The sequence below is a fragment of the Tauraco erythrolophus genome, chromosome 2 (genome assembly GCF_009769465.1).
Source record: "Tauraco erythrolophus isolate bTauEry1 chromosome 2, bTauEry1.pri, whole genome shotgun sequence".
Lineage (NCBI taxonomy): Eukaryota > Metazoa > Chordata > Aves > Musophagiformes > Musophagidae > Tauraco > Tauraco erythrolophus.
In genome coordinates this window covers 60405924-60478012 of record NC_141466.1, presented here as the reverse complement: position 1 = coordinate 60478012, position 72089 = coordinate 60405924, and the positions used below count along the sequence as shown (strand labels likewise).

Sequence of the window (72089 nt, the reverse complement as noted above, 5' to 3'; positions counted from 1 at the left end):
ACACCGACACCAGGTCAGTGAAGATGGAACGGGACGAGGTGTGCCGGAGCTGAGTTTCCCCTGCAACTGGTGGCGAGACGGCAGTGGCCCCCCTGCGGCTAGGATGGACTCGGTGGAGCAGAGACCCACTCGCAGCCCATGGAGAAGCCCACATTGGAGAAGAGGTGCCTGGGCCTGAGGACGGTCGTGAAGCATGGGCACAAGGTAGAGAGGCATCTAGAGTTCGTAGGACGACCCACACTGGAGCGAGTGGCAACAGCTCCCTAAGAATCCGAGACTGTGGTAAAAGCCCGAACTGGAGCAATCCAGTGGGGAAGGATTGCATCCTGCAGGTAGGACTCACTCTGGAGAAGTCTGTGGATTTTCCTCGTGAGTAGAGGATCCACTGGAGCAAGGGAAAAGGGTATAAAGACTCCTCTTCCTTTAAGAAAGGAGCAGCAGTAACAACATGGATGAACTGACCTGCAGCCCCCATTCCCTGTCCCCCTGCACCGCTGGAGGGGAGGTAGAGCAGGGAAGAAAAGGAAAGGGGTGGGGTGGGGTGTTTTTTTTTTAAGATCTGGCCTTGTTTCTTTTTATCCTCTCAAGTAACAGGTTTTGTTTCCCTTTGTCCTTTTTAAGTAACCGTTAATAAATTGTTTTGCTTTAAGAAATCTGAGTCTGTTTTGCCCGGGACCATGGTTGGTGGGTGCTCCCTCTCTGTTCTTGTCTCGACCCTCAGTCCTTTTATTATATTTTTCTCCTCTTCATTTCACTGGAGAAGGAGTGAGGGAGCAGCTGTGTGGAGTTTGGTTGCCAGATCGGCCTAAACCACGGCACCCAAAAACATTAACCTGGCATTCAGGACTCCCCTCCAGTCAATCAGGCAAGTTATTAAAGGCATTTGGGTCTGACAATGCAGAAATCTCCAAGAAACAGAGTCAGACCAATAAATCAAAACAGACCAGGACAGAACAATTAAGTCCAGAAGAAGGAAATATACATGTAGAGCTGTTCATGAGCCAGTGGGTGAAAACATTGCTTTCATTTCCAGTTTCATACTGGTTTGCATGCATCCAGGATATCGTTACACACAGCTGTACACACCTTTACATATAAACTAAGAGGACTTCTGACAAATCACTGCCTAGGTCCATGGTTTTAGCAAATCAGAAGATGCTGGTGAAGTGTTTCCATACACCTGTAAAAATTAGTGCATCCAATTGTTTTACAGGTTGCAGTCCTTCAGGATTTCACGGTGAGAATGTTAGTTTTGAGCATGTTGTTGTCCCTCTTTGCCCTGCAGTTGCTTGAAGCAGATTTGTTTTGACTGTCTTTTAGTGCCTGAAATGTATAAAAAGATAAAGTCTGCAATAGGTAAAGAACCATGGCTGACAAGCTCAGGCATATGTATGTGTCATCTAAAGTTGAATAGAGGTATCAAATCTTTAAGGAGAGGTTTGGATAAGCTATCAACCTTGATACAACTTACCTTCCTCAGAAATCAGATGGAGACATAGAATAAAGTACTGCAGAAGAAGCGTTAAGCCAGAAATTGGATTTATGGAAAAATTGATCCTTGCTGTAGAGATGCAATTGAAACTTGGAAACTATCAGATGTAGGGCATTCTGCATTCTGCTGAATGTGGTTACTTTGCCTAACCAAGGCACAGAGGGTGTAATAGTCCGTGGTTGTCTTCAGTGAGGTATTCATGTGAAGGGCCCAGATCCATCAAAAGAATAAACAATGTTGCAATTGCATAAAAAATGGCATTAGTCTCAATGCATTAAACTACAGAAAGGATCTTCTATATTAAAAGACATATTCAGTGATACAAAGCTCAAAGAGATTTTACAGTCCATTGTAAAATCTCCTGTTCATCTATTTGCAGGCAGGTAGAGCATCATTTAATACACCCTACTGACTGTGGTTTAGTTCTACACTGTGCAACTAAACATTTTGTTTGGGTTTTTTTGCCGTGCTGTCTAATGCTCCATGCTGCAGGATATTGCAGTGTAGTAGACCATGCAATTAGAATGCCAGGGCAATGGGTATTTATGCAATTTAGATAGGAATTTTTTATGGAATAGCAAAACAATGTACACTAGTTATGCTCCACTGTAAAATCCATCACTGGCGGAAGCATTCTTTCATGAAACAGGATAAAAAAATAAGAAAAAAATAGAAAAGTAGAACACAGCAAAGTGTTACACCAGTAATACCATATTGTTATCTAACATAATCTGCTAATGAGAATGTAAAAACATAATCTCCTTCTAAAATTATTCAACCACCTCTAACATTGACTAGTGACACAACTACAGATGTGTATATGCTGTGCTTACCAAGTACTTCTTTTCAAAAATTACCAACTGAGAGAAACGCATCATGCTTTAACCATATTCTGCTTTTTCAGGTTCAGATAAGTCCTCCTCTTGAATTCGTGCTTATTGCTGCCTTAGGTAAGCTTTCCTAAGTCCAACAGACCAAGCTGAAGCTCTTCTAGATTTTGTCAGTATCTAGTAATCAAACACGAGTCTCTTGATATGATTGTACAGCTAACCAGATTTTGTATGCGCAGTTTTCACTAGATATTGGCTTCAGAGGCCAAGATTGCATGGAAGAAAGATTAAAGATTAAATCAGATTGCCTCATTAAATTTAAGGTAGGAAGACAGGATCTCAGAGGCATTCAAAGGCATGTACTCTTTTCCCTTTATTATACTGGGAATTTAGGCTCATGCTAAATGCCTAAATTAGACCCCATATTACATTGTTGTTTAGAAATTTTAGTTCCACAGTTTACAGAACCCAAGGCCAGCCAGTACAGAATTTTCTGCATCTTAAAATCAAACATTTTGTGTATATGGTAATAATAATAATCATAGAATCATAGAATGGTTAGGGTTGGAAAGGACCTTAAAGATCATCTAGTTCCAACCCCCCTGCCATGGGCAGAGAAATCCTCCACTACATCAGGTTGCCCAAAGCCTCATCCAACCTGGCCTTGAACACTTCCAGGGATGGGGCAGCCACAACTTCTCTGGGTAACCTGTTCCAGTGCCTCACCACCCTCAATGTAAAAAATTTCTTCCTCAGATCTAATCTAAATCTCCCCTCCTTCAGTTTAAATCCATTGCCCCTTGTCCTGTCACTACACGCACTTGTAAAAAGTCCCTCTCCAGCTCTCCTGTAGGCCCCCTTTAGGTATTGGAAAGCTGCAATAAGATCACCCCGGAGCCTTCTCTTCTCCAGGCTGAACAGCCCCAACTCTCTCAGCCTGTCTTCATAGCAGAGGTGCTCCAGCCCTCGGACCATCTTCGTGGCCCTCCTCTGGACTCGCTCCTGTAGCTCCATGTCCTTCTTGTGTTGGGGACTCCAGAGCTGAACACAGTATTCTAGGTGGGGTCTCACGAGAATACTATAATAATCTGACTCTGTTGACAGTCGTCAAGACTGTCCATTCATCCCTTCTCTTTATAGTCAGTAAAAGAAAATTGCTTAATTAGATTATTATACTTCATGGAATAAATAGTTTCCAAACTTTAATATTTTAGCAAAACCAGGAGGAAATACTGTAAAGGTTCCAGTACTATATCTTGCAGCAGGATCTCAATTTTAATCTCTACTAGGATCTACCCATGTCCCTACAAAAGGTTTTTTGATTTCAGGCTGTAAAAAAAAAAAACAAACCACCTAACTGGCATGGCAAATTACAGCTATTTAACAGTAAAGTTCTTAGTGGATGGAGTAGTAGGTCAAGGAAATGCAGCCTTTAATTTTTAATCTCTATGATAAATATCCTTGAAGCGCATCCCTTAACAAAAGCACCTGTCAGTAGCTGCAGAATTTAAATTCAATTTCTCTGGTCATTAGAGATAGATTTGGAAAGCCAGATGTCAAGGCAGGTGCCACACTGTATTTGATAGTAAGTTAATGGCCCTTGAAATTCAGAAGCAGTATGTCAGCCCTAACAGCTCCCTTTGTAACCAACATCCCCTCTTCCAGGCTTATGCATTCCTCTGTGTTTCCACTGCATTTATTAAGATCAATAACTGAATGAGAGAATGATGTTGTTTTTCTGTTTAGATGAGCTAACACATCATGTTATATCATTTTAATGTTCATCATCTCTGGGACCTCATGTCTGTGAAGCTTCAGTTCTACGGGTGTTTTTTCAAACACAGAAAAATGATGTCTGTGCACTGCAAATAAACCATATGCACTATTAAATGTAGCCATGCTGTTTCTGTTCCTGGTTATTAAAATATTTCATTTAAGCCAGATTTGTATGGCCTTCTATCCTTTCTGCCTTATGAGATGGAGAGGATTCTTTGGAAGGCTAAAGAGAGAATGCTAAAATTTCATTGCAGAATGCTGGACCAAATGCTACCTTTGATTTGCAATATGCAGTTGCAGGTGCAATTTGGCTTCCTAGCTTTTAAAACATCAGTTTGGGTAAAACAATCATTCTCTTTTCAGACTCCCTCAAGTGCCTCATCAGATGGCAGCAGTGTTTTATAGCAAGCAGTTGAAAGACATGGCACACACACTGCAGCGAATGAGAAGGATATTAAAAACTAAGGCAGAGATTTTTGAATGCGGTGTGGAGTCATCGCTTGTCAGTGACATTCCCTGCATATTTGAATGCAGAATATCCCTGCACGGAGGATCACAGAATAAATTAGATCTTAGTAGCAAAAAACAATCCTCAGCAAGTAAAAAAGCTCAACTATCTGTTCTTCTTTTTCTATCTGAGCATTTATTTTTTCCATTTGAGGTGATGATTAATGAAATTTGACTAGCTTTAATATCAGATAGAAAAAGTTTTGCTTAGTACATCTGTCACACTAATTAAATTTTAGAGATGACCATAGCATAAATATTTAACCAGATCTGTGAGACTTTTCAGAAATGTCTGCCGTACCAAGCAACATCTGCATCCCAGACCTAAGACTTATAGACCCAGCTCTGCAACACACTTAATCAGTGTCTTCAGATTACTACTGATGGGGTTGACATCTTCTCCAGCCACTGTTGTTCGCTCTTTTCCTTTCATTGTATCAGGCTCAGCAATCGTATGAGCATGCGATGAGGCAGGCGAGCTTGCATGTTAAGTGGATTTGGCCAGTCTAAGGGCTGTCTATAGGAGATATGTATGGTTCCTTTCTACTGGCTCATTAACACCAGCTGAATGAAATTAGCTGTTGGCCCACTCACCAAAAAATGCTTAGCACCATCATTTCCATTTCTTCTAAGGGAAGGCTCCTGCCATTTATTTACCAATACATTGATTTTGAAAAAAATAGCAATATATAAAATAAGCTGCTACGGGTAAGGTAATACAATGGGACTGGGGGCAACAATTGAAAGAAAAAATAAATCAGTACTTTGATAAAATTCTGGACATTTTTCTAATTCCTGGGAACATACAGAAGACAACAGTAAAGTTCTTGGAATTTGTTCCTTTACCATTTCAGACCACCTTCAAAGAATCTCAGTTGTATTTTAAAATGGAAACAGATGCAAAATGCCCCAGTGCATTTAAAATCCCAGCAGCTGGTGCGTGGCATTAGCCCATGATTCCTCCCTTTTGAGAGCATCCCTCTCCAGGTGCTACGGGAGCACCCAGCTGGCCAAGAGGCACAGGGGAGTCCCAGGCATGCCTAGGGAACCGCCAGCATACATCGGATTTTTTTCTAATTATATCTCAGCAATCATCCCTGCGGAAAACAGTTTATGTAAACACGTCTCATGCAATTCTGTCATTTAGTAAAGACCTGGAAGTTACATTTTAATTCAATTGACTCAGAGTGGAGAACACATGAAGGGCTGGGGCTGGGCAATCCGTATCCATGCTGCAAGTGTTTGCCCACGTCGGTAATCCCCACAGTAGTCTCCACGGAGAAGGGGTGCAACACACCTGCCCTTGTCAACAAGGACACGCTGAACTGCGCAGCAGGGCTCAGACTTCAAGAAACTCACTCCACAGAAAATTCAAAAATTACCTTTTATTCCACATCACACCAGAAACTCAAAAAGCTTAATATACATTGCAATATAATTAAAAACTGTATATACTTTAAAATATTCATTAAAAGTTCGAAAAAAGAATTATTGTTCAGATCCAGGGAAAAAGGAAAAAAAAAAATCTGCTCTCATTTCAGTGGTTTTAAATTTGAATGGAAACTCTTTGAAAGTGGAAATAATCTTGTTCATATATTTAAAACACTTTTCCCTTCTGTATTTGAGCAAAATGAATGTGCTTCCATGATAAGTTTATACTTTGACAAGCTGTTTTTTCTGACCAAAGCAGTCCATTTGAATATGTTTTTCCAGCTTCATTGTTACATTTTTAGCTACAGAATGAATAAAAATGACAGTCATAGACCTTCATTGCCATTGAACGTTTATATAATTTTCCTTAAAGTCTGCTTAGGAGTCAGGTGAGAAGACGTTCATTAAAAAAATATTCCATGACTCTAGAATATTTCCGCTCAGCAAGAGAGAAAGAAAAATGGGCCATAACAAAAGGTTTTTTACCCTACCGCAACACCTCCTCTATCAAGACCCCTTTCTACATGAAATATATAAATATATAGTGCTTCGAAGCCTATTAAAGGATTTTGTAGATTAACAACCTTCTTCTCCCAACAAGGTGACAGACAAGGTCTAAATCTCGTCCACATGTAACAGAAAGGGCTCACCAATTCTCTTCTTCGGCAATTTACAGATTTCAGAATTTGTCTCCCTGGCTGCTGTCTGAAAGATGCAGAAGAGCCCACTCTAGCTCAGACAGCTCATTTTGGAAACACTAGTTTCAGTTTTATTGCAAGTTCAATAACGCATTATGTTTCAGTCCTGTGTGTTTCCAGCAATAAAAACACTGACTGAACTTTATAAAAATGATCACAATAAACAAACCAGGTCTGGTGACTGTTGCTGTAGAAAAGCCCAATGACTGTCTGATCTGGGTGAGACAGACCGTTCCCATGCCGTATCTTGTTTTGGCAGCTACATTAGGGTACAGTTTATTGGTATGTGACCAATAACAGGCAAAAATTTAGAGATTTATTCTCACTTACGCACATCCCTGGAGGTGTTCAAGGCCAGGTTGGATGAGGCTTTGAGCAGCCTCATGTAGTGGAAGGTGTCCCTGTCCGTGGCAGAGGGGTTGAAACGACATGATTTTTAAGGTCTCTTGTAACCCAAACCATTCCATACTTCTCCCTTTATCTGTCCTCCACTGATTCCTAATTCCTCTCCAAAGCCATATTTCATGTATTGAGAAAAAGAAAAGACAAAATTACTTCAGCTACCACCATCCTTTAAAGACTGTGTGATCAAACCACAATGCAGTTTCCCAGAATTTCTGTAGTGGCCTCACAAAATGACCCTTGAAAAAGAACAGCAGGAAGAAAAAAAAATAAAAGACGCTAAAAAAAGAGTAACATAATCACATAACCTTTCCCAGAGTATGCTAGAAAGGAAAAAAAAAAAAAAAAAAAAAACAACAAACAAAACCTAGCACAAAGAGGCTGATCTTGGGACCCACAGAGAATTCACTTCATGCCGCAGTCACCCTTGAGGCTTGCTTCTGGTACTAATGGGTCTATAATGAAGTGTCAGTTTTCAGCAAGGAGACATATTTTTATAAGTGTTACTGATGCAAGGATGGTCCTCCAGGATAACATTGCTATCAGTTGTGTTACAGAAGCTCAAGCAAACTCTGACTGCCACCTACATTTCCAGATGAGGACACACAGAGATGTCTAGATGTATTTAAGGTGCTACATTTCCTTTGGAATTTGATGGGGAGGTATCTTACAACCTTAAAGGGTTGGATTTTAGTGAGATACTGTACAGTATAAAGAGGCAACATGTATTAGTAAATCAAGGGAGGTGATTCTGCACCTCTACTCTGCTCTCATGAGATCCCACCTGGAATATTGTGTTCAGCTCTGGAGTCCCCAACACAAGAAGGACATGGAGCTACTGGAGCGAGTCCAGAGGAGGGCCACAAAGACGATCCGAGGGCTGGAGCACCTCTGCTATGAAGATGGGCTGAGAGAGTTGGGGCTGTTCAGCCTGGAGAAGAGAAGGATCGGGGTGATCTTATAGCAGCCTTCCAGTACCTAAAGGAAAGCTGGAGAGGGACTTTTTACAAGGGCATGTAGTGATAGGACAAGGGGCAATGGTTTTAAACTGAAAGAGGGGAGATTTCGATTAGATATAAGGAAGAAATTTTTTACATTGAGGGTGGTGAGGCACTGAAACAGGTTGCCCAGAGAAGTTGTGGCTGCCCCATCCCTGGAAGTGTTCAAGGCCAGGTTGGATGAGGCTTTGGGCAACCTGGTGTAGTGGGGGGTTTCCCTGCCCATGGCAGGGGGGTTGGAACTAGATGATCTTTAAGGTCCCTTCCAACCCTAACCATTCTATGATTCTATGATTAGCAAGTCCAAGGGCTGGAACTTGATCATCCATATTCTGAAGTTGCTGGAGCAGTCTTGTCATACGTTTGGCTCACTTGGCGAAGCACCATCCCAAACAATTCTTAGAAATAACTTGAAAATTAACACTTGTCAGGAAATATTTCCAAGAGGTAGTCCAGATGGAGCCACATGCCTCTGAGGCTAGAAGAGCTTAATAGTATATATGTGGTCAAACTGCACCATTTGGCTTCTGTGCAAGGAACAGGCCCTGACACTGTTATTTTACTAGTACAGATGCAGCCAAAAAGAAACACTAATAAAATTAGTCTGAAACTACTTGGTTCAAATTGCTATCACTCAGCTATTCATAAAAATTACAGTTCCTTGAAAGGGAGAAAAAGATACGTACACGTTCCACAGAGGATAGGGAAAATGGACAAAGGGTAATCTCTGCTTACTGCCAAATGCCTTCTTCATTTGAACATTACTCACTGCAGGAGTGCTAAGAAAACTGTGGCATTTATGCTACCATAAAAAACGGATTAGGAAACAGATAGCAAACAGAGAAATTCTCAGGAAGACTTGGAAAAATTCTTCTTTCCCTGACAGTGATCATTCTGAAAATGGAGCTTATTCTCTGCATTTATATTTAAACAAGCACCTACTGGAATGTGATTTCTTACCCTTTAATCCAGGATAACACCAAAATTAAACTTCATTCACCAAAGTATCCTAACGACTGGAGATAGAAGACAGTACAGGCAACAGATGTACATCAGGGCACCCTGTTTTAAGAAAGTCCCAAACTTTCTCTCTTACATTAAACCATGAACTCATCACAGTGAAGTCAAATATTTTTCCTAAACTTTAAGGGTTACTTCTAATGTTATACGTTCTTTTTGTCCACACCAAAGGGATGACCAGCTCTGGCAATCTATTCACTGTGTGCTACCAGTCTTTACTCATCAACAGTATAAGAAACTAGAGACAAGAGAAAGGAAAGCCAATCCAAGTACACCTGTCTGAAAATGAACGCAATACTCTGAGTTACAAAACTCTTTTCTGAAAAGCTTCAGGTACAGGGAATCCTGCATATACCAAATATTTGATTTGGGCCCCCATTTAGTTGTGCAAGCTTTGAGATTCCACTCATCATCGTACGCTCAGCTTTAACACTCTTCGTCAGTAACTAAAAGCTTTCAAAGGGAAAAGGCACACGGGCTCCCACTTAATGGGTAATTTTTGTGCTTATGAACGATTTCTTGTTGCTGTTTTTATTATTATTTCTTTTTAGGCTTTTTAAAAAGGCCAAGATTTCTATTGTTCTTAACAAATATGCTACAAAACTCAGTCCTTCTTGGCACATTAAGAACTTCCTGTTTTTTCAATGGCAGTTTCAAATAAAAGTTTGGCAGGAAAATTGATGATTTGGGGAGAGGGGTACATGTTTTTGAACTATATCACTGATCTACTATTTTTAAACTTCAGAAGCTTTACAAGACTGTTGGGAAAAAGCACAGAGGAGTATTACACAGAGGTGGCTGTAGCCATGAAACTTTTGGGTAGGGTTGTGTGCTGTGTTTCAAAGTGATACAAGTTTCCCCTTAGTGTATTAGACGGGCACACCTTGCCTCTAATGATCTGGTAGGAGAAAGGGAAATCCCTTAGCTCCCGTCTCGGAGAAAAGGAATCGTAATGAGGAATACCTCATGTATCTCTGATATTTTGGCTGTACCAGAGATGAAACATGGCTCTGTTTAAGAACTCTGAATTTCCATTTAAGTAATTGACAATGGCAACCCAAACTCAGCTGTGCTTAATTAAATAAATTCCTACTGGCACTTTGAGAGTCAATAATTCTCTGACAGCAATTAAAAATACACCCAGGCACTTACCTGTCTGAAATGAAAACATATATACCTTCCCTAAGCTTCAGCTACCCTTCAGAGAGACCTTCGTCTATGTTTGATATTCAGCCTGGTTCAGTATTGCTCTGTATTTATCCAAGACAAGGCTTGCTATTGTTGCACACTTCTGTGATTTAGCTACCTTGGAGTTGTCTTTAAAAAAAATTATCTTACATTTACATGGTTTAAAAATGCATTACAATGATTTAAAAGGGAATTTTGGAGTGTCACAAAAAAAAATTCTAAGATACTGAATCAGTATAAAAGGTTATAATTCTTTCTATAATACAGAGTAAACTCGTGAAGTTGAAATAACTCTTTCTGTAATATACAGTAAACTTGAAAAATTGAGAGAATGAAATCCAGAGTTTTCACCTAGAATCCAACCTGAAAAACAGGTCTGGGTATATCTTTTAATACTAGATTTCTACTGGATAACTTTTTTGTACTGTATGTAACTTTTCAACCAATTTTTTCCTGTCTTATCATCAAGAGTTTAATTAAAGAAGGTCCCCAGCTCTCAATCCCCTGAATGTGATGGTTTGCTGTCCGGAGGGAAGGAACATGCCTCCACAGATAACTCACTCCCACTAGCAGGTTTTTCTAACCAAGTTACAGAAGCTGGAGATTATTAAAATGCAGATCTAAGTGACATATTCTCGGTTGGTGTTTCTCAAAGTATCTTCACAGCAATAACAGGACTTCAGCATCTTAGTATCTAATTTCAAAGTACTTTGCTGTTAATAGATTCCCCAGCCCTTATGTGCCCCGCAGTCCTTCCAGTTCTGTCCCTCCCAGACATGCAACATACAATGTCCGTTCGTCTCCTTTTTTAACCTTCCAGCCCAAACCCTTCCCGCCTACAAGAGAGTTGTAGTAGCCTTATTGTAATTAATTTCTGGTTGTGTCACGGCTGTGTTCATCAGCATATGTGAAAGGCAAAGGTCAGTTTATGTCTTATGACACATGGTACTAAATGCAGTGCTCTGTCCAGAGCCTACCAACCAGTGTGAGAAAATGCAGCAGACTCAGGACTTGTATGATAATCTCAACAGTTTCTTTAGTAATTCCAATAGTGAATGAAAAGCCTGCATGATATAAATGTTCCATCTTCATATCATAGGACAAATTAATATTCGTTCAGAGTTTCAGTCCAAGTGCTATCTCTGTAGCAGCCCTTGGCAGCACTTCTCATTAGTCTCAGTGAGTATATTATCTTTCCTAATTAGAAACTCTTAAACATTTTAGTCATGGGAATTCAAGGGTAAAAAAAGAAGAAGAAATATTGTGCAATTCATTTTAATTATAGATTTACATGCTCTTGGCTGGAGTAGTGTCATGGTTTTATGTGGGGGGGTGGGGGTTCTGGTGGCAGAAGAGGGGATTTGCTTCCTGTGACCTCCCTTTGGAACCGGGTTAGACTTGGTTCTGGCCACCAGATCAGACTCCCATCCCCCTCGGGGTTGAGCCAATCAGCACCTCTGCGAATTGCCCTATTTAAGTCGGGACAAAGGAACCGGAAAAGGTGCTTTGCCCAGGAGCGAGGAGAGAAGGGCTGGGGCCCACTGAGGATGGCAGCGGCAGAGCCGGCTGGGGAACTCGGAGAGCACTCTGTTCCCGGGGTGCCCGCTGGGCTGAGTTCAGCCGGAGAGGACTGAGATCTGAGAGAAACAGCCGCATCGACAGCAGGTCAGTGAGGATGGAGCAGGAGGAGGTGTGCCGGAGCCGAGTTTCCCCTGCAGCTGGTGGCGAGATGGCAGGTGGCCCCCCTGCAACCAGGACGGCCTCGGTGGAGCAGAGACCCACTCTCAGCCCGTGGAGAGGAGATGCCTGAGCCTGAGGATGGTCGTGTTGGGATGCACGACAAGGCAGAGAGGCATCTGGAGTCTGCATGACGACCCACGCCGGAGCGAGTGGCTACAGCTCCCTAAGTACCCGAGACTGTGGTAAAGCCCACACCGGAGCAATCTGTGGGGAGGATTGTTTCCAGTGGGCTGGACTCACGCTGGAGAAGTTTGTAGATTTTTCCTCGTGGGTAGGGGATCCATTGGAGCAGGGGAAAAGGGTGTAAGGACTCCTCCTCCTTTAAGAAAGAAGCAGCAGTAACAGCACGGAATGAACTGACCTGCATTCCCCCAGTCCCTGCCCCCTGTGCTGCTGGGGGCAGGAGGTAGAGCTGGGAGGAAAAGGAAAGGGGGGTGGGGGGAAGGAAGGTGTCGGTTTTAAGATCTGGCTTTGTTTCTTTTTATCCTCTTGAGTAACCAGTTTTGTTTCCCTTTGTCCTTTTAAGTAACCGTCAATAAATTGTTTTGCTTTTAAGAAAGCCAAGTCTGTTTTGCCTGGGACCATGGTTGGTGGGTGCTCCCTCTGTTCTTGTCTCAACCCTCAGTCCCTTTATTATATATTTCTCCTCTCTACTTTACTGGAGAAGGAGAGACTGTGTGAGTTTTAGTTGCTGGGTCGGCCTAAAACCACGACTGCCACCAGAACCCCCACCCCCCCCACATCAAACCATGACAAGTAGGAAGCTGGAAGTTATGATCTTAGTCTAGCATTAGATAGGTAATCGTGTCTCTCAGATGTAGTGTATACCATTCGGGAAACAGAACTAGCTGAGCATAAACATGAAATAAAGATTTCAGAGTGCAAGAGAATGAGTATTTAATCACCTAGTGGGACTATGAATGATAGAGTTTTCTGAAATGATTTAGAATCTTCCTGTTCATGTGCAGAGCTTTAGCAAGTAACAGAATTCCATACCTGTGGGATCAGTGAGAGATCAAAAGCACAAATACTCCAAATGCAGGGGTTCTGGTGAAATCTTGGACTCCTTACATTCAACAGTATAACTCACAGTGACATCAGGTTGTTCATGATCATGCCATGCTCAGTGCAGCAGAAGAAATTGAGCTCCTTCTGAGGGAAAGTGGTTTGCCTTTGCCTTCCTTAGCTCTACCCACCAGCCCTTACTCCTTGTAGTCTCCTAATAAAAATGATGGGTTTGGATATTTAGCCATGAACTGTAGTAAAAGTTGGGATGCAAACATATATTTAGCTTATTAATGTCCCCTACCTCTCCAATGCCCCATTAACTCTTTCAACATAATGTACAAAGAAATGGACTTATTCAGATACCTAAAACTATGTGTTTTTTTCTGCAAATGCAGCTACTGATGTAAATAATATCAAAATATAAATACAAATAGATTTTTCAGTTATAGTTACTATTTTTACAGCTACATTTTCTTGATCAGATGTGTGTGCATCAATTTCTCCTAAATTTATTCCTCATTACTTTAGGCAACATTTATTCCAGTTAGTTGAAGGTTAGGGCCATCTCATTAGGCAGCATTTATTCCACTTAGTTGAAAGTCAAGGCCATCTCACCTAACTCCAATCATCTAAAAATTAGACACTTGCAAGTCTTAGTAATTCCTCTGAGCTTTCTCCATGATCTTAAGACATAAAAAGACACCTTCAGAGTGTAACTCACCCTATCGATATTAAGGGTCCAAGATAAGAGGCAGGGCCCTCTGGAGATATCTCTGTCTTTTTGTTGGCAACAGAGGAAGCCAAGCTCTTTACGTTATCTGGGCTCATCAGGTTATGACTTGCTGCGCTGTTGGCTTTACAACACTTCCAGTCATGAAAGTGTGGGAACATACAGCTAGAAGGAAGGAGAAACAGGTACATCTCACAGATCAATTTCAGGTGTCATGTGGCTACCTGAATATTTTTTTTCTGTGTTTTTTAGGGCAGGTCAGATAGTCCAACCTCTCCATAATTCAAAATGGTCTGTGTAATGCAGCTGCTGGGACAGGACAGTGAACGTACGCAGTGGGTGTGAGAAGAGAAGTCAAAACTGCCTGAGAAGGTGGTTGCCCAAAACTGATCATGTTAAAGAGGAAGGCACCATCAGCCCATTGAACAGCAACTGAGGAATTGCAGAGAGACTTTGGAAGCAAAGGAGTCAGCTTGAAAAGGAAGACAAAGACATGAGAATCTGCCGGGGGGGTAGAAAGCAGCCCAGGCACGGAGCAGCAGCAAACATCCACTTTGGTGCTGACAGAAGTCACCCTGTGGCATCATCACCCTGCCCAGGCTGGCCTGAGCATCATCTCTTGAGACACCACAGGGAGTCAGTACCCGGATAGTGATGGACAGCTGAGGGCAGAATGCACGCAACCTGTTGGGTATGGTGATCAGGGACACCCAGGTGCCATCCCACAGGAGTTTCTCCTCCGTGTGTGCACCAGGGTTGGCAGGGAACCACACGGGCTCTCACAGTGCCAGAGCACCTGCATCTCCCACAGGAGTGGGGGTGGAAATAGGGACTGCACCCCCCAGAGAGGTGCATGTGCCTGAAACCCACACAGCCTGTGGGAGGATGTGTGTGTGCGATTAAAACTTTTTTTAAAAATCAATTGTAGCAGGAAATTTCAAAATCTGTAAGTATTTATTAACATTTTGTAAGTGTCTAGCATTGTGGTATTTCTATTGCATTATTGATATTAATCCTAAATGTACAGTTCACTGGTTGCTGTTAATGAAGTGTTGATAATAAACCAACAAATTATTTTGATCATGATTTGGTTTAACCAAATGAAGGAGTTTTTCCCTGCCTAGTTATTACCAGATGACATTAATGTGTCATTAGTTTGAGGTCACTTGTGTGTCTGTTAGCAACTCTGGTCCTCAGCAAGGAGGAGGTTCCCTCTCTTTCCAGCATGCAGAGTAGTGGCATAATTTTGAAATTCAGCTGCTCAGGCTCTGCTTGTCAATGTAATGAACTCTTCGTTGTCTGATGTTGAGAACTTCTTCCTAAATACGGGAATACTAGTTATTAATTATTTTTCTAGTGACACTTAAAACTTCATAATAAAGCCAATATATCATATGATAATGATGATTTCATTACGATTAAGACACATTGAAATAGTCAGCCTTTTTGACACTTATTGCAAAAGCCAAGGAGTTCTATCCATCAGAAAACATAGAGAAAAAAAATTGTTCTGTGCTAAATTTACCTTAGATTTTCGTTCACTTAATGTCTTTCATCAATTTCTATTGTCTTAGTTTAACAAATGGAATCATAAATAATGCAATCTACATCAATTGCACTTATTTGCAATTAGAATTTTTTTTGTACTCTGTTTTATGAATATTTAATAAACTGTGTAACCTTGATGGAAGGAGTGCAATTTAGAAGGCCATAATGAATATTTAGAAAGTCTTGCTTTGTGATCTCAGCTTCTGACTTTAAATTAATATCCGCAATGCTCAGCGTAGTAAGACTAACATTTTTCTGATCTAGAAATACATGGATAATTTCAAGATATGTTTTCTGCTTCAAAGGAGCTAGGTACTTTTTTTAAGTTTCTAATAATTATGACCTAAAATATTAGAGTACATATTTTGGGTTATGTATTGGAAAAAAAAATAAAATTAAAAAAGAAAAAAAGTTACCCCTGAAAATGTATATTTAGGGTGCATGATGATAAAAAGAAATATTATGTATTTCCCCATGGCAGGGGAAATGATGATCTTTAAGGTCCCTTCCAACCAAGACTATTTTATGATTCTATATACCAGAAGTTATTAGAATAGAAACAATGATTCTCTGACATTTCAGTCTTTGCTTCTTGAGGGACAGGAACAACTAGCCAAAAGTGTTTTTTTATTTTCTCCAGTTTGTTACCGTAACTTTATTTTAAAATGTACTGTCATGGGAGGAATGCTAACCCACTGCTATAGATTTGCAACATTCATGTTTACCAGTCATTTAAAACACAGTAAAGAGAAATTGCAGGAAGACAACTGTCAAAAAAGAGAAATATATATGTGAGGTATATTCTTCTAGCAATACGAAAAATCTTGTCATTCAGAGGGCATTATACAATCAAGCTTAAGGCTTATTGTTCTGATATTTGCATGAGATACAGGAGAAGAGAAGCTCAAAATTGGGCAAATCTCCTTCTGGAGGCAATTACAAAGAGTGCTGTGACACTTGGAAGTCTCTGCAAAGTGCTATGGATCAGTACCTTGACAATGAAAAAAACAAGGTACAATGTGGGACTGTGAGATTTTAAACATCCCTCCCTCTACCTCACTTCAGAATTTGCTCAGGAAACTTCTGGAAGAATTGTGCTGCACACACAGGAAATGTTTCAAAAACACACCATATTTCAGAGCCTACAGACACCTACAGTTCAGGCACCTGGGGGTCACTAGAGACAGGAATCTAGCTAAAACACAAAATAAGCCAAATAAACAGTTGCTTCAGTGAGAGGATAACGCTGATTTTGTTCACTTTACAGCCTTGGAAGTCGATTCAGTGCAGAATAAAACAGAGGCAGTTCCCGGTGATCTCACTGGTGGTTGCACGCTGTCCGGCTGCCGGCAAAACATCTTCCCCCTTCTGCCAGCTGCGTCATTGCTCTGAGCCAGACCCTGAAGTCCTGCAAGTAGCTGCTCACAGAGTCCCTAAGTATTATAGAGTAGCACATCATCAGGACCGAAGGGAAGAAAGAAAACATTGGTCTGAATGAAGGTGCTGATCAAAAGTGAAATAGTTAGAGGGTGGCGATTTCTGACTTAATCAAAGGAAGGATGAATCTGTCTTGAAAAAAGTTGATTTGCTGTCAGAAAAGTTCTATTTTGCAAAAAAGATTCTGGAAATTGATGCAATAGAAAGCTAATAGCCAGCTGTAGTAACAGCTCCCTTCAGCAAAACAGAGTGGGGAGCAGGGACGGGACTCTACTGTGCACTGGGGCAGTCTGGTTTCCCCTATACTCTCCATCTTCATGATCAGGCTGTAATTACGTGGCCACGTGGGCAGCTCTGGGGCTATCTGACAAGAGTAGGCTTAACCACTGCAGTGTTACTCTCACTTCTTTAGCAGAGTCCCCAAAACTGCTATCGTATCCGTAAGCCTCTAAGCACCACCATTCATAGCAGAGTGCCTACATTCTGGTGTGGGCAATAAAATGATCAAGGATTTGACTCCCATCAGCCTTTTCTCTATGTTAGAATAGTGCACAAATACTTGTGCAGAGTCTAGAGTGAAATAACTGCTTCAAACATGGGTCCATTCGGAATCTGATTATTAAATTACTTGATTTTTTATTTGATTATAAAATAGTTTTGAGTTTGTTGGCCTTTTATCTGCTATTCTTATTAAAGCTGACATGAGAAAATGTTTATCTTAGCTATGAGAATGGAAATTATCGTCTGCAATATGAACATTACTGCTTAATACACGGGTTTCAATGTCTTCCTAAGCAAACTATTACTTTGTTTATCTTTCATTTGAGAGTCAAGATAAAGCATAAACAGAAATGAGCTTGTTTCCTTGAAGCTGGAACTATTTTTAAGAATGTTCTGCCTGCAAAGATGGAAACATGACTTCAAATATTTGCATTGTAACTGTCTTCAACTAGTGTTTGATCAAAAAAGGGGGAAAAAAAGGAAAAAAAGGAAAAAAGATTGATTTGGTTGAATGCTATTACATGTTCTTTCAAATGGAAAATTTTCCATGAGGAAAGAAACGGTTATTCAAAGGACAAAGAGAAATAGTTGATCCCACAAAGCAATCATGCACAGAAGGTGCTTTAAAAGAGAAAGAACAAGTTGTTAAAGCTGAAGTTGAAAAAGTCGAGAGCTGTGATTCATAGGTCCCAGTTTTTTTGTGAATTCATGATCCCAGTCACTCACTTTGACTTAGAGTCTACGCACACAGCTGCTGACTTACGCTGCTGTTGTTGCAGAGTGATGTGAATGACGAAGTCTCTGTTGCTGCATGTTTGGAACAGGAATTTTTACTTCTTTGTTCTGCTTTTAAAAGATAAAACACTGTTAACAAAGTAATAAAATCAGACCACCAAGGAAAGCATAAACATTTCCAGCCTTCCTGCGGTCAAATAAGATGTTGGGCCTTCATGTACAGAATTCACATTTCCAGTGTAATTTGGTATTCCCTGAAAAAGTCTGAAGAGGGTATTACCCCATTATTTTTATTTCAAGGAAAATACTCAGCTTTCAAAAGGAACTGTCTTGCAAGGACAGGTTGCCTAACCAGAAAGCTGTGTGAGTAAGTCCTATTTTTTTCTGGTCTCAATATATGTGTTCATATCAGATATATAATGGTCTATAAAAGACTAATGCCTTAGACATCTGTTTTTCATAAAAATGAAACAGCATTTCAGCTAACAGATTAAAGTCCCGAGGATTTTTTGCAAAAAATATAACTAAATTTATATGCTTATAAGCTGTAAATTCTGATCAAAAAATTCTCCCTCTGGTGGCTAAGATTACATTAGTTATTGAAGAATCAGGTAATGATTTTTGGTTAGCTACTTCTTTTATTAGAAAAATTCTAAGGGGAAAGAACACAAACAAATATTTCTAAGTTACTACCTTAGAAGTTCTAACTATATTTCAACAAGAATTACAAAAGATTGGCATAATTCAAAGAACACCAGTAAAGTCAGTACTGAAGAAATAAATGGTGCAATTTAAGTTAGTGCCATGAACAGGAAGTTTCTCTTAGTTTTTTGTTTCTGTTGCAATCTGGAAAAACTGACATTAACATCAATAAGGATGAAACTATGAAGTTTTGCAATTGTGAATTCACAAAAAAAGTTAATAGCAATATCTCTTTGCATTTAATAGTATCAGGACATTACTCTGGGTGTTCAAGCCTAGGCATACTGGTCAGGTATATGATACTATCATTGCAGCTTGCAGAGCCAGGTCTGTCTGAGCCAGCTTGGACCAGTTTGGCATTGGTTCAATTGCAAGAGCTCAGAGTAGACAAGATGGACTTTATGCCCTGATCTGGTTTCAGTACACCCACAACTGGGCTGCTACCTGCACCTGATCTAGTCACTTCAGTTATGGAGCTCTAACCCACACAGAGACACCAGAGACAGTAACATCTCCAGAACCCTGAGCAGAACGTCTGGTTCAGCCTACGCTGCACCCATGTAACCAGTGTCACTCACCCAGGCACAGCACTGATGTGCCACCGGTGCTCTGCAAGCCTCCCTGTTTTTCTCACACCCTGCTCCACCAAGCCAGCATGAGCGGCACTACCTCATCCATCTTTCACAGAAGCTTATTGTGCTCTCACAGCTATCAATTCGCAAATAACCTGCAAGAGCAACAATGAATATAATACCTTTGATATGCTAAGACTTTCCTGTGGACGTGACAAACGTCAATACAATTTTACCTAATAATCCCACTGAAGACAGCAATGTAACTACTACTGATTTCACTCAGTACCTCTGCACCACTGGACAAGCACACTTTGTAAGATGGTCATGGAACTTAGCTACACAGAACAAGAGACTTACTAGGAAAGTCCTTAGTTTCCTCCCAGTCCATACATCCAGATTTCCTTCCAAAAAAAATTAAGACACACTGGTGTATGGTCACACTCAGGTCTCATCCTCATAGACAGTTGGAATGGTGGCAAGTTGCAAAGCTAAGTACCAGAGGCAATGGAAATGTAATGAGGCATATCTGCCCAGCTTTACTGACACAGCCAAAGGGCTCATGACATTGCTTACAGTAAGAACGGTAATTTCTGGACAAAGTCTTGAAACACAGAGGTGAATTTCACTCTTTATTATTACAGTTTTCAGGTATCGTGCTCAACCACTGTTATTTTTGTCACTTCAGCACTAAGACTCAATAGGATGCTGGATAGACCAAATGGACATTAATCGGGTAAAACGAGAAGACTAATAGTTACCTAGAAGTTGCTTGGAACTAAAGTAAGTGCACAGAACCTTATGATGGCATAAAATTGCTGTAGGATTTAGTTTGTAAGTAAGTTCTTGTAGACACGAACAGACTGGAAACATCAGCAAAACAAATACAGAGAGAACCAGCCAACAAAGTCAGTCATACTGACAGGAATAATGTAATAACACTTTTCAAACCGTACAAACATTTGGGATACAAATGGTCTATTCCCTTCCTTTAAGCACAGCATGGTTTTTTTTGCTCTACAAATATCTTGAGCTTTGATTTAGCAAAGCATTCAGACATATGCTTGCCTCTAAGAACATAGTTAAATTCTACTTGCCATATCCCACATTTACTATACTGCAGGTCTGGAAATTTATGGTGTTTGACAATGAAATAGAAAGCTTCCTTTTGCCCTTGGGAAGTCTGTCATTCACCCATCAGCCAAGAAAGTTTCATATTTTTATTTATCACACTGATTGAGAATGATGCTCTTCTATGGGGAAAAATAAAAACCAAACCAAAAAACCTAGGCAGCAGGACTGAGCTACTCTAATAAAATAAAGTCAGTCATGTACCAAGCTCATAGTAGAATGATGGGTTGACAAAACCTATTTCTAGTTGGTGAATGTAGAACTCCTCTGCTTTGGTCTGTGCAGAGGAGGTTGCAGCTTGCCAGTGTCATTCAATCAAAACCAGCAAAGGTCTCTACGTGTAAAGCTGTGGATCAAAGTGGAGCAGAAGCCATGCAAGGCAAAATGTTTCCTGATCTAATATAGCAAAGGCCGAAGAGGTATAAAGAAAAAATAAAATCACAATCTGAACAAGCCCTAGAAACTAGCTCTGAAAAAAGAGGGGGGAATTTGGGAACTAGCCTTGACTAAAAATATCCTGTAGCAGTGTGCTCACTTTACTAAGATGCTGTCTCCTTTCATTCACAGTGTGTTCAGAAGAAAAGGAACTTTGCATTTTTTTCCCAATTAACATCAAAGAATCACCCTGAATGACTGAAAAAACCCTTAAGTTCCTGCATTTTTGGTTAAGTGCTTAGATCAAAAGCAATCATTTTAAAGACCTCTGACTATGTCCTTCTTCCCTATCCTTGTCTGTCTCTGAACTGACTGCACAATACCTCTGCATTTAGATTTATAATCAATAGATTTATATTTAAAATACTTTTGCCCTCCCTAGTCTCATTACATTTTAATATTTTACAGCCATTAAATTGACTGTGGTGAAATCTCTCATCATAAAACACTCATTGCTTTAAATACATGTGTTTCATTTAGCATTTTAGAGCATCCTCCATCTCCTGATTTTTCACTGGTATCTTTTTCACTGTCTGCATCCCTTTCCGTGCAGGCTACTGTATAACCTTTTAAAATATACCTGAAAAACAAGAATGTCCTAGGTTTTGATTTCACTCCCTTCATGAAAGGTAGAGTCATTAGATGTCCAGTTTCTCCTTCACTAAGCCTATTTCTACACATTATGAAATGCTTCACCAGTAAAATTAACATTATGACTAAATGCTATGTTCTGCACCATCTCATCACTCTGTGTTGTAAATCTTGTTTTCTTCTGAAATCCATGAACATCTTACTAAACCCTATTGAAATTAAGACAGGTCAGAATTCTCTGCTGTTTCTATACAATTTGTCTGCATTCTGAGATTTGTACTTTCTAAAGCTTCCTGAATCACATGTGCAGTTCAGTATCCCAACACATGCAAGATTTAAAATTCGTAGTTGCTCCAGAACAAACTGTCATGTCCACTGAGACCCACCATACCTGAAGACTATTGATCAGGGTTCTGAGATGTGGCAGAGGTCACTAACCATGACATGTCTTCTCCTGTGAAGACAGGCTGAGAGAGTTGTTGTGGTTCAGCCTGGAGAAGGATCCAGGAAGACCTTATTGCAGCCTTCCAGCACCTGAAAGGGGCGTACAAGACAGCTGGAGAGAGATTTTTGGCAAGGGCGTGTAGTGATAGGACAAGGATGTAATGGCTTTAAACTGAAAGAGGGAAGATTTCAATTACATACAAGGAAGAAATTTTTTACAAAGAAGGTGATGAAACACTGGAACAGGTTGCCCAGAGGAGTTGTGGCTGCCCCATCCCTGAAGGTGTTCAAGGCCAGGTTGGATGAGACTTTGAGCAACCTGGTCTAGTGGAAGGTGTCGCTGCCCATGGCAGGGGAGTTGGAACTAGGTGATCTTTAAGGTCTCTTTGAACCCAAACCATTCTATGATTCTATGATTCTATGTTTAGCATGTGAAAGTAAAGCCAACACATATTTTAACACTCTCTGAGTTACCAAAGCAGATTAAATTTGAAGACTGAGACTGCAGTTCCACATGATTCTTTTCTTTCTCCACAGCTCTTCTCATTTTGAAGTACTAACCAAATGGTAAACCCTTTCAAGTATTTTTGCATTAGCAGAAGGAATGTTTCATGTACCGTAAACAGTATGCCTATTCCCAAATTAATCTTCTAGCTTCTTCCTTTGTTATTTCTAAATAGACAACATCATAATTGCAGGCATGCTTTTTAGTTTTTAAGGGTTTTGACTCCAGTATGAGATGGATAGTTTGGGGAGTTTTAATCTGTGAAAAGAGAGTTGAGAGTATTAAATAATTTTCATAAATATAGACAGATAAAAAATAGGTTATTAGCCTAGAACTTGACCTTAGCCTTAAAAAGAAATCTTTGTTAAATTTCAGTGTGAAGGCTGAATATCATCTAAGTAGACCTTAGCATAGTGAGTGACCTGTTGTTACTCCGCAGGCAACAATTGTGTACTAGAGACCAGGCTGGCAAATTTACTTGTTTTCCGCTTTCAGCAGAAAATTGTTATTTTATTCCACTGAAGATTCTTTATGATTTAAGCTTTCCAACCAATCTTAAGGGTTTATAATGTTGAATCTGTCCAGACTATCTTAAGTGTTATTGCTAGGGCAACAGACATGATTAGTATTTCTACGTATCCTGAAGTTATATTTAAAATGTTTTTGTAAGATGGGTCAATCATTTTTGGAACAACATCAGGGAATACACTGTCTTCTTTGGGGTTCTCACAGGCTCTCTGGCAGTCCTTGAATTGGAGCAAAAGCGTAATTGATGGCCTACTCATATTTTTGACAGATGCAGTTCATTTGATACATTAAGGAATATTTTGGGTTTGGTAGTCTATTTAAAGCAGTTGCTATTAAATTGTCATAATTTATCATTGATTGTCACACAGTGTTATCTACAGTCTGGAAATATGTACTGACTTTGGAATTAAAGCTAAGAGCTACACGATAATGGCTGACCTTTTGACCCTGTCTTTAGCCTAGGACTCTAAAGACATTGCCACCATTAAAATGCCAGTTGATCTCCACTGTTGCAGCAAGATGGGGATTGTTGGAATGGGATTCCTTCTGCCTAACCTATCTATCTGATTTTATACATCTGGTCAAATCCAGTCATCAGATTCTCTCTAAAGCTACTAGATGGAGCTCAGAAACTTCAGAGAACGATCCACCGCTTCCCAAGGCACTTGTGCTTGCTGGTGTACTGAGTCACCTTGTGGAGATACACGCATAGTTTAGATCAAACACCCAACATTAACACAACTGTTTTATGTGAGATAAATCTCTAATGGAGAGTGTCTTCCTGAACTTCAAATGCTATGGCCAAAAATTTAGTGATATAGGACACAGTTCTATAAAGATATTTGCATGTTGTGCTGCAGTGCCTCATTTTCCTCTGTCTTTCCCTCAAACAGAATCGGTAGGTTTCACAGATACTTTGGGATGGGTTTTTTTATGCGTTTCTTTAGGTAACTAACTGAAAGTCAATCTCAACAGCTGGTAGATGGAGCTTACACAAAGCAGGATGGTGAAGCCTGCAAGAAGGAAGACTATTGGCCTGAACATTAAATGTGATGACCCCATGGAAACTCAAGCCCTCAATGCTGTAAGATCAGCAATAGCAGTTGGCATCACAGCATCATACACACCTGTTCATTTTTGGCTTTTTTTTTTCTGTTAATGTTCTCCAAAGAAACATTTTTAAGTAATACCTCCTCTATTCTTTTTTCCCTTTAGAAACAAATTTCAAATTAGGTCGTTTAGCTGGAATTTATTTCAACCTGTCCTCTCCAAAGCAATTGGGATTAGTGTTCACATATGTATAAACTAGATGCTTTGGAATGCACTGAACAAACAGAGCAAGCTGGCCACTCAGATACTTGTGAAAAGTGACTGAAGGTGTTAAAAGCCGCATTTAAAAAGTGGTCCTCTTTTTAAGAGCTCTTTGCTCTTTCATATCAAGCAGATTCAATAAGATAGCATAATAGAAAAACTAGATATCTCTTGCAAGGCCTGCAGACAGAGCACAGGAGGAAAAGGGCTCTGTAATTGCAGTGCTGGATTAGGGGCTCAGTAAATTTAAATTTAAGAAAAGATACAGATGAACACAAGTGAGTTCACACAAACTAGATGAACACAAGTGAGTTCACACAAACTAGGTGCAACATAATTTTACTGGATGGGTCTCTTTGTAGAGATCTTTTGAAAAGGCTGTGATGTTACTTGTTCCACAGGGACACTAAATATCTAGTAATACTTCCATTCTTAATCTGATGCTTGCTCTGAAATCACTGAGCATCCTCTTCCTTTCTCCCATCATCTCAATATATGGAGTATTAGTTGTGTGCTGATGACTACGTCCTGCCCCTGACACAAATGTGTGTCTCAGAGTCTGTCAAAAGACAACAGATGTCCTAAAAGTAAAGTATTAGTTAATATTTAATTAAGACTTTTTGAAAGACTCTGCTAAGCAGAGAACTAACACATATTTGAAACACACTCTAAAATAGCCCCTTCTTTCTAATTCTCAAACCTGCCCTCCTCTGCGTTTTCAGTCAAAAGTTTCAGCAAGCTGTTTGGACCTTTCTGTGCAGCTGGGATGTGTGCATGGGAGCAAGCCACTACATGACAGCCCTGCTCCACATAGGTGTGTTTTGTCAAGAGCAAGCCTCTGCCATGTGCCAGGCAGGACATGGAGAAACACCTCCAGAGCCCTCCATACATATAACCCCAGTATGCAAGCTATGTCTGCCAACAGCCTCCCAGTCCTGTATCTCTTGCTGGAGTTCCTGATGTGTTTGGCACAGCATACCTGCCCCGTTTATCACTTTTACCTGCGCCTCTGGACTCTAGGAATGAAAATTCCATGTGTACCCTGGCCCCTGGGGCACCCTGCCTTCCCTGTCCCAGGAGCAAGTGTTGGAGGTTCGTTGCAGCTAGGATATGAATTTTCAAGTGTCCCTATATGATCTTCTGCCACTTCTCTTCTTCCTGTTCCTTCCTTCCTTCCTTTCTTTTGAGAAAATTGAGATACCAAAAGTTCAGCATAAACAAAATAATCTTGTTCTACAGCAAACACATGAATCAAGCAGAAACTGCCACCAAGTATGTCAGTTTGGCATGTACATCTCTCATTACCAGCAGGAACAAACACGACTGTTCGAGAATGGCTTTGCATCAGGCCTGGAAAAATGCTAAGAAAAACAGAAATAGAGAAAAAGGAATGAAGAAAAATCTGTGCTCTCTGAATCACCAATAAAGTATCCAAAATTCTGGCATTTGCTTCAGTGTAAATGCAGGACCAAAGGGTCAAACAAGAGGGTATCTTCCCAAGCATCTTTCTGAGAAGGCCCTCTAAAAGTTGCACACACGTCCAAGGCTGGCTGATGGCTGCTTATGCTGCCTAAAACTAAAATTAAACTAAAAGAGACCAAAGTACGGGGAATAACGGGTGTTCAGAGTGAGAAAGTCTGTTAAGCACATGGATGTTTCCTTGCAGTTCTGCAGTAATGAACAAAAATGGAGGCATTTCTCAGGGATCAGTATTGGGGTCAGTGTTGTTGAGTATCTTTGTTGGCAACGTGGACAGTGGGATCAGTTTTGTTTGCTGATGACACCAGGCTGTGTGGTGTGGTCAATGACAAAATGCTGGAGGGAAGGGATGCAATCCAGAGGGACCTCGACAGGCTGGAGAGGTGGGCCTGTGAGAACCTAATGAAGTTCAACAAGGCCATGTGCAAGATCCTGCACATGGGTTGGGCAATGCCAAGCACAAGTACAGGCTGGGCGGAGAATGGATTGAGAGCAGTCCTGAGGAGAAAGACTTGGAAGTTGTGGTTGATGAGAAGCTCAACATGAGTCAGCAATGTGCACTGGCAGCCCAGAAAGCCAACCATATCCTGGGCTGAATCAAAAGAAGTGTGGCCAGCAGGTCGAGGGAGTTGATTCTGCACCTCTGCTCAGCTCTTGTGAGACCCCACCTGGAATACTTCATTCAGTTCTGGAGTTCCCAACACAAGAAGGACATGGAGCTGTTAGAAAGGGTCCAGAGGAGGGCTATGAAGATGATCTGAGGGCTAGAGCACCTCTCCTATGAGGAAAGACAGAGTTGAGGTTATTCAGCCTGGAGAAGAGGAGGCTCCAGGGAGATCTTATTGCAGCTTTCCAGTATGTAAAGGGCGCCTACAAGAAAACTCAAGAGGGACTTTTTACAAAGGTGTGTAGTGATAGGACAAGGGGCAATGGCTTTAAATTGAAAGAGGGGAGCTTTAGATTAGAGACAAGGAAGAAATTCTTCACTCTGAGAGTGGTGGGGCATTGGAAGAGATTGCCCCGAGAAGTTGTAGATGCCATATCTGGAAGTGTTCAAAGACAAAGACAGGTTGGATGAGGCTTTGAACAACCTGATCTGGTGGAAGGTATCCCTGTCCATGGCAGGGGTGCTGGAACTAAACGATCTTTAAATTCCCTTCCAACCCAACCCATTCTATGATGTTATGTAAATGGCACAGATTGCCTTTGATATGTGTTTAGGCAAGGAGCTAAAAAGACTTCATGTAGTGAAGATTTCAGAGACTTCTCTCAGGAAATAGAAAATTGAGAATCTAAAACCTATATTCTTCTACCCACTAACCAGTGCTCTATCACAGTTATTTCAGTTAAAGCCTCTGCTCTTTCCTGTCCCTGGCAATTAGATTATATCAACAAAGATAATAATGAAGAGGAAAAGGGAACGTATAAATGCTTGCCATAAAATGTATATTGCATTTTTCTATTTAGAAATATCTGGCATTTTAATTGCTTCTGTGTGGAGCAGAATTCTCAATAAAGGTCGCCGGTTTGCAAATTCTTAACAACCAGTAAACGCATTCAAGTTTTCAACCTAACTTGGACTACGATCTCAGGCTAGAGATTGGTTGATAATGCGCAGGGAATGGAAAAGAATCGCCGTGTACCGACCAAAGGAACACTGGAGAGTCATAGTCTAGAAAAGGGTTGTTAGACATTTTATCTCCTGACAGATAGGGAAAGAAGCCAGAACAAACTGAAACTGATGTACTTGCATAGGCTGAGAGAGCTGTCTTAGGAGAAGGAAGGATATGCTTTTATTAAATGGTGCTCAGAGCTGTGGATCAGTAGGTGAAACCGTAACATAATTACCTAACCAAAATATAATTATGTAAGACGGTCCCATTTTGCAGCAGGATATAGTATCTTCTACTAGACCACAGCTGGATTTCCATGTCAAACTAAGACTTTGAAATCATTGTCTGCATGGGGATTTCCACATGTCGAGAGATGTTTAGGGTTCCAGCACAGTCACTTTAGCCCACAGATGCATTCATCTGACCAAAGATAAGCATGAGATTCAGTTGCCTAAACACAGCTGAATAGCGTCACTTCAGACACTGCAAGGGTATCCAGGGCGTATAATCTCCTGTAAGTCTTGTGCATTACTCCCAGCCCTTAGTGGACATTTTGGAAGCCCAGAGACATCTCAAATGGCAGTAGGTGCCTAAATTTGGGTAGCTTTCTTATTTAGGATGAGCTAGACAGACTTCCAGGCTCCACTGATGGTCTTGGCTGGGTGTCCACTGACTAATCAACAGTAGCTCATGTGCAAGCACCTACATGTAAATATCTGAAGTCAGATACATTATTCTGAAGCTAAATTCCATTCCAATTTTAGATCAGAGTGGAAACCAGAGGTCATAGGATGAACTGCACCTTAGATTCAGTTTTAAGTATGTTGGGGTCAACAGTAGCTGTGGCTATTGAGTCATCTTGCTGAAATGCCCTTTTCATTTTGACTGACTTAATCTGCCTTCACAGCTTGCTAAGAGTGGAGCTGAGCTTTGGGGCCCACGCTTAACCCTGAACATCAGCAAGGGAGTAACATTTTTGCTGCTTTTGTAGCTTTCATAACACAGTACCTGAGAATCCCAGAGTCTTTTTTTAAACCAAATTGTCTTCAGAGGCACCCCGCAAGAGAGCAACTACTGTTGTTATTGTGATTATTTCCATTTTGGAGAAAAGTGGGTTGCTGAGAGACCATATTTTTAAGGTATCACTGTCACTATAGACACGCATAACCCAAGTGAGATTTTTAAAACACCTCCGACTCTAATTTTGGTTGAAAAATTAAACATTTTGTGTCTAAGTGCTTCTGAAAATCCCACTAGAGTCCCATTTGCTGGTTCATTGCCTAAGTAGCTTGTAAATTCTGCTGTGGCTTCTTCAAGGTGGCACACAACTTTTGGATGCTACATCTCATCTTGTTCTCTCCTCAGCTCACTTTGGTTTCAGTCACTAATATTTTTCCTCCCTGATCCCAATCCCAAACTCACTTCTAAGGTCCACCTGGCACAAATGTCCCACAGTGGGATGGGGTCCAGCTGGTCAGTTCATCTGCTGTTTTCTTCTGCATACAGCAAAACCCAAGGGGCTCTTGGTCACAGCCCTGCACTCACCTTGCATTTTTGCTATTGAGAATCCTCCCACAGTCTTAGTACTGTACTATGGGTTATTTATATTTAAGTTAGTCACTTAAACATATCCAATTAAATGCGTACCACACCTTTCTAGGTAGCAGCTCTGCCACAGCTTCATAGGAAAGCTAAGGAAAAAAGTAAGTTCACTAGTATCTAGCATAAATCTTTGCTGCAAATACAACCATTTCCTGTTTCCTTCTAGCAGAAGGAGACATGGAAAATAATCTATTATTGTTTCCTTTGTAACCATTTTTTCCAGACATGGAAACTGTGAAGAACATTTTATTCTCTTAAGAAAATAAATCCATTTCCTCATAGTTTATATTTGTTGAACGGTTTGTGAGACTTTTATGTCCTATAAAGTCTTTGATTTGTCAATACCTTTTCAAAGTGGATTTCTCTGTAACAAGTCGCTGTTATTTGACACATCCCCCACATACATTTAAAATGGGGGATAAATTTAAAATAATGTAGCTAAATTAGGGGTGCAGTTATAATCAAGTAAAAAAGTTTTCTGAGAGACCTATTTCCATAAAATTCATATTAGGAAAATGTTTGAGCTATTCATCAACAAATTACTTTTAATCTAAAATTTTAATATTAAATTGAAAAACGGAACAAATCCTTTTATTTTCAGACTAATTCAGTTTGCTTTATGACACAGAGACATGCAGATTTGAGAACATGTAATAGAAGATGGCACTAATAAATAAGAAATGGTTTCATGCACCAATTAGGTAACAGTTTCTTCCAGGTTATCTCAGGAGAGGTTGGCCTGCTGCCTGTAAGCTACTTCTCAAACACCTTGTACGCCTACAACAATACATACAGAATGATGAAGCTTTCAAAAAAAAGATCTATTCTGAATGTCAGAAGTGACTAATTTCCTCAGTATCTTGTACGATTTTCTAAAGCTGTAAAGTAATATACAGGGGAATTAGCTTATAGCTGTGCTGTAATTTCCCTAGCTAGTAAATTCAAGCTCTATCTCTGCATTTAAATAAGTTTTATAATAGGAAGTGAACTTTGTAATTCATCATCTGTCTCTCTCTTTACATGAGTTTAGAATTATGCTCCTGATCATGGGTGATGTAGATAAGCAACATTGAAATTAAAAGAAGATTTTGTACTATTTGTAAGAATCTTTGTATCCTTAGAAGAATTACCCAACAAAAAAAAAAAAAAAAAAGCTTGTTCATCACAAATAGTTTAGAAATCACAATGCAATCCTCATATCCAAAAGAAAAATGATATACCATATAAATGACAAATGTCCATTCAGAAACTGCTAATGCCGATGCGGGCACACTGGCAAGACACTAGCTGAAGAAAAAAGCATATCCAAAAACTTGTTGGCTTGAAGGACTTGGAAGAGGTTGTGAAGATGTGATTCAGACAGTTTTTGCCACCATATCGGTAACGTTGACTTGCTTTCTGTGCAACTACATGTGAGACAAGGATCAGAAAAGAGCAGACCATGTGGCTTCTGTGATGTGAATGATTATTCATTTCATGTAAACTGAGTTGCAAACGTGATTTTCTTTTGGCAAAAATTAAAAGCCCAAGTTTCAGTTTCAGAACAAAATATCTGGTCAAAAGAGAAAGTGATAGAAAACTTTCCTCCTTTTGGGGAAAAAAAAAAAAAAAACAAACAGGGCAAATGCATTCTACATGATTTCCTGAGCAGCCGTTACTGATTCACATATAGAATAGACTATTTCAGTTGGAAGGGACCTACAACGATAATCTAATCCAACTGCCTGACCAATTCAGGGCTGACTAAGTTAATGTATGTTTTTAGGGGCATTGTGCCAATGACTCTTAAACACTGACAGGCTTGAGGCATCAACAACCTCTCTAGGAAGCCTGTTCCAGGGTTTGATCACCCGTTCAGTAAATAAATGCTTCCTAAAGTCCAGTCTAAACCTCCCCTGGTGCACCTTTGAACCATTCCCATGCATTCTGTCACTGGATACCAGGGAGAAGAGAACAGCATCTCCCTCTCTACTTCCTCTCCTTTCACTTTTTGCTTTGTTGCCTTTCTCTGGATGCATTCGAGGACCTTCACATCCTTCTTAAATTGTGAGGCCCAGAGCTGCACACAGTATTCAAGGTGAGGCTGCACCAACACTAAATACAGCAGGATAATCACTTCTTTGGACTGGTTGTTTGTGCTGTTTGATGCACCCCAGGATGGGGTTTGCCCTCTTGGTTTCCAGGGCACACTGCTCACTCATAATGAGCCTGCTGTTGACCAGCGCCCCCACATCCCTTTCTGCAGGGCTGCTCTCCAGCCACTCCTCTCCCAGTTTGTGCTTGTGCCCAACACTACTCCATCCCAGGTGAAGAATCTGGCATTTGGACTTGTTAAATCTCATCCCATTAACCATAGCCCAGTGCTCCAATCTATCTAGATCCCTCTGCAGTTATATACAGAGTTATTGGTGAATTAAGTTATAGATGACATAAATAAAGTAATACATGGCATTACTTTATGGAATGCATTACTTTTAGGAATGATAAAAGGACTGTGTTAAGCCTTTTTAACAGATTTTTTTTTTTTAAATATACAGCATTACATCCTTTAATGTTAGATATATCCTTTCTGTCATAGGTTGTTTGTCCTGGGGCTTCAGTATTAAAAATGTACATTTTATCTAGTTTTCTTCAGGCTTAACAAAAGATTTGGCAACAATTGTATTCAAGAAAACTAAAAGGAACAGTTTATCTTCTGTAACTTATGGGACCTTCCCACTGGATCTGTTTCTGGGAAAACACAATGCTACTAGAATAAAATAAATCATATTGCCAAATTCATGCAGCTGCCTTTTTTTTTCAGCATATACTTCTTTTTTGCCCTGCACATTTACAGTAAAAGATATTTCAGAAATAGAGCGGTTTAGGGCAGTTCAAGGGAAAGGGAGAAACCAGGAGTACTCAGTTTCCTATAGAAACAAATTTTATGCAAACCTGTTTGTCTGCCAACCCTTCACCTTACCTCCCCAAAATAAATTCTGAACCAGTTACTGTAGATCTCATATGCTATCCCACGTTCTGCCTACTTCAAGGCTTATCAATAATTAAGCACTACTAAGTGGAATGGCAAGACCCATTAAAACCTAAGAGCATGCTACTGTCAGGTAGTAGTCACATAAACAACATATATAGTAGCAATTTCACATTTATATATGCTCCCAAAATGTTATGAGATTTTTGCAGGTACAAAGTTAATGGTATTGCTGTTAATATACAGCTCAGTAGATCCCAATGGGCAATCTAGTCAGTATGTGGAATCTACAGAATATGACCTGAAAAATGCTCTACAGTTTAAGTAAATTATATAGCTCCAGTAACTCTAAAGAATTTACAAACTTATATCAAGCTACACTTGTCAACCAGCTGATCCATAAGTCTTACCCAGAAACTGTATATGTCCTCTAAAGAATAAAAGACGGCAGTTGATGTACAGAGAAATGCACTAAGCAGTTAATAAATTCTGTTGCTTGACGGATATTTTCTTGATATACATAACATCCAAATAAATAGTAATGTAAAACTTCTATTTTCTTCAGGATTTTCAATGCAAATGTAAGAAAGATATATGTTACTTTTGCTGTTCAGAACACCTGACAGTTCTGCAGTATGCCAACTAAGACCAGCTCATGTAGCTGATGCAGTGAGCATTAATATTCATTAAAAGCAACAATGAAGTGATATGGTCCTGATTTAGAGCACTGACAGAAGGCTGGTGGCAACAGTCAAAGCTGGGCCAGAATACCGTCTTGCTCTTCACAACGCAAGCATGCATGCATGCCAGCCCACAGCTCGTTAAGTCTTGCTGTTAACCTGGGGCTATCCAACCCAGAACCATGAAGCAAGGGTGAAGTTCCACTTCAGACCTCATGCCTTTGCACTATAACACACAGTTGTGGCTTGCCATGGTCTAGCCAAGTTGCTTCCTTAGCACACTGGAGCTAAACTGAAGTTTTAAAATGTCAGTGCTTAAACGTATATTTGAATTATGAGTAAATAGTGCACTATTCTGTGGTGGTTTTGCACCAAGCAGCTCCAAATAAGTCAAGGGACATCTAAAGATTTGTTGGTATATTTTGTCATTCAAAACTAGAAACTATATTTTCCGCCATTTCAGAATACTTCAGTCATTAATTAAAATGATGCTAAAAAGGATTTCACACAACTGCAATTAGTGAAGGACCTGAAAAGACCCAAACAGATATTTTCTATTCAAACCTGAAAACAAAAGGCAGTAAGGATGATCAATGCTGATTTTATGCAATAATTTATTACTTACTGTGGGCAATCAGAGACCCAAGCAGAGAAAAAACAGCATTTAACACTTTTATCAAGCAACCAATGCTAAGAGCAAGCATTTCTGGTTCAAGAGTGAAGATGGCTTATACCTCAGTTACGTGCATGATACACATAGTTTGCTTCACAGATGCCCCTCTTTCCTTCTCTTGAAGGTTTCCATCCTTTCTGATTGTAAAGAAGCTTCTGAGAGGCCCCACCCTGACCGGTGCTGGCAGAGTTGTCAGCTGCCACGGTCAGTGTGTGCTCTAGGAATAGCAGAGAATGCTGAGGACCAGTGCCTGCAGCCAGAGCCCCAGCTATCGCTTAGCGAAATAAACTCAGATTAGCGAAAGGACGAGATGCTTCCTGCATGACTTTAACAGATCACTATGGCTATGTTTAAAAGAATAAATTAAACAGTACAAGGGAATGTTCCGAAGCAGAGGAACTTGACTCTACATGGCTAAGCTGCTAGAATGACCCAAACTGGCACTTAAGCCTTCCAGGCAGTCAGTCCCTGGACGCGCTTTGTAAACCAGCATGGGCTGCTGGCCACTCCCAACAGTCGCTTTTGCTGCAAGCGCCCTATTCTGAAAGGTAAAAGAGCTGAACAGCAATAAGGCAGGCAGTACTCTGACTGTTGCCTCCATGCCAGAGAACAGCCTCACCTAGATGCAACACCAAGTAAAGACATTGGTATTGGCATCCAGGAGGGCAGGTGTAGGTCCTTGGCTCTCAGCAAGCAAGGTTCAGCCTTGAGCTGGGCACACAAACTCCTCGTTGCACATCAGGGGAGAGTTGTCGGCCTAGGATATTGCCAAATCACCCATTTCCCAGCAAAAAGTCTTGGACATCAAGCTAGAAATTATTTCTCTGCAAGGGTGTCCTGAATTTCTACAGAAAAAGGTTTAAAATCAGCTAGGCCAGTCAGCGACAGCTAAGCTGTCTGCCTTGGAGATTAAGTCACGGGTTCCAGTCCCTGCTCTCAAGCATGTTTATTTATTTTATCCGCTGTCTGTTTAATATTTAATACATAAACACTGCTTGGGACAAGAACAGGAATCCACAACTCACCCCTTTTTGGCAAATTTTCTGATAACAGTATTAAAGACTTGTGTTTGTTCTTGTGTTTTCTATCTGGTTCAGTGGCTCTTAGTTCTTTGCTGCATCACAAAAATTCTTCAAGGAAAAGGAGAAATGTCCAACAGACACTAAGATCATCTCTAGTTTGGATAGTTTCCTCATGAATGATTTTGAACTTCTCCAGCATAAAGAGCTCATGGGAGAGTGTCACCTGTCCCCAATGTGAATTACTCCTAATATCTGATCCAGGTGAACTAAAACTACATGATTTCTCCTTCTCTTTCCTGTTAATTAATCATCTAGTCTCATAGAAGTAGTAGATGCTTTTGTGCTCATTCCCACAGATAAATCCGAGGTATATTCTGAAAACCTTGTGTTGAGTCTTTCAAGGAACTAGGTAGCAGAGCAGATTAAAGGATCCAATCTGAATGCAGGAGAAAACAAAAGTAGCTTCCCTCCACAAGAGATCATCCTCTCAGTATCTCAGTACTTAGTGCTGTCAAGATGCTGAAAGGGCCTGAAAGCAGATTCCTCAGCTCATTCTGTTGCATGACCAAAAAAATAGCCTGCAGAGAAAGCAGATTTTACTATTTTTCATTAAAGTACGTGAAATTAAAAATAAGGCTTAGGTCCTACATTTGAAAAACAAATTTGATAAATGTCTCTGGTGTGGAAAGCAGCCTATAAAAATAGTGCTTTGAAGAACAAAATCTCTTCTAAACTAAACTTTGGACCTATCACTCCAGTCCTGTTCTAATCTGAAGTTAGAACGATATTTTGTAAAATTAAGATATGCGCTTCTCCAAGTTATATTGCTTCTAGGATTCTTTCCCCTTTTTAAGTAAGGAAGGTTGGAAGACAGTCCATCTGATTTAAGCTATTTTACTGGGAATTTCTGCCATATTTTGAGCATGTTCCAAGTGGCAGTTGAGATATAAATAGCAGAATAAACAAACAGCTGCGCAAGCAAAGTTGAAAAGTCAGAGACCAACAAGATTATCGGCTGTTTCTGCAGTACTTCCAGCCTGCCCACATACTAAATACAACATCCTTTGACAAACAAATTCTTTATTGCCAGCAGCTAGATTTGAGGTTTCTTCATTCCCTACTTCCTCATTCTGAAGTATTTTTTCAGTATTTTAATTCTGAAAATAAAGAAAATTACATTAAAGCCATCAACAATGAAAGTCCCATGATTTTGGTCAAAAATCCTAGGTTATACATTGCATTTCACTGTTTTTATGATATCTTTATAAACATAAAAACAGCTATATGCTTAGGAATGAAATTCCAGAGGTAAAATAAAGTGTTCCTCCCCCTCTAAAACTGAAAAGGGAAGATGTCTTTTATTCAATATTTGTGTGCAAATAATATTTATGATAAAATAATGATCAGGCTTAACACTCTCTGCATATTATATTTGATTATGAATACTATTCATTTGGCACTTCTTCTTGACTACAAGCACAAAGAAATAGGCAATCCTGCGTAATGAAAACAACTAGAATAATGAGAGCATTGTTAGAATGCCAGTCTTTTAATGATCTCTACAAATGAAAATAAGTTAAAATGTATTTATTGATTGCTGAATAAATACCTGTCTTCACTGAATTTTAATCTGAGATTATGTCCTCCAGTTCACAGGAGAATTTTTTTTCTATTAAACTGAGTCAAAGACTTTACTTTTTGATGGGATTTAGTGTATGTGACAAAAATGTTTAGATCTGCAACGTGTTCCAGAGCTCTGGCGCAGAAGATGATTTATGATTCTTGCCTACAAGGACCAAAGTCTCTGCTGCAAGTACTGTGAAGAATCACATTCATTTTAATGTTTTGAAATTAAACAGAAAATTGATCTTCTTTCGTTTATTTTATTGCCAGTTTCAACAGTGTAGTAGCAACATTTGAATGTATTGCATCGGTGTTCTGTCACTAATGCGCAAAAGAGGTTAAAGTATATTCTGGACTCACTGTCCAGAAGTCATTTTTAAGCTACTCTGAAATTCTTCTTCCTGTTTTGACATTATTAATGTATTTTGACTTATTTATTTCAGTTTTTCAGGAATTGCAATTTGTCCTTTAAATGTCCAAGTCCTTTCTAGTGTCCTTTCAGTTCATTTCGAACTTGGATGTAAGTCTATTCTGTTTCAGGTTCTCATGTCAACATTGAAGTGATTCCTTTCTAAAACCCTGATCTCTCGCTGTTTTCTTGAGTGATAGTTGCATTTGTGAATCCTGTAAGTGCGACCGCAGTCTGAAATTGGAGATAGTTAATCTAGGAACACTTATTCTGCTACCATTTAACCACAGCCTCCTGAGCGGAAAGTATGGGATGCCCAAAACATTTACTATATTGGACAAGATATTGGAGCCTTTTGAGCTCTTTCCAAGTACTTCTGATGTTTGACCTATCCATTAGTCGTATTTGGTTTATGATCTCTGGAGTATCTTTTATAGGAGGTGAGCTAATAGCCGCAAAAGATGGATAGTCAGCTAAAACACTTAAAGGGATATAGCATATCAAAATAAGATGGAGTTGTTCTAAATTAATAGTTAAACTGATACAGTAATGCCAATTACCAGTCTCAAGGTACCGTAGAGAGGGAACGGGTATCATAACTCCCATCTGACAAATAATGAGATCCAACTTGCCATGGTCACCCATGCAGTGTGGCAGAGTTAATAAAACAAATGTCTAAGAAAATATTGCTTGTGATAAGCCAACAACAGCCTCTGTAACAAACTGCTTACCAGATAAATAGTTAAGGCATGGGAGGAGGAGAGAAGCAGAGCAGTGCAATGAAGGGACAGAGGAGAAGCCAACCTGAAGTGACTTCCCCAAGGAAATTCAGCGACCAAACCAAACAGAGTTCACGCATCCGTCATCAGAGTTGTGTCCACCTCATCTGTAGGACTTCCACAGTACAGTGCAGATGGCTGTGTTTTCCTGAATGATGCAGTTAACATTTATGGCTTTGAATATCCAGGCCACTAGATATTTTAGAGGACTCTCCTCAGAGAGTAGTAGGCAAGACCTGGAAAAGGTCACCGTTACTTCCTTCGAGGTCCTGTAGGTGAAACTATACCCAGTCTCCCTGTGCTAAGTACTATCCCCATTTCATTGTCAAGAACATTCTTCTCTCTTTAGATAACACTGCTAGTTAAGTTCTCAGATCAGTATCTTTCAGATTTCTCCATTCTCCTTTTCTTATGTAGAAATAGAACCATAGAATCATAGAATCATAGAATGGTTTGGGTTGGAAGGGACCTCAAAGATCATCTAGTTCCAACCCCCCTGCCATGGGCAGGGAAACTCTCCACTACATCAGGTTGCTCAAAGCCTCATCCAGCCTGGCCTTGAATACTTCCAGGGATGGGGCATCTACAACTTCTCTGGGCAACCTGTTTCAGTGCCTCTCTACCCTTAGGGTGAAAAATTTCTTCCTTATATCTAATTTAAATCTATCCTCTTTCAGTTTAAAGCCACTGCCCCTTGTCTTATCACTACATACCCTTGTAAAAAGTCCCTCTCCAGCTTTCCTGTAAGAAAATATATTATATAAATACCTATATTAATATATTTATATTAATATTATATAAATACCTGTATATAATTGCAAAACTCCCCTCAAAGCTTTTCTTTACCAGAACACTTTACAGTGTTTAAGAAATTGTTATTAAGATTCTTAATTCTTATTGCATAAGTAAGTAATTGTAATTGTATAATTACTTATCTTATGTCTGTATCTAGTTGTGGTCTCTAGATTTATAAGCACTTAATACAGGCCAATCCAGGTTAAGCAGAAGGATATCTATGCACTATTGTTCACGAATATGCATTTGTTTCTATTTCTCTCTTCAAATCTTTTAACCTAGACCATGAGCCTTGTATGTAGTCATTTAGATATGAAAAGGATTTACATAAAAAACACTGACTTTCAGAATTCTTCCTCAGCCTTTATTGGGCAGGATATGTCACCGAGAAATGAAAAAAAAAAAAACCCACAACCTTCAAGAATAGCTAGTTTTCTTGAGCAACAAAAACTTTGCAGAAAGGAGTCTGAATCCTGCACAGACCTGTTAGGAGAGTATTATTTCCTCTGTGATTAACAGGAAATTACTGGGACATTATTCCTGGTACCAGCAATTGATAAAATTAAGAACTGCAGTTCTTTTTAATATTTTTAAATTCTTTCCAATATTTTAATGCTTTTTATATATTGATGTGCATTGTTTTGTTTTTATTCCATTCGCAGCATCCTAGATAATTTATCTTCAAGATGATGATTCTTATTGCAATGGCATATGTTCCAGGATACTTGCTCTGTAGACAGAGATTAGGTTAACACTTGTAAATGCAAAAGTTTTTTGTTCTTCAATGTATAGTCTGGGTCCTAAGTGCTGAGAAAAACCCTTCTTTGACCTCTTAGTATAAAAATAAGGTTAGAAAAAGAAAGTCGTGGTGGACCTCTTTCTCTAATGATATTATTACTGTTATCAGGCAGAAGAAATATTTCTAGCAGTGTGGATGGCTCCTGACTCTGTGATGTCTTGAGTCCATTTATAGAAGTTTCCTTTAGTTTAAGATAGGTACAACAGTATGGAGAATCTGACACCTAGTGTAGACTTTTAATGTTTCATGTAGAAGTAGAGCAAAAATCTGGGATTTGCTTACTGATGCTTGCTCATCTTCCACAATTTAAAATATTTGTTACTGTGATCTTTTATTTTTGTCTATTTCACCTGAATGTCTGAAGCTCACATATCTGTATGGGAGATAAACTTGATGATGTACCTTTAAAAAAATAAAGCTAAACATTTTGCTCAAAACAGAAGCATGTCAAGTCTGAGAAAAGGAGCTTAACATTCTTTCTTCTCAACCTTTAATGTCATAACATTCATACTAATGAGCCACTTTACACAGGGCTTTGATTACATTGGGTGAGAAGAGGATGTAATGACTGACGTGAATATCACTACATTGAGCTCTTCAGCTATTACCTCTTCCCATCAAATGCAAATCACTAGCCATATTACGATTTTCTGTCTCTCTTTTTCTATATATTGCAGTAAATTGTCTGAGACGGTTTAAGGAATCAGAATTTCAGATTTTATTTCCTTTCACTAATCTTGTGACATAAATTCAGCTCAGCTTAAATCGAGCACTCAAGCTGAGCTTCCTGTTGTGCATGCTGATCTGCCAGTTGTCAGCAACAAGCTGAACAGAGAACAAAACCAGTATCTCAATATTTGAACACCCATTGTCGTAAATAGTTGCAGTAGTGTCATAAAGCTACTTGCAGAATGAATATATATTGAAGGTATGCTGTGCCTCAGAAGCGTTTACGCTGCTACTTGAGGACAAATGAAAGATAGAACATATCAATGCAGCAAACAGAAAGGAAAGAAGAAATAAGATATTAAACTCTAACAGTCACATAAATATTTAACTGTCACCTGTAACTAGAATTGTCAATAACTAGATTAATAGCAACAGCATTTCCAGAAAGAAGTTCTGATAAATTCGAGAGGAAAATGTCGTTTTGGGTTTTGTCACTGTTTCAAGCTAATCTGAAGTCCCGAGATGAAACATAATCTAAATAATTCCATCTTCTCATTTCATCTGATAACAGGCCATTTTGTATGACTATAATTTGGTCTCAGTGGACTTGAAAATTGCTGCAGGCCACCATGAAGTGTCTGAAGTTGATAATATAAAATACACAAATTTTGCAACATACCTTTCTCAATTTGATTGTTTAGCATAGTTCATTTTTCTCCATTCCCAGGCTCTAATGTCATCTTTTCAGTTCTGAAAACACAATGTACCTTTGTAGGTTATAGCACCTACTCCACAATAGTATAGTCAAAAAGTTCACTCAGTTCTTTTATTACATTTCAAATAAGGTACAATCTTTAGGGACAAAAGGAAACATAGATAAAATAGGCTGTCTCCCCCATCTGTCTGAATAAGTGCGATTCAAAAGTAAAAAAGTGCTAATAAAATAGGAGAATGAAACATAAAAAAAAAAAGGACATCAAAAAGTTGTAGAATAGAGAATAATAGCTTTGTTTTTTAAAGTCAGTGAGGGGCTTGAGTATTTAAAGTGTATAATGTGAAATGAGCCAGATGAAATAATTATTTATCATTGCCTAGCACAGAGTGAATTCTAAATGGAAAGCAATTTTCAATTAACTGGTCATGCTACACTTACCTGAGGTTATGTTGCATAATCAATCACAAAGAAATGTTATTTGCCTACTGTTCACAAGCCAGATGGCTTTAATGCTCATTTTAAAAATAAAATACTATTTAAAAAAGAGGGCGGGGCAATGGCAAAACTTGCCTCTAACTGCAAAAATGAATAGCAGAGGTAAATTGACATTGTTGATGTATAATTTCAAAATATTTTAAAGAGATAGATTGCAGCTGTTGACATCTAACATCAGACAACATATGGTATTATACTTCTAAACTAATTCCATGGATACATTTATAATCAAAACTAATCAGCTCTCATTATATTACTGCAGGCTATGAAAGTGGAAACAGGTAATTAAAGTGGTATGTAAAGGGATGCATGTAGATGGTCTGGTATTCTCTCTTCCTATGCTGAAAGATGGTCAACAGTCCCCTAAGCTAGTATTTGTGTAACATCATTTGGTGTCTTTCAGTATGCGCCTTGAAGTGGTTTCTCTCCCAGGGGAACCAAAACTGCACTCGTGTTCCACCTAGACCTCCTTTGCAAAGTAGCTGTAAAGCCCTCCATCACCCAACTCTCCATGTGTCTGGAATTTCACTTAAGCTGGCAAGGCAGTCAGGGACAGCTGTACGTGAATCTGCTTTGGAGCACCTATTAGACATGGCACACGGCCAAGCCCAGCAATGGCTGCAGACACCATCGCTAGTAAAGATGCAAAGTGGCTGTACTCTCCTGGGACTGTACAAATTTCCCTTTGTCACTGAAGGCTTGTATCAGACCTAATTTCTTGACAGTCTCTCAAGCTTCTTTACTATTCACCTTCAGAACTTCTGCCTATTGCCTACTTTTCTCTAGTTAAATATATTCTCAGGATGAACTACTGTTGTTTTCAACTTGCTTATAAAGCACTCAAGAACACAGAATATTATTTGTTCTGGCTTTATAGTTGCTTAGCGCAAAGATCTTTTGTCTCCAAAAAAAGATCTCCAGGATCTTTTGTAACACAAATAAATATCAATAATGCTCATGTCTTGGAATAGCCTAGGTTTCCTGTGCCAACGCATTCAGTTAGAAATTGATACTTGCATGAGGAAATGGGAGATGATGTTCAGGATAATTGAAAATATTCTTAAAATTTAGCTTGCTTCAAGTAGTAAAGTAAATGGATAATTGTATTAATTTAATTTAATAAATAAGTATGTAAATACAAAACAAGTGATGACATTTGTAAAATATCAAAGGGGAATTCTGTTTTGCACAAATACAAATATTCCAAATAATTTGAAAGGAACTGCCGATGTGCTTAATAGTAAGCATGTGCATAAAAATCTGAGGAACAATTGCATAGTAGACGACATTATTTTCAGAAGAAAGCAAACATGTTATTTTAAAAACAACCACTGAATCATCCTAGAATTTCAAAACTCTTTATAAAAGCCAGTTAATGGTATTTTACATATACTGAACACCGAATCAGAGAAACTCAGCATCTTTTGCAGTACATAATTAATTTTATCTCCTGAGACCACAGTGAGGTAGGAAAATATTATTGCTCCCTCTCATATTTTGAGGAAAGTCAAAAGAAGTGCCTCTTTTCAGCAATGCTACGGGTCACCTACTGCCTCCTGCACTCCCATGTCAAACAGCACACTGAAAGCTACAGACTTGCTGCATGCTTTTTGCAGGCGCTTGAACTGTTTTTCAAACAGTAACACATAAAGTCAGAAATAGCACCCAACAGTCATGACTTTGAATCCCTGAGCTAAGTAGTAGAAGAACATCTTCACTAAAGATTAATTAACAATTTAAGACACTTCTACACCTTCTTTTAACATCTTTATTAAAGTCAGTTTCAGAAGCTTTTCAGTTGTTGTGTTGGTGTGAATTAACACCAAGGCCAATAGAAGGGCGGTGCTAACAGAGGCAAGATGTGTTACAAAAGGAACTGAATCAGTTTCCCAAGAAGTGCTTATGGGACAAGGTTACATCTGTGTCCCAATACATCCTATGGTTAAAGCTCTCCTGCAAACCAGTGCCTTGCTAATAGGATGCACTAAGTTTATTGACATGGTTATTACATATTGGATACCATCTATGTCAAAACTTGTGCGAGGTTTTCAAAATACTGGTGAAGGTGTAGCTGGCGTACAAGCAGTATAGGATGCACGCATGAACAGCACAATGTGTGTTGTGCTAGAACAGCTTTTGTGATGCAACAGAAACAGATATTTTCTTATTCACCTTGTCTACGTGTTCCACAGGCATGAGTTGTACACATCAATAGTGTCACTTACTTGCTTACTGTGTGTTATTCTTCAGCTAGTGGGTAACATGATAGTAATGTGCTCTATGTAACTTAGAGGTAATGTGCCTAGAGCATCAAATGACGCAACAGCAGGAGAAATGTGTCACCTGCTCGAACTTGTTCAGTCAGGACCTAAGGTTTATTTTACAGAAACCAACTTGAAGAGATTACCAAAATGTTTCATTCCCCATTTGTCCTTCTCTGCAGCTCTCTGGGGCTACCACTAAGAAATGCCAGCAGTGTTTGAGAGACGAAAGGAAAACCAGTCTCTATGTTTTTGATATTCCTGAAAACACTCATCAATCACTTGCTTGTCTTGTGCTGTTAGCTGTCACCACAGCTCCTCCCAGGCAGCTTCTTAGAGAAAAAGCAGAAAACCTGACTTGACTCACCTCAGAAAATAGCAGGTGTTTATCTTACAGCTGCTATCTAAGGTGACAGATGGGAAATATTTGGTAAGATTTAGCCAGTAAACCTCTCAAGGATAAGGATTTCCTCATGAGACTGGATACCGCAGGGGCTTCAGTGGCAGAAGAGGATCTCATCTGCTTTCCCTCCCCCATTTTTCTGTCTTCCAAGAATAGAGTCATAAAAGTAGTTTTGGATGCTTGCAAAAACCCTTTGAACGTTGCTGGGAGCCAATGGCTGGTATGACCCAAGGCTCTGCAAAGAAGAGAGAAAATGTTTCCCGGGGCAGTGATGTTAATCAAATCCCTTCAGAAAACAGCAGTTTTGGCTTAAGGCCAATGTGTCTGGTGCACAAAGACTGTATCGATGGCCCAGTTAGATGAGGCTGATTGTCCAAGGTTGTCACGTGTCTTTCTCCACTCTTTTTTTAATCAAACCAACTCCACACAATTGATACACTTTTATTGCAAATACACATTAAGATCTATTGAGGTATCATTGATAAATATAAGAGACTTCTTTCTCCTCATTTCCTAAGGTACATAAAGCCATGATAGAAAGGATTACTTTATTTATAAAAAAATCAAAAAAGGAGTTGGAAAAAATGAAGATCTATAAGACTGTTTTGGAATCTGACCCTGACCAAGTTCAGTCCTGGCTCCACTGCAGAATTCCTTTTAGATTATGAAAAAAAAATCTCTCTTAACTCTTCCCACTACTTTCTGTCAGTATTATCGATACAATATTGGCAATTGATAAAAACTGTCAATATAAGGTGAAGTAGTTTTTGTCCAGTATCTATAATTGCTACCACAATACATGTGAAAAATAAAACACATCATGAACACCATGTATATGGGCACCGTGAAATAGGACCATCATGGACTCAACCAGCTTAGTTCTACAGTTTGTGCTGAATCAAGGATTTTCTGAAAACTCTCTGCTATCAAACCATTTATATGAAATTGAAAGAAACACTTTAAAGGGTGCTTCAGAGTAGAAGCTTATCCTATGTGCAGGTACTAAGTCAATTAGTTAAATACAGTGATACTCATACATAAATATATATAAATTCTATGTATACATGCATGTACTTATACACAGTGATACTCATGCATAAATATATATAAATTCTATGTATACATGCATGTACATGTATATGTATAAGTACATGCAAATAAAACATAAGCTATAATAATAATTAAAAATCATCCTTATGTTTTGCAATGGGTATTCCAGACAGAATGCTCTGATACGCTGCCTTTCTTAAACTCTCTACTTTCAATTCAAAGAGGAGAAATGCAATTGCCTTCCTTTTCAATTGTTAACTTACTCAGCACTTTTGGTTCCAGAGACAGGATTGGTACTTTGTCAGAGCAGTAATTTAATGCAGACCCACACGCCGAAATTCAGAGCAAAATCGCTCTATCAACAATGCAGTATTCCCTCCTTCTGCAGCGTAACTGCACTTCAATTTATTGAAACCTGAAGGTGATTCACTGGGAAAAGATAAGAATTCATCTTGTCCTGAGAGTTATTTATAACCCTAAATATATAGGGACAAATCCAAAGTGATCTTAAGAATCTAAAATAGCCATTCAAAAGACTGAGCTACCTAGATCCAAAAATACTGCACCATAGTCACTTAAGATGGGAGCATCTACATCTCCTCTGTGGCAATAAGGAAACAAATGTACTGAAAGCCTCAAATAGGCCAAATTGAGTGTCCTTTGAACGTCACAGACTATATTAATTATTCAGATCTTCCTTCTATAATTCACCTCATTCCTAGTGTTGAGGAGAAAACTAGTTTGAGATGAAAAATAAATTAAATATTCAACACACAAATTCAATACTATTACTATACTTCTTGTATTTAACCTGACAAGCTATATGGTTGATTTATATCAGTCAGCAAGATTCATTCTTTAGCACACAAATCTTCACAGAATTTCCTGTTTCTACACGATCTGAGCATCTTGCTCCACACTTCTTAGAGAAATGTGTGTATGTGTATCGAGATCAATCTGTAATTAATTAATAAGCTGTTTAGGTAAGATGAATCAAAAAATGTAGCCTATGAGAAAAGGAGACAGATGCATATGGTCATTTCAGGGCCTTGATTAAAGAAAGGTGTTAGGTTAGTGCTTTGCTACAGTTGCTCCACAACAGAAGACTTGCATAGCAGAAGAGCTGCCCAAACAGCTCTTTCAATATCATCCAGGCCTTTTCATTAACAAAAAGGGCTTTGCAAGTGACTTATATCTCCCTCGCCACCCTCCTAATGTTCTCCCTGCCTAAACATATCTATAGTTGGATATAAATGCTATGTTGTGACATAGCTTCTCAACGGGTTTTCCATTAAGAGACCTTGTTCCTGAATTTGAGTCCTAAGCCCATATAGCTCTCACTAGGTCTGTGCATGTTTACACTCAAGATTTCCAAGTCCCATGGCTGAAGGTATGTTGTATCTGGTTCATGTCATTGCTTTTCAGGAGGCTTGAACTCAGACTTACCACTTAGTCAACTCACCGTTTTTGCAGGTCTTTCCAGCCCGAATCCCTTGCCTGACTTTTCTGCCCAGCAAAGATGATGCCCTCCAGGACACCCTTTTTCAGAGACTTCCTCAGAATCCATACTGAAAAGACCAGAGAAGCATGAAGCTGACTTCTGATCTGTCAACTCGCATCTCGTGAAGTAACAGCTCAGGGCTTGCAAGACACTTTATCCACACATTTTATTCAGGGCCAGGAACACACGGCTTTGGGAAGGAAAGCAGCTCTTCAACTCCTCCTGTACCCTGATCATCAGGATGAGAAGGCAGCCACTCGATCTTTGCACAGATTAGTGCAGACAATGTCATAGCTACGTCCAAGCTTCCTCTTCCCTCTACAGTGCACTGAATGCTTCTAGGAGAAAACTCAGCACCTTGTGGAAATTCTGCCCACCTGGGACAACAACTGTGGTTATAGAACTCAGCAGGAAAAAGCTGAAATTCAGCTCTCTGCCGGACACATGTTGTCTATTGAGTAGGAGCTACTCACAAAAGTGAATATTTTCCAAGGTTAGACAGCACAGCAGACGCTTGTCTGCACCTTCAATTGAAAAGACAGATTATGAAAAAGGGTAATGAAAAGGGTAATGAAATGGCTTATGAAAAGGGTAATGACAAGACAATTGTGAGAGCTCCCACACATAGCCAGGTCCTCCATAAGGAGTATTGAGACAACATCTTCTTTGAGGCTTAAAGATGTTTGGTGGTGTACTTGCAGTCTTAGAGTGTATTCAAAATACGTGGTATAGCTTGTGTATCTACTTGACTCTGCTTCCAGTCATCAGCCAAACTAGTACCTGTGTTCATAGACTAGCTGTTTTCAGTGAACTCTGGTTTTGGATCAACAGAGATGTGTGCAGTCCCACAAAATCCTTGAGGATTATCTAGGACGGAAGTTTTGGCCAGATTGTTTTCAGAATGAGTCTATTGTGCACTGAAAAGAGTGGCGTAGTTGTGTGAGGATCTAGTTTCCTTCCCAGGACCTTCACGCTACCCAGTCTGATATCAGAATATCACCAGTAATAAGACGACTGGTTTGCAGGACATGGGATGCAGTGGACTGCCGAGAGTTGGCTGGCAGTGGGATAGTGTAGGAGCAGCAAGCTATGAGGCTACAACACCATCAGGGACTGTAGGAGGATTGTGGACAAGCCAACACAAACCTTGACAGTCAAGTGCTAGTCATCTATGATGCCTGCAGGATGCCTACACGATCCTCCTGTCCCACTGAAGCATCCCTTTTTTTTTTTTTTTTTTGCTGTCTATTGATATGGTTTCAACAGAGGGAAGAGTTTCGGGTGAGGGTTGGCCTGGGAGCTGCATGTTTGAAATCACTCTGGCTGAAGGGATATTCAGACTTGGCTCTTCTGCTTCCTAGGGGAGCACTGTAAACATTAGGCTATTAGTTACAGCTAATTATTGCAGAAAGACCGCATTCAGCTCCCTTCATTTTCCTGTCTTCACAATAAAGCTGTGACTGAGCTATCAGAAAGACTTCAATATAGTTTACATATTTTCAGTGTGTCCTATGAACCAAACTTCTTAAAGCACTTCAGAAAGACAGGCTGATTCATATGAGATATGAGGCAGGCAAAAATGTGAAATGTGAAAATCCTTTCAACATCCTCAAAATACACAAAATTACAGTAGAAGAAAGTATCAGCTGAAGTTCAGTATCTTAGGCACCTGAATTTGAAGTTTAATCAAAATATCCTGTTATATAAGACAGTTTTAATGGTTTAGTTACAGAAAGTACAGCAGCTTTGTTTATATCACATGCAGTTCACAAAACAAATTAAAGAAAAATTCTCTGCGAGACACTGGTCCTACTGTAAGCCACATATTGTGATTCTTCCTTCATTTTTAGTAATGTCTTTATTGCCTCTAATGTAAATAGAATTTTCTTGCCCAAGGGTCCCAGAATTTGGCAGAGAATAATACTGTTCTAGATGACATAACAAGGTTGGCTTTACCTCAATCAGTGGGATTAAAGATGGAGAATTCACTAAGAAACACAGGGAAAAAATACCCAAAGAAAGTAATATCAGCATTTTATTGGTGCTGAGGTAGCTTGCCTTATTGTGGAAGAGTCAGCTGAGATATTTGCAGTTTTTATAGTGATGTTTTTCACTTTTATTGAGATTTTAAACAGTAGGAGCAAGGAAATAGCAAGCCGTATCACTTACACATCATAGCATATCCAGATTACACGAAGGCAGCAGCAAATGCCAGCAGTTACAGTATGAGCATCTGCGGAGAACCCAAAAGCTCAGCCAGTCACAGGAGCACTTCGAGTTGTGCAAGCACCAGCAAAATGATGTTAAAAAGGTGACCGGGGAAAGAATTGTGTGATTTAATGTAAGCCCTCTCCTGACAAAGAGGAAGGATGCTTGTCAGTAGCTAAAGGTGGAATATTAGGTGCTGGAGTGGATATTGGCAATAGGTTTTACCGGTGAACAAGTGACAGGATCAAATCTGTCACCTCCGCCCTCTTCATACTATGTACAGGTTGTCATTTTGGCCATTAAAGATGGGCTAGGCAGGTCTGCTGGCCATCTGCGAAGGTGCTGCTGTGTCTCTTCAGATGCTAAGGAAGATTTTGCCTGACTGAGTTTATGGTCATGACAGGTTCAATCATAGACGGGCTCTCAAAGAGACTGAAGATGTTTGTTTTATAAGGAAGACAAACACATTTTTAAAATGGAGGGCAGACATCTAAAAAATTAAGAACTCAACATATCTTGCAGCTCCCACGACTTACTGGAAGAGGAAACTGAAAACTAAAAGAAAAAAAAAGCAACTAAATTTTAATTTCTTGCTTGGTTTTGTGTTTCGTGCAAAGGAAATGATGCAGCTTCTGTTAATTCAGTAAAATTAGCACCCACAGTGTCTAAGCAGTAGGACAAGGATATGCAATTATATAGGACTACAGAACAAGAACACTCAATTGTATTTAGTCTCTTCTTTATGTTGAAGAAACAGCTGCAATTTTTATTTTTTTTTACTGATAGTGCATTTTTGCTGTTTGGAAAACTAAATAAATGGTTACAAATGAGCCATAACAGAACTTTTTTTTTCAGACTAAGCTACAGAGAATAAATCTTTAAATGCGCTTTAGCTTACTGATAGTAATTCTGGCTAAGACAGAACATGGGTGGTAAAGTTTAGTTCCAAAATTTGCATGTAAGCATTGCTATGTGTCTAAAGCCCCCTCTCTTCCCTCTCCACTCCTTAACAAACATCTCTTCATTCAGGTACATCACAAAAAGAGCTTATTTAAACATGCAAATTTGCATATCAAACAATTCATAAGACAAGCACTACAGAACAGCTACAGGGTTTTATTTGCAAATTAAAGGTATAGATTTTTAAAAAGAGGTGGATTTTTAAAAAGAGATATTAGCATTCCCTATTGCTAATTTTGAAATAAATAAAATTATAAGGAGTGAGTGGATCAATTTTTGAAAGGTTAAGTAGTTCTGATTGATTACACGTTTGAAAATCCACACTTAGACTCCTGCTTTGGAAACTGAACTGGAATTTTCCCTAAATTTACCGCAATTACTCATTGCTCTTAGACTAGAAATAATACGGAAGTGGTCCTTTTTGTTATTTTTGAACATCTGCTTTTAATCCCTATCCGAATGAAGAAATTCTTCAGTGAGAAACAGTGGAGCAAAGGTTTAACATGGCCAGACTTTGAAATCTCATCATCAATTCCATTTCTTAGTAATTGTTATCCTACATCCATCCATTCCTCTGAGAGCAATGACACTTTAAGAACTCAGATACATCTTAAAGCTCTGGATATAGTCAATGAATTTTGCATAGAGAGTATCTGATGAACTCCAATGGAATGAGAATTTTCAGCATGCTGGTGGGTGTAGCGACATGCTAAAAGTAACTTCCCAACCTACCAAAAAGCATCCAGCCCATCACCATCTACACAGGGTAGGCTTTTGTGGATTACTAGTGCTCACTTCAAATTTCAAGATCAAAAGTACCATTGGGATCCACACCCAACTGTAGTCGCTTCCATTACTTGTTTTGTTATTGCACTTAATAGTGAACAAACAGCTAGAAATGATATGGCTTGCAAAGCTGGCAGGAGAACAAGACTCGTAGGTGCACTGCCATCTTCTGGGAGAATCTATCCAGCTTTTCAGTCAGATGAATTAGTTACTTAACCTGGTTTCTGTCCAGTGTAGTGAAGATGTTGATTTCCAGCTAGTCAGCAGTACAGCTAATAGCTTGACATTTTGATTTTATGATCTGCTTCATTCAGCACCAAGAAACAATCATCATCACAAACTACAGTTACCAGTATTAACACATCAGACTGCTTAGGAAAACCTCTCTTGTGGCCACAGAAGGCAAGAGATCACTGTAAAACATTATTTTCAAAGTGTTCAAAATTTTTAACTATTTGCCTACAATTCTTGCTCCTATTCAATAATCCAAAAGAAAACATAAGACAGTGGTTGGGTTCCATGTCCAGTCAGAGATTCATTGTGAGTTTGAGATATATTAGCCAATTGTCGAATAATTGAAGAGTTATTTTGTATCTATTTTTTGCCTAATGATGCACACTGACAGTCTGGAGCAGGCTGTTTCATAACATCTTCCATGCTTAGACAGATCAGTTGGAAATCAGCTTCACAAAGCGGTACATATCTCTAAAAATATTTTAATACTGCTAATAAAAAGTCTGGATGCCTCAGATGAAAAGCAAACACTCCACTCTTTTGAAATATTTTTTCTCAAAATAATTCTGTTCTCTTTCATAGAGAACATGGAAAAACACTGCCCAAAATCTCTTGCAGAAATCACATTAATTTGTCAAATTTTTAAGGCTTATATACACCAAGTCTCCACGGCCCTTCATAAGGCAGGTTACAGAATTTCAATTTGCAGGTCCTGCAGTGCAGAGGTAAGGAAGCAGAGAAGAGAAAAAGTTTACTCCATCTTATTACGTAAGTAAATGTTATTAAGGGAAACAACCTGTTTAACAAACTTATCTGTTTCATCAAGCCTCAAAAACCTTAAGTAACAATATATTTTGCTGCTTATATTGATAAACCATGGACATGCCAGTTACTATCATCTATATCCAAGAAAAACAAAAAATATATTACTGTGTAATTCATTTATAATCATCATACTCACCAGGTTTCTTAACTTATCTTTTTTATATTCTAGCTCCTTTTGTCATAGGCTGGAAGTATGTCAGACTGAGGGGACTTAGAAGGACTACCCGTTAGTCAGTGCTAAACCTCGTATTTGATATTTATGCTAATAAGCCATTCCCAAGCCAGTTTATCAGTTAATGTACTCAGACTCTCAGTTACTCTACCAGGATTTGCACTTGTCAAAATAGATTTTAAAACAAATGTCTTGTCCTGAAATGAAATGAAATGAAATGAAACGAAATGAAACAGCTACTATGGCTGATAAACACTAGTAAGCTCAGGACAGGATGCAAAGATTCCAGAGAGGTCAGTGACTCCTCCTCTGCCACCACCTTGCCACAGCTCAGACTGACTAACACAGAGCAAGGTTTCATTTGTTCAGTGGCTGTCTGCTGCCAGCTGCTTTTTCCATGTCCCATCTAACTCCGACCTCCCGAGGAGCTCAGCTGGGGCTCTCTGCCCTGTGGTTTGAGGGCAAAAGTTAATTGCAATCAATCAGGCTACAACGAAGTTGTCTAATGAGCTGAGCCCATTCATGTACCTTCAGACTTTGTGTTACCAAGAATATCTTTGATGTTCAGAGAGATGTCAAATAGAGGTACTTTTCAATCTCTGTTTACTCTGCAACTTATTTGACTGTTTAGGAACCTAAAAATGGGAACATCTTGGAAGCTCACAAGTATAAGTATTAACTAATGGAAAAGGCTGCCAGATCCAAATAGCAAACTCTTGTCAAATATCTTCTTATTCTCCTATTATCTACTCAGTTAAAAGGATCTCGCAAAGAACAGTAGTCACTGGACATAAAGAGAGGTTCACTGACAACATCAGTAATGAAATTCATCTTCAGTGCTCCCAAGGAAAGCTTATGCATGCAAACAGGAGTTCACAGAAGGAGGCATATGTTTCCCCTGCACAGTTCTTCCATGCTGTAAATACTCTTCAGAAAATTTACAACAGACAGACTGTCACAGTAGTGAGGTACCAAAGTTTGTTCTGGGGATGGAAAAGGACTGAGAGGCAAGTGGTGAGTGATTTCTTCTTAGATTGTGATGCACAGAAATGGAATTATGATATAAGTGTCCACACTCACTCACGTCAAATAAAAATGAGACAATTCAATTTGAAACTGGGACCAGACGCGTTTCCAAGATCCAAGCAGGTTTCCGGGGCTGCAGATGAATGGAAATAATTTGCTGACCAGATAAAATCAATCTGTGGTTTTGTCAAAGCCAGCAGTCACAAAGTAACAAAGTAAACAAAAATAGTATTTTTCTAATGCTGAATGGAGTGCTGCTATCCCACACTGTCTCAAGAATAAAGAAAAAAAATTATTTGGAGATAAATTTCATTAAAAAAGAGATATAAAAATACAGTAGATCTGCTTTTGCTTTTAACAAAGGATTAAACTAAGTCATCACTCCCCTCCCCTGGAAAGGCCAACGTGCCCTGTGGAATATATTTAATACTATCCTCTGTGTTAAGAGAAGATGCAGAAACCATGACGACCTAGAACATAAGACACAGGACCTTTCCACGACCAGGTTTACAAACAAGTGAAGTTCCAGAAAGATGCAGATTGTAAAATTATTGCAAATTCATTTTCTCGCCCATGGAGATAATTAACTAATCATGTCACCCCTTGGCTCCAGACTACACTTGCCAGTCTAAAGAGTTTGTTCCCAGAGGAAGAAGTGCTTGAACAGCTCCCTCCACCTCCTGGCTCCAGGATCCCTGTCCTTGCTCCTTGCTCCCCCACCCCAGCCTCAGCCTGGCAGAGAGTTTCCCCTGAACTTCCCAAAGTCACTTCCCAGCTTCCCAGCGAGACTCTTTCTGGAAGGGAATCACACAAATGCCTTTGCTTGCTGGTAATCTCCAAGAAACAAAGACAGAGCTTTTCTGAAGGCTGGGAGGAGAAGAGACCTCCAGCTCTCTCCTGTATGTGTGCCCTGTCAGAGGATTTAGACTGGGTTGTGGATTCTGGCTTTCTTCCAGCCCAAGTCCATTTGACGTCCCTAGATTCCCATTGCTGACAGCACCATATCTGTCTGTCCTTCGCAGCGACCAGAGATGTAGCTTTCCAGTCTGCTCCTAACAATATTTTCATGGAAGTGTCTAGAAGGAATAAAGATGCTTTGATACAAATAATTCTGAATTATTCTAAAGCCTACGGTATTTATTAAGTATGCACATTTGCTTGAGACACAATGGAGATTCTGAGGTTTAAGAATTAGTTGATCACCTCCTACCTGAATATGTCAAACATGAAAATGAAGCATTAAAAGTCATGAGATACTTAAGCAAAAAGAGCAATATATTTTTCCTGACATTTGATTTTATACTGAAATTGGCTTTCCTATATTCATTAAGGGATAAGTTTTTAGACTGAGTAAGCATATGTGCTGGAACAAATAATTGTTTCTTTACACCCTCAGAACACAGAAATATTATTTCAAACACTTACAAAGCCATGGCCTGGAATACAGTTTCTAGCGAACTAATCTGTGAAGCTCAAAATGAACGAAAATGATTGCTTACTTTCCCACAGGAAGAAATCATTGAGTTTCACCCATGCTCCCTTTCCTGTACGATTAACTGATACTTCTGAACCAACAACAGATGACCTGCAGTAACCATTCACAAGAGGCTAAAGTCATAAATAGATACAGTCTCAAAAATATTTATCTAAAAGCAAAACAACTCTCAAATCAGCTGAGCAACATGATGGGTTTGCTTGGCACACATTAAGATATAAAGATTGAATCTTCACACAACTTAGAGCCTATGCAGTTTTCTCAGATAACCCATGCAAGGAAAGCAATAAGAGATCTAACAACTAAGAAAAAAAATGAGATAAATTTATAAATATCTTTGCTGGTAATGAATACAAGGTGGCTGTATTTCATTGACAGCAAAAAAAAAAATGCAGACCAGTTTTATCATGACTTTAAAACAGGAGTACAGAGTCATAATTAACCTCAGATCTCTACATCAATGGAAAACTCAATTGTATTTGCATTGATAAAGTCTATATAATATAAATAGTTATTAGTAATGAGAAGTAACTTCACCAAAGTCATGGGTAAATACAGCATAAGCCTATAAATAAAAAAGACTGCAGATAACTGCCCGAAAAGACAGTGCTGGAAATTAAATCATATTAATGCTTTAATGGAATTAAAGTTATCTTCTATGAGCACAACATTCTCTAAAGAGTTAGGAAGCAGCTGGAAACACCTACCGAGGGTACCAGCTGTCCTCTGAAGATGCTACCCAGAAGCTGCAATCCAAGAGCATCAGCATTTTCAGTTTTGTAAAGTTCTCCAGCTGTTGTGGTGGCAAAGCAGAGTTCAAAGGTTTGAACTGCCCCACTAATTCACTCCGGGCTTTATCCTGCTACCAATAACTCACATGTCAGGGTTGCTCATTCTTTTCTCCTTTAATCAAAGAGCGGAAAGACTGCAGATCTGCACAGCCAGTTGCTATGTGTGCTGCCTGACTTTGTTTTATGGAGAATGTCCATAGAGTACGGGGAGGTTTTGGGACTTACTAGAAATGTTTTCCCCCCCAGTTAAGGATTCATGCATATATTCCAGCCCAGCTGGAGAGACGCTAAGCAAGAAAACTGGCTGGGCTCAGAGTGGCACAACAGTATTTACAATACGATTCACAGTTGAAACACTTGCTAGTGGGACACAGAGACGTAATTTATTTCAGCAATACTTGTGGAAGGAGCTAAACAGGTAGGGAAAGCTCAGAAGAGCAAGACTGCCATAACCCTGACTTTTTCCATTCTTCTTTCAGATTCAAACTTAAGAGTTTGCTTGAATTTAAATAATGTATCTTGAAGCTTTACAGCACTTACGATAAACAATTCAGTGGCACAGGTGAGGTCAGTGTTAAAAGACAATGAGAGTTCATCATTCACACAGTGAACGATGAAGCTTTATGAACCACAGAAGTCTGGCATCTCTTCAGAAATTAATTGAAATATTTTGTTCAAAATTGCAGGAGACTTAGCAGAAAGTTTAATGATTATGTAGCTGTTATATTATTTATAAGGCACTCTTCAAGCAAACCCATAGACTGTCTGAATAGCATGTCAAACACAGTAAGACAGATGAATGCAAGCAAAACATAATAAAGACAGTTAGGTCCTGACTTTAAAATGATTCCACAACCTTGAAGCCAGATTTGGAATACATTTAGTGCTTAGAAGTAATTTTAAAAATAATAATGCTTCTCTAAGGAAAGAAATGAACTTCTATTCTATGTATGAAATGTGGCTGTATTTCTGATATCACCACACTGAATCAAATTATATCTGAAAAACTAAGAAAGCATGAAAAACCTTGTCTGTCCTGTCTAAGGAGAAACAGATCGGATTTCAATGAACTAAATGGAGTCAAGGGATTAAGGACAGAGATTCAAAACACTAGTAAGGATAAAAATGCAAACTGATGTATTCAGAAGAGCCCAGGGAAATCAGACTTTTGCGTGCAAAGCCTTTCAGAAAACAAATTTTCTTGTTGCCATAGAAATTGAAAAAAAAAAAAAACATTCCCAATCACAATGGAAGGGTGGGATTTTGAAATTGCCTCTGGAAGAAAGTTTCGAGGGGGAAAAAAAAAAGATTAATTCAGAGCCATAAAAATATGTTGCTTCTGACATGTGAAATGCTTTGTATAGGTAAGGATAAGGATTTTGTTTCAGTAGTCCAGCTCACCTCTTTTTGTATAATTAAAATGCTAATAGCAATATGGTAACAAATATAGTTAACACACAAGAAAAACCTTTTCAGTACTGTATGCAAATACATGCATGACAAATTTAACAGATCACAGAGAGGATGATTAAATATTTCTAGTTTGCACTTTGACTTTTAAAATCAGACATGAAATGAAATTATTAGCACTTCCTTACAAAGGTGCTGCTGGGAAGATAAATCATATCTGTATAGCGCTCACATACCAAAATAGGCTATACCAATAAAAATTAGTAAAAATATGCCAAAGATTGATAGAAGCTGTGGAATTTGCTTATGGCAGACTGTGACTGTATCGTTGTCATGCTCCCAAGGATCCTTATACTGAGTAAGAAGTTGTTTCACTCTCTGTTGACATGTATTCTTAGTTTCCTCCCCAAAGGTCCTTCCCATTTTTTCCACCAGCGAGACAATGGCAAAATATTGGTCAACACCACAGAGGGTATCAACTTCTCCCCTTAAGTCCAAGACAGAGTCACAAGAGCAACTGAAGTGTACAAGGCTGGGTTCCATCATCTATGTGTTTTCTCCTCACCACACCCCAAGTTCTCAGGTCAGAGACATCTCTGTGACACAAGTAGATAGCCCAGTAAAGTCCTTATTGAAGCCACTGACTCAGACGATCAGTAGAGTAAGTTTTCCCATCCCCAATAAACTGACAAGTTATATGAAATTTTAGACTCTTGCCACAGCTCTGTAGTCACTGAAAAAATAGTAGGGTCTCCATAAAGAGGATAGTAATCCAGGTCCTTGTTAACTTTTCAGGCTCACAGCTCCCTTCTACTCACTTAGCAGACAATTATTATTTTTTTAAATAATTAAAAAACCTGGGTCATAGGAACAATCTGCTCTATTTTTACACAGATTTACATCAGCACAACTGAGATAACGACCAGCTGAAGCTGGGGCTGGGCAAGGGGCCATAGAGGTGCAGGAGGAATTCTTGAGCCACTTTTACCATCAACCCTTCATCTTCACTCTTCCTGGCTTGAGCTCAGCTCCTTTGCTCCCTAAACAGTGCAGAAAAACCCTACGCTTCATCTTCTTGCAAAAGCTTTTCACATACATTAAGATTACTCTAACTGCCCAAGCCTTCTCTTCTCTAGACTAAATAGCATAAATATTAAATAATAATATTATAAAAATATCTCTCTTGAGCCTATCCATTTTAGTACACTACTTCTACTTACCAGCCACTAAGCAGTTACTGATTGATGCTAGTTTATTTACTGGAAAGAGTTCTATTCAAAACATATTCACCAATTATTGCAGAAGAACATTAATATCCATTTGTAACTACTACTTAAAAGAAATAAAAATTTTCTCTCTGATCAGCCTTCACAGTTAGATTCCCATCAAAGGAATCACACGAACAGATGCAGTCCAACAGGCTTTTCACGTTTTCTTTTTTTGTGCTGCATAACGAAGCTCTCACTCATAAACTTGTTAAAACGGGCTCATTTCCTTTCTCAGGATGTGATTTTCTTGTAACTGCTTTTTATTTTCTGTCTTGAGCAAACTAGAAGATTCATTTCTCCTTACCAATCACTACCTGAGCATCACGCACATCAAGAAAGGCAATGGATCAGCTACACCAATCATGGAAGTGACGCAGATTTTTTTTTTTTTTCCTCCATCTGAATTCTCCAAGGAAAATAAGCATTTTCCAAAGAATGCAGCTAAAATTGGATGAAAATAATTTTTTGTGAATAGAAAATTCATTGAAAAAGGCTGTGACAGGGAGACCAACTTTATTTCTGAATGCAGCCCACAGTTGGTGGGAATTTTCCACAAAACAAACAAACCGAACAAAAACAAAACAAAAAAGGCAGGAGGGATTTTGGAACAGTGCATATTTCATTGTGAAATTTTCTAAGACCATCTTGTTTCCAAAGATGCTGAAATGTATTTCAACATATTCTAAAAAAATACTTTTTCATTGTGAAACTCTTTTTTATTTCAATCCAGCCTAAATTTAATTAAATGCAAAAGCATTAATCCCTCAAAATCAAATGAAACATTGAGTCAAAGAAAAAAGCTCAAGGGGTCTTAAATTACAGATTTTTTTTTTAATGGTTCAGCAATCAAACAGAAAAATCTATTGTTTGCAGGAATAAATGATACTAATTTTTATGTAACTGTGAGAGGACAGCATAAGGGACAATTATTTCCCCCCCCCCATATTAATATGTCTTTTTTTTTGTCCTTAGACATTTCACTAAAGATAGCTCATTTTAAACAACTTGGCAAAAGCTAAAATCAGCTCTTCCAACAAGGCCTCAATTTTTTCCACTTCTCCACAGTTTAGTCACCACTTTCTCAATAACATGAAGTCTTCTTCAAGATCATCCCCCCATTTTTGACCACCACATTCCCCTAGGGAAGGAGTGCATAGATTGAAAGACAACTGCTGTCCTACGTAGCTTAAATGTCAGAAAAAGAGGCAAAAGACGTGATGGAAACCAGACGGGCTGAATGACAGAATGGCTGGCACAAGATCACATGAAACTTCAATTAGAGTCGCAAGGGAAGATCCCAATCCTTTGTAGCCCAAAGCCACTGCTCTCCACCACAAGAGCAAACCGCCTGAGCCAGCCTAGATCTGTCTCTCCCCCTCCATGCCTGCCTGCATCATAATACCTACAGTTTTCCCTTCCTGGTGGAAGCAGGATTGGCTCCCGATCCCATCAGTACCCTTCTTGCCAAGAGACCACAACAAAACGCTTAGCTGTCCACTTTCTCAGCGCTTGAGCTGCCTTCACACTGCCAAAGATAACTTTTAATTAAGGTGTCGAAAACTGACAGGATTGATCACAGAGATGGTTTCCTCCACGCTCAGATGTCTCAGATTCCAAACTCCTTTTTCGGCTACTTTTTTTGACCACTTAATTAACAAGTAGCTCATCATCTGACTTGCCAAGAGAAAGGTATCTCAATCTCCATGGAAGGAGTCAGAGAGGGGAAAAAGGCAGCATTTTTTCTTTCCTATCCTTATTTTTTTTATGGTCAAGTGTATATATAGTTTCTTTTTGATGATTTAGTCCAACAAAGATTACTATGATAGCTATGGAATTATTGACAGTTATTATTCAAATATTTTTGCCTGCCTTCTTTTACCACACAAAAAGCCACGCACTTTTCTTCTCTTTTTCTCCTCCATCCAAAAATAAATAATCAGTCCATGTAAGGTTTATTGCAAGTGGTTTTTTGTATGGTGAACTAGATTTGTGATGAGGAAGTCATCTGCATTTTAAAGGAACTGGATACAGAAATTACATGTGGGAGAACAGGATTTTAGCAACACAAAGCATTTCTTCCTGACCTCATTCCCTTCACCGTTTCTTTTAGGTTGCTGAATAGCTGGGAACATTGCATGGGTTATATAGCCTGACACATGCTGTATGCCTAAAGGTGGAGTATGTGTTGCCAAAGCCCTCCTGGATGCTCTAAAGTACAGAATCAAAAGGAAAAGAAAGACCACTAAGAGCTAGACTGTCCCCTTCCCAAAATGTAGGAGTTGAGGAGAGGAAAAGCTTCAAAACGTGGCGGGGTAAGATTTCCCAATAAAGTGTCTTTGCAGCATGTCCTCTACAGACATGGCTCTTACCATCAGCCTTTTCTTTCCTGCTTCATTACCTCCTTCAGCTGCTTTCATTGCATCTCTCCTCTGATTTCAGGACTGAAGAAGCATTTTAATGTTTAGGGAAATTGGCTTTGGATTGAGAAGGTCATTGTGGACAGGGCACAGAAGGCTGCAGTCCATGTGGTGCAGCTATGCAGCAGAAAACCACTGGTGCACAGATATCATCTTCTTCCCATCCATTGCCTCAAGCGCAGAGTATGCAAGAACTGTGTGGCACGTCCAGCATGCACTCCCTATCCTGATCCCTAGATTCCTCCAACGCTTGTTTTCATATGGATTTGCAGTGTTTCTAAAGACTCTCTGAACACTGAATTTTTACCTAAATTTTGTTATGCTGCTCCCATTCCTGCCCTGTCATTACTCCTACAGCAAGGCAGAAAAGCCAGGGCAAAAATCTTCAAGCCACTTTTTCCCCCCTCATCTTCCAAGGAACCCTTGTGTTTTCTAAGCCCATTGCAGATCCTCTAAATCTTCTTGGGATTAATTACAACGTGAAGTGGGGCACACAGAGGCTTTCAGCAGGTGACGGTACGAGAGTAAGCTAACCAAGTGCGACATCCCTGCTCCGAGTACCCTTGGCAGAGACCCACAGTCCCACGTCCATGCTGGCGCTGCGCTGCCTAACGGGACCCCTCTGCATCCACCACACAGCCCTGTAACGCAGCGGCTCCTCGGCGAGCGCCAGCCTGGCAGATTAACAGAGGTTACCTTTGGTGCCAGACTTCTAAAAGCCTGCACAATCACGCCTTGACAGCTGTCCAGTCAGCCTGCATACGTCTAGATATATAAAATACCTGAAGCACCAGCTGCTCATTTACAGAGGCAGTCTAAAAGCCAAGACTACATCACTGCACCAAAAGCTGCAACTAGAACAGAACTACTGAATTTCTATTAACCCTTCATTCACTGAACACTGCTAGAACTTTAGTTTTGTGGCTTGAGATACGTTAAGTGTATGATACCTGTGTATGAATCCATATGTTGTTTAGGAATGCTTCTGATGAGTTTTAAATTCATTCGCAAGCCCTGTAACAGTATATTTGACATCGCTCCAGACCGAAATGCTGTACCCTATCTTTTCCTTCAGATTCAATTGTCAAAAAAAAACTCCAGATAAATATTGCCTATTCTTTATTTTGATTCTTCAGTCAATAAAAAAAAAATGCTAATGCAAAAGTGTGTGATGCCAAAGGCAAAAGAACAGAATTACAAAATAAATTATAAAAAATTCAAGCACCTCCCACTAGCCATTTCTCTTTCCACACCTATAACTAGAGCTAAGTTATTCTTAAAAATATCCAGCAAGGAAAAATATTGCTGTGGTTCTGCTACATCCTGGTTTTGCCTCTGAAAAAAAAAAAAAAAGTTGGAACAACATGGAAAAGTATTGTTCCAAGGGAAGCGAGGTGTTTACAAAAAAAGCATGTTAGTTTTTAACTGCCTTAACTTCAATGTGTCCTTCATTTCATCTAACACTTTCCATCATCACAGAATAGCAAGACTGTTACTCCATACCCTCCTGAAATATTTAGAGAAATAAGAAAAAAATGTGATTTGCCTTCCATCCAGGAGACTTATGAAGCCATGCTGTCAGACACTGGCATCCTTCTGGTTCATAAGGAACTGCTGTGCACTCAACGAGCATTCAACTAGCATTTTAGCACCACGAGTAATTTATTCACCACATTTTTTTCCGAAGATCCACAATCCAAATATGCAAGATAGCAAGTTCATTTTCCAAAAACCAAATAAATAGATACTTATTTGTCTACTTGGAAATATATCACCTGGAATAAAGTGCCAAACTTATCTACCTCCCTGCCTCAGGACCTAAGCTGGTCTTCAAATAATTGATTAAAAAAATTACCTAAAGTCCTAAAATTCACAATGCAGGAGCAGGTAAAATCTCTTTCTGCGAAATGCATGGCATTTGATGCTGTAAAAAAGTAATAATGAAGTAGAGAGTTTAGAACTCTCTCACGCTTGTAGTTTCCAGGTTTCTAGGAAATGGAGTAGAAGCTGCAAGGATGATTTATAGCATGTGCAACACTTCAGAAAGATCCAAGCTCCAGCCAGCGTGAAAGGCAGAGACAGTATCGCATCTACAAACTGGCTTGGAGAAAAGGACATATTGTACCTGCAAACCAAAGCCTGTGGGAAGGCAAGATATTATTCCAGCTAATGGAATGGGTTCAAGGTTATATACAGATCTCTACCTGTGATTCAGTAAAAGCCCTTGGCTTAACACAAGACAGAGTAGCTTTCAAATGGCTGCAGTTAAATATCTGAACCTTTAACTTTTTCCTCATTACCGCTTTCCCTCCCAGGTCTCTTAGGGGTGTAGGAAGGTGGTGACAGCCAAAACGACCTCCCCAAAGGTCATTTTATACAGACCTCACTACTTTCTCAGACAACCCCATCCCTTTCTAGGGACAGCTGGCCACACACCTAATAGCCCCAGGAAGGGTCTGCTGAGCAGTCCCTAAGGCTATAGGGGACCCTCAGCCTATATGCTCAACCAAGAAGAGCTCAGTGTTAAGTGTGCAAAGGAAGAAAGGGAAGCCCATGTACCAGTGCCTGGGCACAGTCCCTCTATCCTCCTCGATCCCCCTTGAATGTTAAAACAGCAATTGCAGCTAAACAATATTTCTGCAGTTTCTCCAAGCACAGAATTTTTTCCAGCTTCACAGCTGTAACGCCAGGACTTGGCTCACTATTATATTTATATTAATGCACCGGGGCAGATTTTACAACACATGGCACAATAAGAATATTTTATATAGCTTACAGGAAGCCAAGAAATAATGCAAATTTAGGTCACAAAAGTACTGTCAGCATATTGTGCCTGCCTCTTGGCCAACACCAGTTTGCTCCCTCTGGTATTTTATTATGTGTTTTTTTAGTTACTACAGGAAACTGAATCTCAACTTGCAGGTCGTTACAGACTGTAACAGACAGCTAGCAAGGCTTTTTGGGAAAGTCCAAATTTTCTTGTATAGGAAGCTGTTTTTAGCAATATTCCACTGGATCAATCCTTACTCAGTGATTACCACTGACCAGCCTTCAGGCTACAGAATGACTTCCTGTATGTGCCTTCATGCCACCCAAGTTCAGACGCTTACATCGAAAACACAGTCCTTCCTATATATACAGTGTTGAGAGGGGAAGGATGCCACCACCAGAGGATAATCAAGACCTTACCTCTTGTTGTCTAGCACTCATCAGATCTCACTTTGGCTACCTAAAGGCCAGGCATCTAATGGAACTAAATCATACAGGCTTGTTGTATAGCCCTCTTCAGATAAAACCAACCTACAGATAGGACCTTTGTACAGACAGGATGTGATGTCTCCCAAGGAGGTCATTGTTTCCCTGTTGAGAAAGAGAGCCCAAATGACCAGCCACACAACAGCTGAAGTCAGGGGAAATAAATATTGCCCAGGGTGCCTTTCTGTCTCTGCTGATTCATACGAGATCCTAGGACTATAACACTAAATTAGGCTGTACCAATCTCCAGCATAGTCATATGCTAGTGAGAGTAGGATTTGCAGTAGAAATACTCATGAATGCCACAAAAAATTAGGTGACTTAGACAATATACATGCCATTAAATAGTAGAAAGTAACGGAAGATTAAACCATTGTCGTGCAATGTCTTCTTGGGCTCTATCTTGAAATAGTTTTAAAGAAACAGTGAGAACAGATAACACCCATAAGTCACCATGTGAAGCTGCATGGCATTGGTTTTAATTGACAAAAATTAAAGGAGGAGGACCTATCAAAGTTCTATTATTGGTTTTAATTGACAAAAATTAAAATAGGAGGACCTATTAAGGTTCTCCTCCACCACCAGCCCTCATCTTGGGAACCTAATTCCTTGGCCCACAGGTTCAAGGTCCTGTTGGAGACACTGAAAAGTCTCTCTCTCCCCCTGGTATATGCGATTTGAGGGAAAACTGATGTGTGTGTGAATGAGAGAGCCCTTGACTCGCAGCCCTTGACCTGCTAAAACTCCAAGCAAAGACTGCCCCTCCAAGTTATTCATTAAAAAGATAAGAGATGTAGGTGGTTTCTCAAGGAAAGTGTCATATTTTACATTTAATCTGATTATATTATACACCTAAATGAGCTCTACCCAGAGGGTATATACACAATTACATATAAACTACATCCATTCCCCAGGAGCTGTGTCTTTTACTCCTTAACTACCTGCAACAGCTATCAGCCCATACCACCGTGAATCACCACTCCTTATGCTACCTTAGTTATGCCAGTCGGGTGGGAGGGCAATGCCCAGAGTGGAAGTAAATAGCAAAGTCTTCCAACCTGTCTAGAGACACACAGTCACTTTTTCTTCTGCTAGATTGTGCTTGGACTATAAGCCCATCATGAAAAATTAACTACAACTACACAAGAAACTAAAAAAGAGGTCTCAGCAAGTCATGATATTCTGCTGTGCTTAGAAGAGATGCCATAATTATTGTGCGGCGGGAAAGTGCTGAGATGGTTTTAATGGCATCTGCTGTCTCTTGATGGACAGAGCATAAACATTCCAGAAATATAAGCAACAGCACTGCAGCTATAGAGCACCAGACAGCAATATTTACCGTTTGTGACTGAGCTACTGCTATCAGCCACAAATTGCACATCTAGCACAGGGTTATTCTGGTTTGGTTTGAGAATGTCCTCTTTTGGATGAAGAGGTATTAGCAGCTTCACAAACGCTGTCAGCTAATCAAAAAATATTAGAGAAACTCTCCACAGCTTAGTGGTTTTCTGTCACTTGCTCTAGATGTTAGGAACGTGTGGAAATGAATAAATGCATTAATACACAGCAGCCTGTCAGGAGCCCTTGGCACACCACGAGCCCGTGTACTGCACTGCCAGTCAAACCTGCCTGATACGCTCAGCATTCCCTGACAACCCATCTGCCCGGGAACTGGCAGAGCCTGCTTTTAAATGGTAATATTTCGCATTATGGTGCCTGACACTAATTTCTACCTAACCCATAAGAGATATTTCATTCACAGGCCGGACACATGTGCCATTTTATTTAGCTCACGTTTACGCTCTGTGATTTGAGCCACATTGTGACTTTTCTTACAAAAAAGCATAGCCCGGAAGTGTGTTAATGACTGCTCATATACACAGCAGGAGTGCTCACTAATTTCATCCCCACGAAGCTCTGCCTGCTGCCATTCGGGAGGGGAAACATGCCTTTCTGAGCTCAGAAAGACCCTGGGACAGAAGCAGAACTGCTGGGCCACAGGCTGGGCAGGAAGGGAAGCCAGAGTGGCAGCTGGAGGGGATGGGAGGCAGAACGGGAGGAAAAGGAAGAAAAGCACTGGTGGAAAAAGCAAGAAATGAAGACAAGTGAGGACTCTTTCTGTCAACTTCTTTCTCTTCTCCTTTCTTCTAAGATCCTCTCAGGCTTTTCCATTGTCCCTCTTGATTGACAGCTTCTTACTTTCTCCTGTTTCTCTTTTCGCATTTCTCTATATTGGCCTTTTTTCCCCCTCTTCTAACACACCCCAAGAAAACAGTGGCAGTGTCAGAGTCTGCTCTCAGCAAGGCAGGAGCTGTGGGCAGTTGGGTGATACCTCCTGCCAGTTGGAAGCCGCTCAAACAGGGAATTGCAACGCAGTGCAGTGGTGTCTTCCCATGCCCCCCCAGGGAAAACTGCTGCAAAGATGGATGCTGCTCTGGAAATAATGAGTATTGAAGGGGAAGCATTTGCCATCAAGACAAAGAAACTAATGACGTGCCAGGAAACTGCTTTATATAATGACAAATAAATCTCTCCCATACAAAATGGGATGCATATCCAAACAGTAACTTCTTCTGTGCTTTGGTGTCTGAAACAGAGCAGCTGGTTGGAGAGAATTTAGGATGTACTTTTAGAGAGAAAAACATACGGTATGGGAATACAAAAGCAATAAACAATCTACCTCCCGTTGATATTGATATCACACGTTGATAATACGCGACTCTAGACCAAGGAAGAAGACAAACTAAATAAGAAACAATCCTCTCTTATGCCTATATCTTACTAGTAAATTATTCTACTAAAAACTTTTACTAGCAGGAAGAACATGCAATATCTCAGTATTTGCTCTCATCTGCTTTTTTCTGGTACTCAAGACTTGTGACATTCTCTAGTACCAGTCCACATAACAGGACCGCAGTTCTGCCTTGTGGGGAGTACCTTTTGGCGTGAAACACTGCTCACATCCTGCTCCCAGTTACACCTATGTGAAACCGAGGTGCTGGATTTATTCCAGCAAAGGGAACAGAAAACAACAAAGCCGTTTTTTAAGATACAACTGATTTGAAAAGAGCCAAGATCTCATCACAGAAAACAAAATAACATACACAAGATAACATATGTACTTTACCTCCTGATATGATCCAAAAGATATGCCTCACTTTGCTGCAAACTTTGCTGCATAAAAAAAAGTCAGAGGAACTTACAGTGTCACAACCTTAAAATTGATTCATGTGTTTGACCAAGAGTTTATCAATTTTATGACAAACTACCGGTCAGTAAAATTTAATACAAAATCTTGTATACTCTGTGATCCTTGGGTAATGCCTGATATATAAATGAGATTTTTCACTAGCAGGTATTTTCAACAATTTAATACAAATTTCTTGCAGTTTTTGTTGCATTACAGTATTTTCCATTGCTTTTGAACTTCAGTAGCAATGTGATTTATCTTTATATGGAGACTACCAAGAGTTTCTTTGGACAGAGAGTAATTTTTATGCTGTTATTCTGCCGGTTTCTATTTGATTCGTATGCATATATGTATTCAATATTTTATATCATTGCATCTTTGTAATGTTAATTGTTCACTAAGAACAAATGACATTTAGGGTAACTTTCCCTTTTGGTATTCCTGCACTAACTATGAGAAAAATTAGCCTTAATTATCTGTGAAGCATCACATACACTTACGACACTCAGCAAGTAATAAGCCAAATTTTGAAGTTTCTCCAAAGCTCAAAATATTCTCTTTAAGTCCCACATCACTATATTGGTGCACAGCAGTCCTGAGGGACACCTCTTTCTGAGGTATAGGTTGATCCATCTTATTCTTTTTTGTTTCTCCATCTCAGAAAGACGCTAGAGTTCTGTGTCTCCATAAATGTAAGTGCACCTCAGCTACTTACTCGATGTATTTTGCAACAGAAAACCTGGCAGACACCTGAAAAATCTGACACCTCTGACACCTCTGCAGAGGCTAACATCGATTGCCATCATCTAGTTTTACTCAGTCTTGAAGCCAACTCCTGCTGAGATTAACCTGCTTGAGTAGAAACTCAGTAAGGGGTTTCAGCCTTTGGCCCAATAATTGGAGGGGGGGGGGGAGAGGGGAAGTCAAGCCTCTCTTTGAAGAAAATATCAACATCACAGCATCTTCGATTCTCCATTGCCCAGCATCTAATTTAGTCACTAGACAAATGAAGGAAAATGAGTGTTCAGAAACACTATGGACTTCTGTAAGCTCCTCGAATTTCTCCAGCACTTCTTTATGCTAGGCTCAAGGGCTGGCTTTCCTTTTAAATAGCCCGAGAAGATGCAGTTTGAACCAGAGCAGGATTAGCTGGCTGCATAAGAAATCCCTGGAGAGGGGAGTAATGCACAGAGCTGCAGTGCTCTGCCAGGCAATGAGCTCTGCTCCAGCCCATATTACAAAGCAGGAAAGCTGCCATCACCAATAGATGAACTTTAGAAAAAGGAGCTGAAATAGTTTCAAGTATGGGTGCTCACATGAAGTGCCCACTCTACATCTCTGATGGGCAGTATATGGTAGAGGAGAGCATATTGGCACGTCTCCGTTGCTGGACTGAGAACCAGAGCAGCAAGATGCTGCTCCCATTTGCTCCTACCACCAAGGCAGCAACCTCCAGCAAAGGAGCAGTGCTGACAGCAGGGAGCAATAACTTTGAAAGATCACCACAGACGTTTGCTTCAGTGCCCACAAAACAAAGCCTCTGGGGAAGCCAGTGGAGTGATCTTAATCGCCGCAGGATCCTCTCCAGGCACTAGAATTGCTCAGGTTCGCAGTGGCAGAACCGGTGGCTAAAAGGTGGCTAAATAAGCTCTTGTCCTACCCTACACCAGATGTTTCATCCTGGGACTCATGATTTAGATGCTTTAGGACCTGATAGAGCTTGGCTAGGCTGGACACCGGGAAAAATATAGGCACAATGGGATTAATTTATTTTAACAAACTAAAAATGTATTGTGCTTTTGGAAATAAATTCATAAATATTATGCTTCCATGGAGTAAAAACAGTATGTACCAATATCTTTTCTGCTCCAACTTAGGAAATGGGTTCCCAACTCCAGGATTACATAAATGTGTTAGTGAGCACAGTTTTACACATATATAATTCCTTCTTTTCCTGATGTATATGCAGGCAAAAACTTGACTGACTTGTGCAATAGTTCTTACATGTTTGCAATAGATGTCTACCTGAACAGCAGCAAATTATAAAAGCAGATTCCTGCATAAGCTATCAGATTGCTGCAGGGGAAAAAAACAACCAATCAAATAAAAAAGACCCGCACAAACCCAAACAAATACTGATTTCACATTTAAAACTGTTTTCCTGACTTTTTCTTCCCAAAAATGCATAACATTAGTTGTGTAAAAACTAAATCACCATATGAGGCATATTTTAAAGCCTCTTATAAACAATGAAGCTTTTATGGCATCCTCAGAGCAAAGAATGTCCAAATATGGCTGAGAGTTAAGTACCCTGAGAATTAACTGCTCTTAATAAATTCACTGAAGTTTGTAAGTCCACATTTACCAAGAATCAGAAGAGAATTAAAGGGAAGAGAACGCGATTCAACTCATTTTCCTGTACCATTCTCTAAAGATGTTGTGTTATAAACATCCTCCATATCTTGGATGCTGGAGGCATCTGTTGAATCTTGGTCGCTGACTACGATTCCTACTGAAGAAAGACTAGAAAGGAAGGAGTGCATCTTTTTTGCATAAATATCCCTAATGTTAAAATAAGGTAGGTCATTACATTTCTCTTTGCGATCATTGTTGCATTGGTCTGGATCAATATCTTTTTGTTTTTGATAGTACTTTGAAAACTTATTGAAAATAATGGTGATTGGAAGTGCTACCACTAGTATCCCACAGATAATGCATAGGGTGCCGAGCAGCTTTCCAGCAAGCGTGACCGGGTAAGTGTCCCCATAACCAACAGTGGTCATGCTGATGGTTGCCCACCACCAGCAAACAGGGATGCTGTGCAGTTCTGATGAGTCATCATCTTTCTCCACTGAGTAGACAAGCACTGAAAAAATAGAAATCCCAACAGACAAAAACAAAAGCAGGAGTCCAACTTCCTGATAGCTGTGTCTCAAAGTGGCACCTAAAGATCGCAGTCCTACAGAGTGCCTGGCCAGTTTCAGGATGCGAAATATCCTCATTAACCGCAGGATCTGAACCACTTTCCCCATGTTTTCAATATCTTCACTTTCTTCTTCCTTTGTGTCCACAGCCAATGTGGCATAAAATGGGATAATAGACACAAAATCAATGATATTCAGTGGTTTCTTCCAGAACTTCTTTTGACTTGGAGCAGCGATAAGCCTGATCACTAGCTCAGCAGTGAACCAGATGATGCACGTAATCTCCACAGCTTCTAGCACAGGGTCTTCAATCTCCCTGTCGTTAGCGTCCAGCCTTTGAAACTCTGGCATGCTGTGAATGCACATGGCCACGATTGACGCCAGGACAACACTCAGGGACGACACGGCTATTAACTTGGCAGACAAGCAATATGCGGGATTTTCCATTCTGACCCAGATCTTCTTTCTTATTTCACCAAAACACAGATCGTCAAACTTTTCCAGCTCTTTATCGAATATGGATGACTCTTCGTTAGAGGAGTCTATACTTCTGTCATTGCTCTTCTGATCCCAGTCTTTCTCAGGACCTTCTTCTTTCCTTTCTTGGTACCGATTGCTGCAGCAGGAATCAATAAAGAGCTCGTTTATTCCCCAGTACTCTATTTCCTGGCAGAAGGAAAAGACACAAAGTTCTTCCATGACGTGAAGTTTGCCAGTATAGTAAAAATTTAGAACATATCGGAACAAAGAAGGATTCCTGTCAAAGTAATATTCCTTGTCTGCAACACTATAATCATCACACAGTTCTAGAATAGCCTCTTCTGAATGGCATTTGAGAAGTTTCCCGAGTCTGGTATGGGGAAATCGAAGCAAGGTACTTTGATCCACTGACTGCTTAAAGCCACCCACGTTCAAATTGATAAGTTCTGCATCTTTGCCAGGTCTGCGGAAAAATTCACCATAAACCATTTTGAACAGAAGAGTTCCACTGCTGATGCCCAGTGAGATTACATTGAACCTGAAAAGAACATAAGATACTGTTAGAGCATTTAATTCAGTTTTGCTGTTGTGACACAGTCTTTTTTCCACCTCCGGATATTGTGAAATGCTATAGCAAAAGAAGAAATGAAATGATGAATACCATTATTCAGCATTTCACAGAAGTAGGTTTAAATCAGTTTCACAGTTTAACATAGCCTTAGCAAATTTGAAAGCAATAGGAGCTCATTTAGCTCTCCTTAATTTTTTCTAGTGTGGGGGAAGAATGCCTTATTCACCAGTAAAGGAGTCTCTGTTCTACTACCACACTTAAATTAATAGTCATGAAATAAATTTACTTCAATGACATAACAAATCTTTAAAGACTGCAAACTTGTCAATCCATCAAAACATTTAGGATAAAATTTAAGAGCACATGTGTCTCAATTGTGGTTTCAGTAGAGTTCAGTATTAATTTATATGATGTTGCAATTTATAATCCACTACTTTCAACATTATCTGCTTGAATGTGGACTGCAACTACTTCTGTTGTCATATCAATTAATTTCTTTCTGGTCATCCACAGAAGAGCATTCTGTATCCCTGAAAACATATCGAAGGTGCATTTGAAGTTTTCTAATTCCTGACTTCAGAGTTTTGTCTGGTACGTATTTGTTCCTACTCACCTGGAGTGTCACAACCCTCTTACAACCTTGGTCAGTTCCAGAAGCTCTTCATATTCTGCCACAGTATAGTCACAACCACTACAGTAATGCTGAGAAGTTGGTGTTGAAATGTCATTTCTGGAAACAGGAGCTTCTAGAGATGGAACTTCCACAGGAGTTTTGCCTCAGCAAGTAACTGTGGATACCTGCAGATAGAGAGAAGGACATTTCAATGTTTCCATATTTTACTGTAAGTTAAATCATTCAGCTGAAACTGAATTAAAAAAGGCAGATATAGTTACTAGCAAGTACATTAATTTTTTCAGGAGAACTTAGCTCCTGCTTTCCTTCTAAGGAGCAGTTGTCTTCAAGCCAAAATTGGCAGTTCTTACACTTGTCATGAGATTATATATAACTTCTGATCATGAGGAGAGCAAATTTTTTTGATTTCTGACACTTAAACATTAATTGGTGTACAATAAGCTAATTTATTTCAATTTAATATGGAAGTCAATGAATTTTAAATGTGACAAGAGAGCATCATAATTCTCCAGTCCTAACAAATGGACTCATATCAAGCAAAGAAATTGCTTTGGTGCTCTTTAATGGCTTGGGGAAGCTACTCAAGAAACAGACAGTACTTTCTATACCTGTCCATCTTTCAGTGCCTCCTCCAATAGCATCAATTATGATTCAAAGTCGGTACATGTTAGACTTTGAATATTTTTTGCTGCTTCTCAAGGTGTCCTGACTCAGTTAATGAAGATCACTAAGGTTATATCCATTTCCCTGTTTGTATTGAGTACACCATGGTTGCATCCCTGCTGTATGTTGGCACGAGAAAGAAGCACCAGCACTACTTTGCATAAAAGAAACCCAAGCATTTTCCTCACAAAGGAGTCACTGCAGACTTTAATTAGTGCCAGAGTGGATGGTTGGGATACTGAGCCTTAAGGGTGAGCCCCACTTTACACCTCCAGAACAAGTAGGAGGCAAAAGAAAAAAATAACCCCACCTCACAATCTTTATTCACTGTCAGCCAGAACAATTCAGCTTTCATTGAGCCTCGGGGGCTTGTATTAATGGACTAGTTCTTTTGAGTCATATAGATCCACTCCCTGAATCTGTAGAGAGAGCAAGTTTTTTTTCTTTCTGTAGCTTCAAATAAAAGACTAGAGCCATGCGGTCTTGTGAAGAAGGGAAGACTTGACTGAGCTGGACTGACCTCTTGACATTAATTAACTGTGAATATCCTGAACAGAGAGAAGTCTGCATCTCCACCACTGCTAGCTACAGCTCCATCAGTCATCCAAAGCAACTCATTGTGCAATTTCTTAGGCACCAGAACTGACTTCCTCATCATTTTTAAAACAAACTGACTGAACTGGTTGCATTGTGGAGGTGGAAGCATTTTCCAGCTACTGATCCCAAGTCTATCATCCCAAACAGAATGATCCAGTGAGGCTGCTTTCCATGGAGGAACCCACTCTGCTGCAGAGCTCCCAACCTCCTTTTAATGCAGCAACGCTTAAAGGAGACAACCCCATCCTGCTTCACAGTAGGGTCAATCCTCATGTGCAATGTTGTTCTTGTCACTTGTTAATTATAGCAAAAAATGGAAATGGGAAAAACCTCAAAAACTGGGTTCAAATTTCTGATTAAATGCCAAGGAGAGGAGAAGGAAAT

The 72089-nt window shown here is 39.6% G+C and overlaps 1 protein-coding gene across 1 annotated transcript; it reads right to left on the bottom strand.

Moving 5' to 3' along the window:
• Positions 1-68244: 68244 nt before the first annotated feature.
• KCNS3 (potassium voltage-gated channel modifier subfamily S member 3) lies at positions 68245-69729 on the bottom strand. The gene has a single exon (XM_009980245.2). The coding sequence runs from the start codon at positions 69727-69729 to the stop codon at positions 68245-68247; it is 1485 nt and encodes a 494-aa protein (XP_009978547.2).
• Positions 69730-72089: the final 2360 nt, after the last annotated feature.

Coding starts and splice junctions, on each gene's coding strand:
- KCNS3 (XM_009980245.2), bottom strand. CDS start 69,729: ATGGTTTATGGTGAATTTTTCCGCAGACCTGGCAAAGATGCAGAACTT.